At 43.1% G+C, this 72089-nt stretch overlaps 1 protein-coding gene and 1 pseudogene across 1 annotated transcript; both read right to left on the bottom strand.

The window, feature by feature from the left end:
- Positions 1-1513: 1513 nt before the first annotated feature.
- LOC123482898 lies at positions 1514-13187 on the bottom strand (annotated as a pseudogene).
- A 17564-nt stretch (positions 13188-30751) lies between these two features.
- Positions 30752-64357, bottom strand: LOC121555008 (guanylate-binding protein 1-like). The gene is made up of 9 exons (XM_041868765.2): positions 64186-64357; positions 55484-55611; positions 55106-55215; positions 54287-54480; positions 45638-45880; positions 45235-45515; positions 36819-37031; positions 36540-36642; positions 30752-31419 (listed from the first exon to the last, which is right to left on the bottom strand). Exons 1-9 carry the CDS (start codon positions 64355-64357, stop codon positions 30992-30994), a joined length of 1872 nt encoding a protein of 623 aa, XP_041724699.2. The 3' UTR covers positions 30752-30991.
- Positions 64358-72089: the final 7732 nt, after the last annotated feature.

Raw genomic sequence — 72089 nt, 5'->3', positions numbered from 1 at the left:
AAGAGGTCAATCAATCAAATGTATTTTATAAAGCCCTTTTTACATCAAAAGTTGTCGCAAAGTGCTTTACAGATACCCAACCTAAAACCCCAAAGAGCAATGCAGAGGCAGAAGCACAGTGGCTAGGAAAAACTCCCTAGAAGGCAGGATCCTGGGAAGAAACCTAGAGAGGAACGAGACTCATATGGCCATTAACGTCAGATCGTTTTTCAAGACGTTCAAACATTCATAGATGACCAGCAGGGTCAGATAAAAACAATGATGGCTATAGAGGACAAACACTTCAACGCTTCAAGATTCAATATCAGTTTTTTATTTTTTATTTTTTTATTTCACCTTTATTTAACCAGGTAAACCAGTTGAGAACAAGTTCTCATTTACAACTGCGACCTGGCCAAGATAAAGCAAAGCAGTGCGATAAAAACAACAACACAGAGTTACATATGGGGTAAAACAAAACAAAGTCAAAATACAACAGAAATACATATATATATATACAGTGTGTGCAAATGTAGCAAGATATGGAGGTAAGGCAATAAATAGGCTATAGTGCAAAATAATTACAATTAGTATTAACACTGGAATGATAGATGTGCAAGAGATGATGTGCAAATAGAGATACTGGGTTACAAACGAGCAAAATAAATAACAATATAGGGATGAGGTAGTTGGGCGGGCTAATTTCAGATGGGCTGTGTACAGGTGCAGTGATCGGTAAGGTGCTCTGACAACTGATGCTTTAAGCTAGTGAGGGAGATAAGAGTCTCCAGCTTCAGAGATTTTTGCAGTTCGTTCCAGTCATTGGCAGCAGAGAACTGGAAGGAAAGGCAGCCAAAGGAGGTGTTGGCTTTGGGGATGACCAGTGAGATATACCTGCTGGAGCGCAGACTACGGGTGGTGTTGCTATGGTGACCAATGAGCTAAGATAAGGCGGGGATTTGCCTAGCAGTGATTTATAGATGGCCTGGAGCCAGTGGGTTTGGCTGACGAATATGTAGTGAGGACCAGCCAACAAGAGCGTACAGGTCACAGTGGTGGGGTATTATATGGGGCTTTGGAGACAAAACGGATGGCACTGTGATAGACTACATCCAATTTGCTGAGTAGAGTGTTGGAGGCTATTTTGTAAATGACATCGACGAAGTCAAGGATCGGTAGGATAGTCAGTTTTACGAGGGCATGTTTGGCAGCATGAGTGAAGGAGGCTTTGTTGCGAAATAGGAAACCGATTCTAGATTTAACTTTGGATTGGAGATTCTTAATGTGAGTCTGGAAGGAGAGTTTACAGTCTAACCAGACACCTAGATATTTGTAGTTGTCCACATACTCTAGGTCAGACCCGTCGAGAGTAGTGATTCTAGTCGGGTGGGCGGGTGCAAGCAGCGTTCGGTTGAAGAGCATGCATTTAGTTTTACTAGTGTTTAAGAGCAGTTGGAGGCTACTGAAGGAGTGTTGTATGGCATTGAAGCTCGTTTGGAGGTTTTACATACTCAGGCATTCAAAGTGGAGAGGTTCACAGTACGATACAGAGTCGTTCAACAACTTGTACAGGAGCCTGTGATCTTTCCTGCATTAACGCTTCTATCTGCTTTTTCTGTTCTTCAGCCTGCTGCTTGTAGCTTTCCAGCAGAGCCTTCTGATTCGTGGTATTTTGTTCCCTTTCCAATTGATTCATCTTCTTTATCTCCTCGATCTCTTGTCTCATTGGGTCAGCTTTCTCCTTATGGCCCTTCTCCATGAGATCTTTCTGCTCCTGTATCCTGCGTTCCAGGGTCCTGTTGAACTCCTGCTGCTGTTGCTTCATCTCCTCCTCCATCTTCTCTTTCATCTCCTTCAAATACTTCTCCTGGCCCTTGCCAATGTTCTCAATGGTGCGCTCCATCTCTGCCTTTTGCTGCTTGAATGCTGCCTTCTCCTGCTCCAGCTCAGCTGTTTTTTTCTTCTCAGCTGGACGATCCAAGGAGAGAGATAAATAAGTAGGAAAATTGGACAACTCATTTTCTCATACATATTCATACACATTAAATCCCCCTAGAGTATATTGACACACTGGTGCGTCAATCTAAGTTAGATAATAAAACATACCCATTAAAACCCGGCAGTTGAAGCTAGAGATAAATGGGCAGAGCTACAACGCTGTTTGTCAGACCAGGAGACGTCCTGAAATCTTTCTTCTCATGAAAATGTCTGTAGCATCCAAACGGTTTGGCCTACAAACTAATAGGACCACTCAGGATCCGGCCTACATGCCCAACAGCTGGCAGCACTCAAGGAATCATCAATTCAGAGTTCAGCTGCATGCGAACCGATCGTAATGACTGTGGTAAATTTGAGTTGACTTTGGATATCCCTATGGGTATAGTTAGTCGGCCACCAGATTTCTATACAGTGCCTTCAGAAAGTATTCATACCCCTTGACTTATTCCAAATTTAGTTGTAGATTACTTTTGTATTTTCTATTATCACACAATACTCTATAATGACGAAGTGACATTTCAGTTTTTAGTTTTTTTTATTAAATACAGAAATGTCTAATTTACATAAGTATTCACACCCATAGAATCACCTTTGGCAGTGATTACAGCTGTGAGTCTTTCTGGGTAAGTCTCTAAGAGCTTTCCACTCCTGGATTGTATAATATTTGCCATTTTTCTTTTCGAAATTCTTAAAGCTCTGTCAAATTGGTTGTTGATCATTGCTAGACAACCATTTTCAAGTCTTGTCATAGATTTTCAAGCAGCTTTAAGTCAAAACTGTAACTCAGCCACTCAGGAACTTTCACTGTCTTCTTGATAAGCAACTCCAGTGTAGATTTGGCCTTGTGGTTTAGGTTATTGTCCTGCTGAAAGGTGAATTCATCTCCCAGTGTTTGGTGGAAAGCAGACTGAACAAGGTTTTCCCCTAGGATTTTGCCTGTGCTTAGCTCCATTCCATTTATTTTTTATACTGAAAAACTCCCCAGTCCTTAACGATTACAAGCATACCCATAACATGATGCAGCCCCTACTATGATTGAAAATACAGCGATTGGTACTCAGTAATGTGTTGTTTTGGATTTGATACACAATCCAAAGTGTAATTAATAACTTTACCATGGTCAAATGGATATTTAATATCTGCTTTTATTATTTTTACCCATCTAAAAATAGGTGCCGTTCTTTGCGAGGCATTGGTAAACCTCCCGGGTCTTTGTGGTTGAATCTGTATTTGAAATTCACTGCTCGACTGAGGGACCTTACAGATAATTGTATGTTTGGGGTACAGAGATGAGGTAATCATTCAAAAATCAAGTTAAACACTATTATTTAGGCCTGCCATAACAAAGGGGTTGAATACTTACTGACTCAAGACATTACAGCTTTCTATGTTTAATTAATTTGTAAAAAATGTGAAAACCATAATTCCACTTTGACATTATGGGGTATAGTGTGTAGGTCAGTGACAAAACATCTGAATTGAATCAATTTTAAATTCAGGCTGTAACGCAACAAAATGTGGAAAAAGTTAAGGAGTGTGAATACTTTGTGTAAGCTCTGTAAATAAAATCTGATTTGATTTGAATTCATCATTCAAAATAGCAGATACTAACAAATGCTTATTTGTCAAATCTGCCATTTATATGTTCTAGTCTGCCACCAATACTACAATCCAATTTGGATATATTTGGTTATTTTTACTCCATAATAATTAGAAGTTGTCTTTTTGGGTCGTTTTTGCATCTTCCGAATGTTAGTCTACCTCAGTTGATTTTTTATTTTATAATTGGAAATAAAAAAGATTGTGGTGTGGCATACCTTGGATTTTTTTCTCATTTTCTGTCAGTTTGTTGTCAGCTTGCAGGATGGAGTTGGACTCTGCACTCTTTTCCTTCAGGAACTGCTCCAGAACCTCCTCAGCCTGCAGAAAACAAGCCTTATAGGTTGTTGCACTGATTTCCATTCAAACCGTAACCAGCTGAGTGAAATTAGATGAAATGTTTAATTGGTCATTACTGACTAATTACTGACTAATGATGAATGTTTTTGATACTCTAATACACTATGTTGTTGCTTTTGTTTTCTTCTAGCTCTTACCCTGACTCCTTTGTTGGGCTCGGCCCGGTACTGTGCCACTATGTTGTCATGGTGATTGCAGTAAAGCTCATAGCCTCCCGGTGTGGCGTACATCCCATCCTTCATCCCCTGATCCATCGGAGCAGACAGCTTCTCCAGAAGGGCCTTGCACTTCTTCTTTGAGGCATCCTTGTTCTGTTTGAAAAAGTCGGCGGAGTGGTTGCTAATGGCCTCCTGAAAGATTTATTGGGAATTTTCATATTCAGGTGTGTAGAATAAGATCAGACAATTATATATAGACAGTTATAGAAAAGGTTTATTACAGGATGCTAACATTGAAGAATACAGTATACACCACATGCGAAACACAGCAGCTGTAAGTAAACCTCGATACAATAACACATTGTAGATCAGAATGTTCTCTAAGAAGCAACATTTTATAGAGTTGACCTTCAGCTGAAACTAGCTTCAGTCATGTGAACCCTGGTATGCCATGTTCCCATAGTGGTAAAATGTTACATATTGGCTCCATATCTATATTAGGCTTTTATTCAATATTGTGTTATTTTTAATCCAAGATTAAAATTAAAATCTGAGCAATGATTTTCACAGTACTGTTGTTTTGTCTCTAGAAGTTAACTGATTGAGAAATTGCACTGATTCGCCATATTCCACCTGTTGTCCCTGGATTCCTACTGGTGTTGCTGTTACTGGTGATTATCATTTTGTTGCATAAACTAATCAATATTTTTTCAATTGAATGGCCTTGACGATGTTAAAAATACATTGTTTGTACACAGACACAGATCTCAAATGATGAGCCTTACCGCCAGAGCTTTCAAGAATTCCCCATTTTCGTCTTTGAAGGATCTCTTCATGAACGCCTGCATTGCCTGGGTCTCTGAACTGAGGTGCTTCTCTGACAGCTGATTGATGTCCACAGGGAATAAGTCCTTCACATCCTCCATGCCCTTCTGGTACACCGCCAGGCCCTCATCCATAGCAGCCTGGTTCTCAATTTTAGCCATGGCCAGCACCGCATTCTCCAGACAGGGCACATTGCCTTTGGCTATGGTCTCCACATAGGTGTTTACCAAGTGGCCTAGCACTGTAATCAGATAGAGGTGGGAGGAAACATATGAATGTGTGCATTTAGTGGCACGATAAAATTCAGAATCAATATATGTATCCATTTTCACATACTGTGCTGTAGGTAGATATCTGACTCACTCTCTCCGGTCAATGTGTGTCCCCATATAACAGTCTTCACACGGCTCTCCTCGAAAATGAAGCGGCAGAAAGTATCTGCCACCTCTCGGAAGCTTTCAGAAAGCTCAGCCTCATCCATGGACTCCAGTCGCTTCATGTTGTCAGGAGTTGTAGGGGAGGGGAACACAAAACACTTGCGTGCGGGGAAGAAGTTCCGGATGCACACTCGTGGGAGGTTGTAGTCATTGATCTTTTTACTAGTACCTGAAAGATAATATTGGCATTACTAGATTTTATAGTACATGCAGATCTTGAGTGCGTCCCAATAATATCTCCTTTCTCCTCCAACCTATCACAGCTCTTACAGCATGAACTGACATGTTGTCCACCCAATCAATGGATCAGAGAATGAATCTAGTACTGAAAGCATAATCTAGAGCTAGCTAGAACTTCAGTGCATGAAATGTGGTGAATAGTTGACGCAAAGAGAGAGAAAGAGCTATATTTTGTTGCTTTGTTTTTACTTTCACATAGCTAGCAAATGCTGCTATTTAGATTAGCCTACTCAAACACCAGGCTAAAACAGAGAGGGATGCTATGTTAGCTAGCTGGCTATGGCTATCCAACACTGGAACTCTTCCAAGGTAAACTTTTGAGTGTGGTATATTTAAGCAAATAAGGAACGATGGGGTGTGGAATATTTAAGCAATAAGCAGAGTGCCTGGATACAACCCTTAGCCGTGGTATATTGGCCATATACCCAACCACCCCGAGGGGCCTTATTGTTATTATTAACTTGGATTTGTTCCTTCAATTATTCCGCTCTTCACCTTGGTGTGACTAGAAAAGATTCACGCTCTAAAACAAACAATTGGAAAACAAGACTGTCTTAAGTTGTGCCAACTAATATCCATGGATATTGTGTGCTGAAGTTCGTACTTGTTCTTATATGTTTTCTAGTCACAAACAATTAGTTATTCTTCAATTTGCTGGTGCAATGAGTAAGATTGCTAAGAAAAACGACTGAGACGACGATGACTAGCCGGATTCGGGGTCGAGATCATTATCCCAGTCATGTGCTTATAGCATTTCTCTGAAAAGATACTCACTGTCTGTGTGTAGAGTGTCTAGAGCTTGGAGCACGCTCAGGCGGCCCTCGTTCGAACCAGTCCGTGTGTGCATTGCAACATACTGCATACAAACTCCCAGGAAAGATGTGGCTCCTGTTGGCTTTGTCGCCAGTTAGGGGCAGGCTACTCGAAGAGAGAGGGCGGCCAGGTTCGGTAGGTACCCCCCACCGCCTGTGTCTGCCTCGGTCAAGCACCGTTTGCCTCTCTTCCCAGACTTGTTGATGAAGGGTCCGGTCCCACCCCGGTGATCCGCTCCTACTTGGACTTTCGAGACCAGGCTAGCTAAACAAGCATTGCATATTACTAGCTATACCTACCTGCCCATGGTGGCGTTGCTGGGGTATCTCTCTTGTTTAGTATACGTAGCGTAAAGCCACTTGGATATTCTAAATGGACTGTGCTGCAGTCAAAGATGCTAGCTAGCCTAGCTTAGGCTAAAAATCCTCCTGGCTAACGTCGGCTAGCATGCCTAACTTCCTTTGAATTAAACTTCCTATCTTTCCCCCAGCGTTATGGCAACCCCATTCCTATGTTCAATTCCTGGAGTTGGAGGGAATGGAAGAAGCGGGGTTTGATTGCACCTCCGATGATAAAGCAGCCCCCCGAACACTTGGCTGGGGTAACCCCCGGAGCGAGGGGCCTTGGTACGAATCTGAGTGACCAGTGCGCCCCTCCTCAAAAACATTACTGTGACAACAGTGCCCCAATGTTTGGCAAACGGGGTACTATGTCAGCCATTGTCAGAGCCCCCTTTCCCCCAAATGAGCTATCTGTCTCCAGCTCAATGCTTTTAATTCCTGGGAATTCGATTCAATTACGAATCGCCCCGGTCTGTTACAACAGAAGGGGTCCATTTTTCTGAGCTGTCTGTCCCATTCCCAGCTATGTTACAAGGCATTTTGTCCCCAGCACCTATGACTGGTCGGTAGGGTAACCTCCATGATAAGGCTTTTTTCCCTGGGTCTATTTTTAATGCATGCGGTCCAGTTCTGGGTGCCAGCCGGTTGCCAGAACGCATCTTACAGCCTAAATGGAGTGAGGCTGGTTGTGCCAATCGGGGTACGTCACTAAACGCCGGAGCCTGTGTACCCAGAGTGGGCCGGGCTTTAGTCAAACCTTGGCACACAAACACAGGTTTATCAACTGAATTCAACAGTGTTCACGGGTGTCAAAAGTGTTGTGTCTCCCACATGTGAGTTCGATGAAAAATGTTCCTTCTCCACGTTCAGACACACAGTTGTCAAGAGTGGTGGTATTGGAAGAAGACCCAATCTCTCCCAGTCCACAAGACTGCATCCCAACCTTTCAGGTCGCACTTTACGGAAGACTCGCTGTCTGCTCTGACAAATGGCGCGCATGCGCAGCGTCACCCTGGACATCAGGGTACAGGATACAATTTGTTGTGCGTCCCCAACGCTTCTGCAGCATCATCCCGCCGACTGTTCCCGAGGCCTCAGTGCCCATTTTGAAGGAAGAAATATCCTCCCGTCTCCTCAGCGTCCGTTTTGAGGGTGTCCGGGTTCCTGCTCTGCCTAGACAGATTTTGGCTGTGTCACAGTGTGTTTTCGTCAGTGCCTACGCCTACTGTGATGGAAGTCATTCCCGTGGCCCTTCCAGCACTGAGTGCTAGCCACTCACCTGGATGCATGGACCAGTGGTCCAGTGGTGGGACCCTGTGCTATTGTCAGGGGGCTCCCAGGGACTGAGTTGTATCCCGCAAGGTGATCACGACAGACGCATACCCTCGAGGGCGGGTTGCGCTGTACGAAGGCAACTCGATTCGGGAGGTATGGACACTGGTGCAGAGCTCCTAATGGTGTATCTGACCGAAAACTTGTCAGTGGTGGTGTGCATCAACAGATGGGGAGTGACTCTGTCTCTCTCCCTCCTAACCTGGGCTCGCTCCCTATTGCTGGGGATCAGGGCACACATGATTTCGCTTTGGGTGGTGCATGTCCCCGGTTGCCTCAACTCGGGTTCAGATCTTTTATCCAAGTGGGACCCTCTCTCTCAGGAGTGGAGTCTACACCCTGGGTGGTCTCCCAGCTATGGGACATTTTCGGCAGGGCTGAGGTAGAGCTTTACGCATCACGAGAAAATGTACAGTGTCATCTGTTTTTCTTGACAAGGGACCCGTGTGCCCTGTTGGGAATGGACGCTCTGGCGCACCAGTGGCCTCGAACCCACCTTTACGTGTTTCTGCCAGTGGTTCTGATTCAGCCCACACTGGGGAGGGTGAGCCGGGAGGGCTTACCATTGATTCTTGTGGCTCCCCGTTGGCCCAGTCAGCCTTGATTTGAAGAGATCATTCGCCTTTTAGGCGGGAACCCATGGCAACTCCTGTTGTGCAGGGATCTGTTGTCCCAGCACATGGGCAGGATTGGCAAGCAAGGTCAGAGAAAGGGTTACCTAGTGGTGTACGCACCCACTCCACCAGGGGTCTGGCAGTGTCTTGGGCGTTGTTTAAAGGGTTGACTATAGGAGATATTTGGGCTGCAGCATCACACTTTTGTGAGGTTTTATCACTTGGATGTCACTGGTCCCAGTGTAGCCCACAGCGTGCTTACAGCACTAGGCATCACGCCGTGTGTGCAATACCCAGACTGCAGCATCTGGCGGGTTCAGGTCTGGTGGTCTGCCATAGGCCGTTTCATTTAGTATCCATTGGGGTCGGCTTAGGGCGTGATTATATTTCCCCATAGTATGTTGTACCAAAGTTGACTGACTAAAAGGGAATGTAACGTTACGACTATAACTACTTTTCCCTGAAGGAGGGAAACAAGGTACACCTGTTTGGCACTGCACCGCCCGTTCCTGGGCTTGGTGAAGAGCCGTATCAATTGCAGGAATGAATCAGAGTCTCACACTTATCACCTGTGGAAGGCAGGGCTTACTGCGAGGAGCGGATTTCATTGGCCTTGTCAGGCGTGATTGTATATCCTTCAACCTAAGTCGCGAGAGTGTGACTCCCCATAGTATGTTGTACTCCTTCAGGGAACAGTAGTTATAGTCATAACGCTACGCTTTGGATTGCTGTTTAAGACAATCAGCATCTAGGTCTCAAACTACCTGGTTTATAATAATGAATTTTACCTTTTTTGAGTTGCAGGGAATTCTCCAGATACTGGTCTGGAGTGATTTCTCAAGCTGTAGAGTGAAATCTCTGACGGTCCACACAAAATCAGGAAAGAACTGCACAAACTGGGTGCCCTCTTCTTCTTCCTCATTGTCAGTGTGAGACCTCACCTTGATTCTCTCTGTCAGCTCGTTCACATATCTATAGGACCGGTTGAGGATTGATACAAGAGTTCCCAAAGCTCATGTCAATGTCATGCACAGTTTGTGTACAGGGACTTGCATTTCAGGGTTACAAACAAACAAGTTACAAACAAACAAACAAAATAAGTCATTTTCAGTTTCGATTTCAACTGACACAGTAACATAATTTCTTTGAAAGTCACAGACATTGCTTTTAGTCAACATCAGCTCTTCATGTTCACTAAAGATTAGAATCAATCCCGGGAACCGGCATCCTGAGATATCTCAAGCCCTTTACAGTTTCCAGAGAAAAACATTACTACGTAGTACTGATAATCACAAAATATGTAACATGCATATAGCATATTTAATTAAACGGAACACATTTAGGTGGCACATTATTTAAACGTATATTCTCTACCATATCAATGATTAGGTCTACACTACAATTAAATAATGTTAAAAATATACATAACAATTAATGAAAATGTCCATCCCAATTAGCTAGGCTACCACTAATATGTCTGAGATGACTGTCAAAAGCCTAACAAACAAACACACTATCATATCAAATACCACAACAGATTATGTCCACAAGATGCCACAGAATGGAGCCAAATGTTGACCCAAAAGGATACTGAAGCTTCTCCACAGCATCATTGTTGATGGTCCCTTGACTGTTGTAGACCAGAGTACTGCTTAACAGAATGGCCAGGGAGAAGATCCAGGCATCATTCTCAGAATCCCCCTGAAACAAGTATGACGATATGTATTGGATCTCTGACAAAGTAATCATCTCATTTAAATGATGTGTGTGCAGATATCTGTTGACTATGCTTGGTTAGTAATCTAAGAGGAATATGAATATTTCATGTGGATTGTAAAGATATTCTACATCTGCATTGCTTGCTGTTTGGGGTATTAGGCTGGGTTTCTGTATAGCACTTTGTGACTGCTGATGTAAAAAGAGCTTTATAAATAACATTTGATTGATTGAACTTTGACCTCCCACCTTCTCTACGTCCCCCAGCCCCTCTGTATCCAGCAGCACCAGGGTGTGGTCTGTTTTTTCAGGATGAGGGACACACCACATCCAGATGCCCTTAGTCTTGGACTGGATGGTGGCTCCAAGGGCAAAACCTAAATGAACAGAGAGTATTGAGGAAATTTACAGTATACATTTTAACCAGACTGGTAACACTGTTACACTGTAACAGAGCTGGACCAGAGCTAGTGCAGACGAGAACTAGCTAGCTACTAGCTACTTCCTGGACCAGAGTTAGTTAGAGAGGACCAGAATTAGTGCGGACTAGAGCTAACTAGCTAGCTACTAGCTACGCCCTGGACCAGAACTCTGGTCTGGCTCTGGTCCGCACTTACTAGCACTGGTCCAGGGTATAGCTAGTAGCTAGCTAGCTAGCTCTGGTCAGCACTAGCTCTGGTCCACAATAACTAGCTCTGGTCCCCCCATTTTTGGGGACAGAAAGTATTGGGACAAATTAACATAGAAATGAATGGTAAATAATGTATTGTGTCATATGTGAGTAACTTTTGTTGTAAATAAGAATAGTATATGTTTCTAAACACTTCTACTTTAATGTGGATGCTACCATGATTACGCATAGTCCTGAATGAATTGTTAATAATGATGAGTGAGAAAGTTCATACCTCCAAGACATGCTAACCTCTCACCATTACAATAACAGGGGAGGTTAGCATCTTTGGTGGGGTAGGATATTTGTGCATCTGTAACTTTCTTACTCATCATTCTTCACGATTCATTCAGGTCTATCAGTAGTCATGGTAGCATCCACATTAATGTAGAAGTGTTTAGAAACGATAATAAATAAAAGTGACACAATGCATTATTTACCATTCATTTCCAATGGGCACAAAATAATCTGAAACACAACCAAAACAAAAAGCAAATGGATCCAACAAGTTTGTAGATTGACAAGCTTGATATAATCATTGTGTGCTAGGAATATGGGACCAAATACTAAACTTTCATTGCTTTGTCTAACAACACTATCATGAATCTAGCAAATACGTTTTGTGGTTCAGAGTGCAGTATTTATTTAGTTTCATCAGGGAGATGGAGTTGACAGGTTATGGTTGTGACCATGGTGAATTCAATATTGTTTGTTTAAGTCTATCAAAAGTACAGAACTTTCCAGACCATGAGTGGTCTTGTTGTACTACATGTAATGAGGACACGAATAAGGGGTCCTTATGGTAAAGCTGACCCTGCTCATTCCTGATTAATTGAGTTGCCCAAAATTCCAGATACATTTTTAAGGAATCACATTTTTGGGAGAAGTATACATTGACATCACAGAGGGCTATTGTAAGAAACTAAATAAGATCATTATTTCAGGAAATATTCATTTTTGGCAGTTTATTTATTTTACCAACTTTTTTTCAGAGTTTGAAATTGTGATCCTTTGCTCAGGACATGGTCATGTTTGTGCATAGAGCCAACATGGAAATATTTTTTTTTTTTCGAAAATTCTAAAAACAACAAATATTTCCCTTTTTTAAGCACAAATAATGCAACAAAACCCTTTTTTTTTTTTATTATAAAAAGGTTTTCCTGCCATTCAAGGATTGTACCAGTGTGATGGAAATTGTTATGTTTGTACTTTTCTAATAACCAAATTCTGTGTTCATGCAAGTGACTTATTGAACAAATCCTCACTATCAGTATCTGCAATACCCTCATTTTGAGACCGAAAGATATCTCAGTTTCAAGGTCTCAGCTTAGAGAGAAGAAGCCTCGTCAGGTGTTGGTCTGTCACATGAATTACCCAGTATTGGTCGGTCATATGAAGGAAGCAAGCGTTAATGATGAATTAATTATGAATGATGAATAAGCTAAATCATGCAAAAATAACTGGTCTGTATATAAGGATCTAACGGACTGCCCCGGGGGGAGCTCCTGATTGACATGTGTACTTGGTGCATTGAGTTGGTTGGAACCTCTCCAGCGCGCTGATAATAAATAATTATTCATTTTAGATTGACTTCGAGTGTCCCTGTCAACTAATTTCCACAACACCAGTTTCAAGAATCCCTGTCCTACTATGTGTTCCTACAGTTATTACTGTGTAGTTACAGAGTAATAGGGGAAGCTTAACATACAGTGTTACCAAGAAAGACTTTGAGGCACAGATGATGTCCAAACCTGTTTGTAAAGTAAGATATATTTGTCTCTAACCTGTTTTCTTCTGAGCCAGCTTGTTCATGAGGTAAGACTTGCCGGTGCGATACAGCCCGACCACCGCCACCACTACGACTTGCTGTTTCAGTCCCATCAGGTAGTTGATGGCCTCTGGTTCTACACAAAGCTCTCCATCGGCGTTTTTAATGAGGCACATTGGGGAGTCCATGGTCAAGTTGCTTCACAAGGTCGCTTAAAAGTAGCAGCTAATGGTTGATACAAGTTAATCATCATTAACATTTCTTTAAACTCTATGATACTACTCCTTCTCGTGTCAATAGCAAAATATAACACATTTTGTCATCATAAACCATTTTACTTCCAATAATGATCTGTATCAATAATAAATAGTAAATTGTTTATTGACAGCATCTTAAGACAACATTCTAATGCAGGGATTTCCTACTCCAGTCCAGGACAGTGACTGGTTTTACAGGGTTTTATTGCAATCCAGCACTAACATGCCTGATTCAAAATATTAAAGTCCTGACCGAAGATCATTATTACTTAATCATTTACCACAGGTTTGTTAGTGCTATTGGTGTTTGTCTGCCAGAGGGATAATAAGATATGAGAGCAATTCTACAGCCAAATCAGGGTGGGGCATGCATCTGATATAGAAAAACTGTGAAAAAACAGATCATGAAGGAACACCTGGGGCGAGACATTTTAAAAATGTCTCTTCATAATTATACAACGATCTGAGTTTTTCAGTTTGGTATCTTTAGTACAAGCAATAGGAAAGTGGTTGCTGAGATCATTTGCAAAGACACCACTGGCCAAGTACATATTTGTCAGGATTAGGTCAAACAGCGAGGAGTTTGAAGATTTGTTTTCTTACATTAATACCTGTGGGTTTGGAAATCAGAAGAGTCAGGTTAAAGTCAGGCTTGATACTCACATATACTCGTAGTTTCACTGACAGTCAAGGCTCCTCTGCAAACCAATTTGGCAATGGCAAAAGCACTAAGCAGCAGGCTATTTAAAGGATGCAGACACTGAAAGTGAAAGAAACCTACTGCAAGAATGCATCATTACATAAACTGCTGTGTGAAACTACCCCAGATTCCCAATGGCTTGTATTCATGGGTGCCAAGGACATTTTGTGGTGATCATTTTTTGTGGAGGGAGGGGGAGGGGGCAGAATGTATTTTTTCTGCCCGCGCTACCGACGGCTATATCGGTCCGCTAATACAGGACTAGCAAAGTCACAGTGACAAAACTATCATCCCAAAAATATATATAAGTTTTTATTAATAGATTTTTTTATTCTGATTTTTCAGGGGTGCAGCAGTTGATGGGGATTTTCCATTTAAGCATAGTAAGCATAGTTAATCACAACATGACAAGAAGAGGCCTGAAACAAAGCCAGGAAATGGTTCTGTTAGATTTTAACCATATGATGAGGATTTTTCAGTGGACTATGGGATAGACATGGTTAATCCACAAACACAGAGCTAGGGTTAAACATTGATACATCTCTGTTGACTCTGCACCGGTACTTCCCCTGCTCTTTTTTTCTCAACACTTTTTTGTTTTGTTATTGTTTTATTGTACTTTTTTATTAAGAAATAAATGCATTGTTGGTTATGGGCTGTAAGTAAGCATTTCACGGTAATGCTACACCTGTTGTATTAGGCACATGTGGCAAATAAAATTTGATTTGATTTGATAGGCAAGAACGTCATTGGTTTCTCTCACTGGGGTTATGTGTTTGTTCTCTGGTCATCTGACCTGTCTTCGGTTGTCTTATCTTATCAGTGACTGAAACCAGGCTGAACCCTTTGTCTCTCCTTGAGCGTCTTCCTGATTAAATTACAGCGTGATGGGCTGGGACAGAGGGGTTAGGCTTGGGTATGTTTGAGAGATTGATTATGGGCCTGCCATGTTGTCCACAATCCATGTCCACGTCAAGCCAGGGTGAGCCAGGGTTTAACAAAGTTCAAACTGAACATGATTATTTTTACATGACAGGGCTGTTATTTGTGCATGACAAAGCTTGATTGGTCACACCACCATTGTTTCCAAACTGAATAGGAGTCAGATTGCGCCACTATCATAAACTAAGGAAGTGGGCGGAGCGGTCAAGAGGGGAAACTGAAGACAGTGGTGGTGGAAACAAAGAGGGAGGGGTTAAGATAAAAATGTATGTAAAATTACTATATAAACTGAGAGGTGGACAATCAGATGCTCTGCAGACATTTTAGTCATTTAGCAGACGCTCTTATCCAGAGCGACTTACAGTTAGTGAGTGCATACATTTTTCATACTGGCCCCCCGTGGGAATCGAACCCACAACCTTGGCGTTGCAAGTGCCATGCTCTACCAAACTGAGCTACAGACCACCTCAGAGTTTAAAATGAAGAGAAGAGGGACAGAAAAGTTCTGTTTGGGAAATATTTGGTGAAGTGGTGAAAGAGGATGAAAGCAGTGAATGTTCTGTGTGATGACTATGAGACGCTATACAAATTCAACAGTCACAAGACAGGGACTTCAAATAGGCCTATAGCACATCAAGGGAACTGTAGCTAGCCTATATTGCTATATATTACATGATTCCAAGCCGAAATGAAATCTGATCAGAAACATGTTGGGTTGTTTTCACACCTTTCTATTTCCTTACAACCGGTCAAACTGATGTCATTTGGACATTTTGCACAGATAATCTTTACCATTATTATTATTATTATTTGTTATTGCATTTAGATTGCCAACTAGATTGAAGCATTCATTCTATCATTTGTGACATTATTCTGATGAGCAAGGATTTATTTAGTCTTCTAGGGCAACATACATTGAGTATACAAAACATTAAGAACACATGCTCTTTCCATGACATAGACTGACTAGGTTAATCCAGATGAAAGCTATGATCTCTTATTGATGTCACTTGTTAAATCCACTTCAATCAGTGTAGATGAAGGGGAGGAAACAGGTTAAAGAAGGATATTTAAGCATTGAGACAATTGAGACATGGATTGTGTATGTGTGCCATTCAGAGGGTGAATGGGCAAGAAAAAAGATTGAATATGAACAGAGTACACTCTGACATCTCTACCTACTCTCGAGGACATGCAGTATTGGATTTTCAAGTCGTGTGTTCCTCCACTGGAGCAGCAGAGGGGGGCAGTGTCTGGAGCCTGACCCCTGGTGACCTCACTACCATCTCTACTGAGAAACATCAACCCCAGATCAACCCTGAGGGTGAGAGAACAGCATCAGACCTTGATCAGCTCTTTAACCATGAATTTAAAACCTTGTTGTAATCCTCTTACAAGAATGCATCATAACATACACTACTGTGGGAAACTACCCCAGATTCCCAATGGCTTGTATTCATGGGTCCGTGATGGGCTGGGACAGAGGGGTTAGGCTTGGGTATGTTTGAGAGATTGATTATGGGCCTGCCATGTTGTCCACAATCCATGTCCAGGTCAAGCCAGGGTGAGCCAGGGTTTAACAAAGTTCAAACTGAACATGATTACTTTTACATGACAGGGCTGTTATTTGTGCATGACAAAGCTTGATTGGTCACGCCACCATTGTTTCCAAACTGAATAGAAGTCAGATTGCGTGACTATCATAAACGAAGGAAGTGGGTGGTGCGGTCAAGAGGGGAAACAGAAGACTAAAAGTGAAAGTAGCCTCCTACAAGAATGCATCAGAACATAAACAAACTCCTGTGGGAAACTACCCCAGATTCCCAATGGCTTGTATTCATGGGTGCCAAGGACATTTTGTGGTGATAATTTTTTGTGGAGGGAGAGGGAGGGGGAGGGGGCAGAATGTATTTTTTCTGCCCGCGCTACAGACGGCTATATCGGTCCGCTAATACAGGACTAGCAAAGTCACAGTGACAAAACTATCATCCCAAAAATATATTAGTTTTTATTAATAGATTTTTTTATTCTGATTTTTCAGGGGGTGCAGCAGTTGATGGGGATTTTCCATTTAAGCATAGTAAGCATAGTTAATCACAACATGACAAGAAGAGGCCTGAAACAAAGCCAGGAAATGGCTCTGTTAGATTTTAACCATATGATGAGGATTTTTCAGTGGACTATGGGATAGACATGGTTAATCCACAAACACAGATCTAGGGTTAAACATTGATACATCTCTGTTGACTCTGCACCGGTACCCCCCCACTCTTTTTTTCTCAACACTTTTTTGTTGTTGTTGTTGTTGTTTTATTTTACTTTTTTATTAAGAAATAAATGCATTGTTGGTTATGGGCATAAGTAAGCATTTCACGGTAATGCTACACCTGTTGTATTAGGCACATGTGACAAATACAATTTGATTTGATTTGATTTGATAGGCAAGAACGTAATTGGTTTCTCTCACTGGGGTTATGTGTTTGTTCTCTGGTCATCTGACCTGTCTTCGGTTGTCTTATCTTATCAGTGACTGAAACCAGGCTGAACCCTTTGTCTCTCCTTGAGCGTCTTCCTGATTAAATTACAGCGTGATGGGCTGGGACAGAGGGGTTAGGCTTGGGTATGTTTGAGAGATTGATTGTGGGCCTGCCATGTTGTCCACAATCCATGTCCACGTCAAGCCAGGGTGAGCCAGGGTTTAACAAAGTTCAAACTGAACATGACTACTTTTACATGACAAAGCTTGATTGGTCACACCACCATCGTTTCCAAACTGAATAGGAGTCAGATTGCGCCACTATCAAAAACTAAGGAAGTGGGCGGAGCGGTCAAGAGGGGAAACTGAAGACAGTGGTGGTGGAACCAAAGAGGGAGGGGTTAAGATAAAAATGTATGTAAAATTACTATATAAACTGAGAGGTGGACAATCAGATGCTCTGCAGACATTTTAGTCATTTAGCAGACGCTCTTATCCAGAGCGACTTACAGTTAGTGAGTGCATACATTTTTCATACTGGCCCCCCGTGGGAATCGAACCCACAACCCTGGTGTTGCAAGTGCCATGCTCTACCAACTGAGCTACAGACCACCTCAGAGTTTAAAATGAAGAGAAGAGGGACAGAAAAGTTCTGTTTGGGAAATATTTGGTGAAGTGGTGAAAGAGGATGAAAGCAGTGAATGTTCTGTGTGATGACTATGAGGCGCTATACAAATTCAACAGTCACAAGACAGGGACTTCAAATAGGCCTATAGCACATCAAGGGAACTGTAGCTAGCCTATATTGCTATATATTACATGATTCCAAGCCGAAATGAAATCTGATCAGAAACATGTTGGGTTGTTTTCACACCTTTCTATTTCCTTACAACCGGTCAAACTGATGTCATTTGGACATTTTGCACAGACAATCTTTCCCATTGTTATTATTATTATTTGTTATTGCATTTAGATTGTCAACTAATTTGAAGCATTCATTCTATCATTTGTGACATTATTCTGATGAGTAAGGATTTATTTAGTCTTCTAGGGCAACATACATTGAGTATACAAAACATTAAGAACACCTGCTCTTTCCATGACATAGACTGACTAGGTTAATCCAGATGAAAGCTATGATCTCTTATTGATGTCACTTGTTAAATCCACTTCAATCAGTGTAGATGAAGGGGAGGAGACAGGTTAAAGAAGGATATTTAAGCCTTGAGACAATTGAGACATGGATTGTGTATGTGTGCCATTCAGAGGGTGAATGGGCATGACAAAAGATTTAATATGAATTTTGACTCAAATACACATTTGTATGTCCACTCCCAAGGACACACAGACACATTGACGTCACTCTACGCAGGCAAACATTACTCTGAAAGCCGACACATACACAGAGTACACTCTGAAAGCAGACATATACACAGAGTAAACTCTGAAAGCAGACACATACACAGAGTACACTCTGAAAGCAGACACATACACAGAGTACACTCTGAAAGCAGACATACACAGAGTACACTCTGAAAGCAGACATACACAGAGTGGAGGTGCTGACGTGTACATCACGTGACAAGGGGTGACGCGACAGAGGATCGAGTCAAAAGGTTTTGGTGCTGTTCTGTTTACAAAATCTTCCCCTAGAGGATATTTGATGTTATGACAATTTCACAGAGACTTGGCAACAGACTGATCAATTGAATAAAATTTGCATTTTGGAGTTTCTGTGCATCACTTTCTGTGCATCAGTTCTGTTGGAAATCGAGTACTGACATTATTCTGTAAAATTAAGATAATTGGATGCTTATTAAGCAATGGGATTTATGAGTACTGTAGTGTTGCTGGATTATAGATAGTATACATACCACCTTCAATCAGGAAGGGTATGATAGCCACTAATTGATAAATTAGTAAAATAGGAAATAAAAATAAAAAATTAAATTTTTGAATATTCATATTTTTTATTTTTGGTTTATATAAAAAATTAAAGGGAGGAAGCCATAGGCTATGTAGTCTAAAATAAGATAATGCACATTAAAGGAATATAAAAGAGTTCTTACAATGGGGAAAAAGGATATCAGGACTATGAAGGTAATTACACCTGTTGATATTGTTGAAAATAGCAAACATTGCAATACCATTAACTAAAGGTTGTCCGGCAAATGGAACAAACGTTGGCCTGACATTGAACAACCATAGCTAGTAGAGGGAATCTTAACCCTGATGTCATCAACATGATGAAAGTGGTTGAATAATAGAGAGAGGAGAAGCAGTAACGACCATAAAGATAAAAGAAAACTCCAGAAGGAAGAAAATGAGATGTCTGGAAGAGAAGAGTGAGGTTAAGGAAGATGGAACTTGAAGAAGATGATGATGATGAAGATGAGAGTGATTGAGAAGAGATCATGGGTGGATATGACTCTGTGATCAGAAGGAAGTTGGCAAGAGAGGAAAGAAGAAGGATACTAGAGATTTGATCTCTGATGGAAGTTGAAGGAAGAAGGATACAAGAGATTTGATCTCTGATGGAAGGTGAAGATGGAGAAAGCGATGAAGATTTGGAGATTAAAGGTGCTTCATATTTAAGAGGATTTTATCCAACAATGATTAGCAAAGAAGAAATAGAAAGAGATATAGACCGATGCGTATCATGCCTGGATAAAGCGAATAGTTTAGAAGAAGTAACACAACTGGAACAACAACTCAAGAAGCTGAAGAGAAGAAGAAAAACTGCTGAGAAAAGAATCCCAAGAATGGGAGGAGAAGAATACATTGAGGCCAAGGAAAGAGAGAAAAGTAAGAAGATGATATTTCGAGGACAGAACTTAGAATATAACCTTTTGAAGAATACTGATATGTCAACAACAAGAAAGAACAGGACCAAGAAACTCTCAGAAAACTCAATCAAATACAACTGGTGGAAAATAAGAAGGAGAAGAAACAAGCTTTGGTTATGCAGAATCAGTGTGAACCAAATCAATAATCACTGCTACAGCTTCAACTGAACAAGATCAAATGCAATTGTACCAGCCACCAAGGGCGGTACCAGTTGTTCCATATCCACAGCCAGTTTCTGGACAGACACAGAATTGGAGAGGAAGAGGACGAGAAGGCTTAGAAAGAGGAGGAAGATTTCAGCCACACTTCCAGCAACTTTCAGAAGAGTGTTATAATTGTGGACAGGTTGGTAACTTTACCTGTGATTGCAATGCGCCAGGAGGAAACAACAGAGGGAATTTCTGAGGAAGATAAAGGAACAAGTGAAGATCACCTGTTCTCCAGGTGAACCCTTAAAGGAGCAAGGATTCTAGAGTGCCTAGAAGATCCGAAGGGGGGTGTCAGCTGGTAGCACCGATTAGGGATAAGGAAAATATCTAACAATTGAAGTGAAAATAAAAAGGACTATGAGAAGTGATGGTGAATAGAGGAAAAGCTTTTATCTGTGTTGAGCCTAAAGAGGTTAAACATCTCACTATGTAAAATTAACTAATTAGGATAGGGATTTGAGGGGGTAAAACAGTTGATTACTCTTAAGGAACCAATTGAGCTCTGCTAAAAAAATCTAAGAGAAATTAAAATACACGTACTGGTATTAGAACATATACCTATTGCATTGTTGGGAAGAGATGCATGGTGTAAATTGAACTTTACAATAAGATGTACACTAGACGGCTGTCTGGTAGAAGATTTTAAAAAGTAGGGTTTTTGGAATCATATTTGCTTGAAAAGATAATATCATAGGAAGGATGACAATCTATTAGACTGCCTATTAGACAATCTGTCTGAAAAATAAAATGACAAGGGGTGACTGTTATTCTGGGTTACATTCCTACACCAAGAGATTTCAAACTAGGCTAAAAGATGTTTAGTCGTTTGCCAAGTCTGTGTGTAAAGAAGTCAGAAGCAGGTGGGGACTTCCCGATCACATATTCAAAAAATTGGTGGTAAAGGGATTTTGTGAATAAATCAGTGGAAAATGTTTTTGGAGAGATAATTATGGAGAAGAAGTATTGTTATCAGGACCAGAAGTAGAAGCTGTTGCACCTAGTCAAAGGAAGTATAGTTTGTACAATGATATGAAGTGGAAGAGGGTTATGAGTGATTGTTCACTTATTTTGTGTAATGTTACAGAGAAAGATCAGGGAGAATATATGTGTACTTATCTAGTGCAAGCATTAAAATCTGTTCCGGTTAAGAATTATTGGTTAAAAGGCTATGTAATTCGTAAAGTGACGCTTATAATGGAAGATTTGAAGTCTGTTGAAGCTTCTACAGTCACCAAAGGAGTTCAGGAGAAGTATATTACAGTAGCCACTCCAACAGTAAATAATACACAGAGGATATCGGTAGCTTTCCCACTAGAAGTAGTTAAGGGTGTTAATTCATCAACTAAATCAGCTACTTTAATGGTAACTTTGGAAGGGATTAATGGTACGATGGCAATAACAAATGTAGAAAGTATGACACCGACACCAACAACAACTTTTCTGAAATTAAAGGATGTAGCAAGAGTGACTCAGGAGTTTATGAGTACGGATGGAGAGTGCTGTCAATGGTAGTAAGGATAGGGGTAAAATAGGAGAGCAGATGGTGGTAGAGAAGAATATAGATTCATCTGAAATAGTGCAAGATACTATCATGGAGGTACAGGATGAGTTCTTTGATTTCAACATAACATCAGAAGATACATCTGATCAATACCGCTCGTTGGGGAAAAGAGAAACTAAATGGAAGGCATATGGATTTGATTCTTCTGTTTTGAAGATTAAAGATGAATGAGCAGGTAGGAATCTTTGGTTCCAGCAGCTAGCTCATTCTGTAAGATCAGTGAGGAATCTTGAGGGTCCATGTCTGTTGAGAATTCCAGCACCAGGCACGTGGGGTTCCATTTTAGAGACGGTCGCTAAACCTCTATCGAGTACGTGTCAATCTTATGCTTTGTCATGGCTGTTGTATCAGCAACAATCATTAACAGATAAAATAATGTCGTTGTCAAAACATTTGTTTAAGCCTAGGTTTAGGTGTTCTTGGTTAAATGAATTACCCTATGTGAATTTGTTAGATGGGAAGGAAAATCAGTTAACAGCGAACCCTGAAGCATTGGAGGTGAAACCAGTGAGGGCTAAAAGTTGTTTTTGTTCTAATAAAACATATGATGGAAGGGGTATGTTTATGGGAATATCAGATTGTGATGATTATATGATGACTTTGGGTAGGCATGACCTTAAGGGTAGTAATGAGAAATATAATGTTACTTTTTATGTTCCCATTAGTAAGAACAGCAGGACTTTGAGGGTGGAAGATCAGATTTTGCCTGGCAATGTGACTATTGGGAATTGTTGAGATATTTGGTGGGTTTGTGGTGATAAAGCATATATATTCTTACCCTATGGATGGACAGGATGTTGTTACATGTCAACGTTGAAGCTTCCATATGAGGTTTTTACCATTAAAAGAGGGGTAGCACCGGACACAGATAAATCTGAATCTAGGTTTGGAAATAGGGTGAAAAGAGACATGGCGACATTTCATAGTCTGGGAAGCCTATCATTGGAGGATAAGTCTAAGAGAGAAGTGGGGATTTTTCCATGGTATGGTGTAAAATTTGGGAAGATCATATTGATAATATTACCTATACTTTGATTCCAGATAGTTATAGATGCATTGAAGAATATAAGGGATGCATTTGGTAGATCTGAAGGAGCTGGATGGTCAGCGAAGTCTTGGTTGCAAGATCAGTTAGGCCCAGTGGGAGCAGTGATGGTTTACGATTTAATAGCAGTTTTGATAGCACTGTGTGTGATGTTTGTAATTTGTTACTGACCTTTGAGAAAGCTATGATATTGAGATAGGTTGGAGTTGTGATGCCTGGAGACAACGCTCAGATGCCGTTGTTGACTGTTCCTGATCTGGATGAAGATGGACAAGTGGGACTGGATGGAGTATTGATGGATAAATATACTTTTTGATTATTTGATCATTTTTCAATTTTTTTTTTCAATATTAGTGTGATTTTAGTATGATGTTATGAATCAAAGGGGGGAAATAGGTTGATGTGATTCATATATCATTTTATATCATTTTTTATATTCTTAGTTGATATTGATGTTTTAATTTGAAAATGTTGTTTTGCAAAATATACTGTTTGGTCTTTTCTTTTCTTCCAGAAGCATTTGGGGAATATGTAGAGATTGAAATACTCAAACAAGGACAATATGAAGGGACAATATGAAAGGAGAATGACTGGAGGAGATGGAACAAGGAAGGTGTGGAAAGGTTCCGATTCCATCATCAACGATGCATTGGAAGTCGAGACTACGGGGAGATGAAGTGTAGTGGACTACATTCCAGTGTCTGCAATGAAATATAGACATATTTGCATGTGTAATACATAATGTGTGTCATATTCTTAGGTATTAATTTTTGTAGAATGATATTTGATGTTATTGGATACATGTGGGGATCTTAGATGTTTTTGTTTATTTCGGGAATGCTTAGGGACATGGAGTCTAGGCAGGGATAGAGATCCACTGTAGGGTCAGATGGGTCGACCAGCCTGAGAGTGGACATTTTTTGGATAGTATTTTGTTTGCAGGGGCTTACATGTGTATTTAATTGCATCATAGTTTCAAATGCATTGATAAAGATTTATGAATTCATCTGGAGTACCTAGGTGGTTGCCTGGGGCAGAGGTGCCGTGAGAGAATTTTACTGTCTTGATTGATGGATGGATATTGAAAGAAGGCTGCCAGACAGTTTTTCGCTCTCACACTCCATAAAGATTTGTTCATATTTCATAGTAATGTATTCACACTCCATAAAGATTTGTTCATATTTCATAGAAAGGTATTTACACTCCAGAGGGAAATGTTTTTGGTTTAATGTTAAAGATACTCAATAAGATAAATTGTTACTTGTCATAATCCTATTCTGTTTGTTTTCGAGACATTTTAGTCTCGAAAGGGGGGAATGTCGTATATGAAGATTATGACTTTGTTAATGTTTTAAGTGGAACCTGAGAGGAGGTTTATTTGGTGTCAGAGAGAATGTTTTAGTGTGACGCCACATACAAAAGACAGGAAGTGTGTGTTGTAGACAGGGGATTGGACAGTAGAGGGAGCCACCCATATCTCGGGGAGATTATATATACTGGGTAAAAACGAAGAAGAGGTTAGAGCGGCCATTGCAATCTGGGACGCCGCTCTCCGGGTGGTCATGACATCCGTAAACTCATGCTGAAAGCTTGTGATATGAATAAACTTATGATCAAGGTTCAGTATGAGCGGACTCCTTTGTTTATCAGCAATGACTAGCAACTTTGACTCGACACTACACACACAAATACACAGAGTACACTCTGAAAGCAGACACATACACAGAGTACACTCTGAAAGCAGACATACACAGAGTACACTCTGAAAGCAGACATACACAGAGTAAACTCTGAAAGCAGAAACATACACAGAGTACATTCTGAAAGCAGACACATACACAGAGTACACTCTGAAAGCAGACATACACAGAGTACATTCTGAAAGCAGACAAATACACAGAGTACACTCAGAAAGCAGACACATACACAGAGTACACTCTGAAAGCAGACATACACAGAGTACACTCTGAAAGCAGACAAATACACAGAGTACACTCTGAAAGCAGACATACACAGAGTAAACTCTAAAAGCAGACACATACACAGAGTACACTCTGACATCTCTACCTAATCTCGAGGACGTGCATTATTGGATTTTCAAGCCGTGTGTTCCTGCACTGGAGCAGCAGAGGGGGCCAGTGTCTGGAGCCTGACCCCTGGTGACCTCACTACCATCTCTACTGAGAAACATCAACCCCAGATCAACCCTGAGGGTGAGAGAACAGCATCAGACCTTGATCAACTCTTTAACCATGAATTTAAAACCTTGTTGTTTTTCCATGAGGATTATCAATTAATTAATTTCATTGCAATCTAATTTCTCAAATGCCTGATTTGACCCCAACACTGTCATTAGGTATGACCATGAGATGCCTTATCAATATTTACCTCAGACTGCCATCTGGTGGTTAAATGTATACCTTACAAAACAAAACAGGTGTCACTAATTGCATAGTTCCCATGAGGACAGGATCATCCAATGATCAGTCAGGATGTAACTGTCTGTCTCCTTTTCTCCTGTAGTGAGTTCCGGTACACATGCTGAAAGAAGGCCTATCAGCAATGGGAACGGTGAGCATTGACCAATAAGATCACAGCCTGTTTGTAACTGCATTACATTATACATTTACATTTTTAGTCATTTAGATAAGATGCTCTTATCCAGAGTGACTTACAGCTAGTGAGTGCATACATTATTTATTTTTTCATACTGGCCCACCGGGGGAATCGAACCCACAACCCTGGTGTTGCAAACGCCATGCTCTACCAACTGAGCTACACAGGGCCCCATTAGCCATCTCCTTTGCTGTGGTCTGCTGCACTATTATGTATAGTGTATATGGTATAGTCTGACCATGATACCCTGGGTCTCTCTCTATGTCCTGTAGAACTGCAGTGTTGGGCCCGAGGGTGAGTGGAGGTTCCTGGGGTATCCCTCCAACTCTTCTCCCAGGTCAACTGACCTCTAGGGTCTGGCTGCCATGTGATTTATGTTTGTGTGTCATGGGAAAGGCCTTTTGAGGGTGAATGGTGAAAGGCCTTTTGAGGGTGAATGGGAAAGGCCTTTTGAGGGTGAATGGGAAAGGCCTTTTGAGGGTGAATGGGAAAGGTCTTTTGAGGGTGAATGGGAAAGGCCTTTTGAGGGTGAATGGGAAAGGTCTTTTGAGGGTGAATGGGAAAGGCCTTTTGAGGGTGAATGGGAAAGGACTTTGAACAGGGTATGGTTGTAGGTGCCAGGCGCACCGGTGTAAGTGTTTCAAGAACTGCAACGCTGCTGGGTTTTTCACTCACAAGTTTCCTGTGTATATCAAGAATGGTCCGCCACCCAAAGGACATCCAGCCAACTTGACACAGCTGTGGGAAGCATTGGTGTCAACATGGGCCAGCATCCCTGTGGAATACTTTCAACACCTTGTAGAGTCCATACCCTGATGAATTGAGGCTATTCTGAGGGCAAAAGAGGGTGCAACTCAATATTAGGTGTTCCTAATGTGTTGTACACTCAGTGTATGTGGGTCCACTTAAAGGAACATCTATGAAAAGCATCGCTGATGTAGATAACGTGCTCTACTGTTTCTAAAGGGACATTTAAAAAATGCAAATAATAATAATAATGGTAATGCTTTGCGAGGGATTATAATGAAAGGGGATCAATATAAAGGAAAGACAGAACTGATTCAGAAATCTACACCGAATAAAAATATAAACGCAACATGTAAAGTGTTTGTCCCATGTTTCATGAGCTGAAATAAAAGATCCAACATTTTCCATATGCACAAACAGCTTATTTATCTCAAATTTTGAGCACAAATTTGTTTACGTCCCTGTTATTGAGCATTTCTCCTTTGCCAAGATAATCTATCCACCTGACAGGTGTGGCATATCAAGAAGCTGATTAAACAGCATGATCATTACAAAGGTGCACCTTTAATTTATTTATTTTATTTTTATTTCACCTTTATTTAACCAGGTAAGCCAGTTGAGAACAAGTTCTCATTTACAACTGCGACCTGGCCAAGATAAAGCAAAGCAGTGTGATAAATACAACAACAACACAGAGTTACATATGGGGTAAAACAAAACATACAGTCAATAACGCAATAGAAAAATCGATATACAGTGTGTGCAAATGTAGTAAGTTATGGAGGTAAGGCAATAAATAGGCCATAGTGTGAAATAATTACAATTTAGTATTAAGACTGGAATGATAGATATGCAGAAGATGATGTGCAAATAGAGATACTGGGGTGCAAAAAAGCAACAAAAAAAACAATATGGGGATGAGGTAGTTGGGTGGGCTAATTTCAGATGGGCTGTGTACAGGTGCAGTGATCGGTAAGCTGCTCTGACAACTGACGCTTAAAGTTAGTGAGGGAGATAAGAGTCTCCAGCTTCAGAGATTTTTGCAGTTCGTTCCAGTCATTGGCAGCAGAGAACTGGAAGGAATGGCGGCCAAAGGAGGTGTTGGCTTTGGGGATGACCAGTGAGATATATACCTGCTGGAACGTAAACTACGGGTGGATGTTGCTATGGTGACCAATGAGCTAAGATAAGGCTGGGATTTGTGGTCCTCTGTAGCTCAATTGGTAGAGCATGGCGCTTGTCACGCCAGGGTAGTGGGTTCGTTCCCCGGGACTACCCATACGTAAATATGTATGCGCATATGACTGTAAGTCGCTTTGGATAAAAGCGTCGGCTAAATGGCATATTATTATTATTTGCCTAGCAGTGATTTATAAATGACTTGGAGCCAGTGGGTTTGGCGACGAATATGTAGTGAGGGCCAGCCAACAAGAGCGTACAGGTCGCAGTGGTGGGTAGTATATGGGGCTTTGGTGACAAAACGGATGGCACTGTGATAGACCTTGTGCTGGGGACAATGAAAGGCCACTCTAAAATGTTCAGTTTTGTCACGCAACACAATGCCACAGATGTCTCAAGTTTTGAGGGAGTGTGCAATTGTCATGCTGACTGCAGGAATTTCCACCAGAGCTGTTGCCAGAGAATTTAATGTTAATTTGGCGGTACGCCCAACCGGCCTCACAACCGCAGAGCCTGTGTATGGCGTCGTGTGGGCGAGCAGTTTGCGGTGGGGTTATGGTATTGGCAGGCATAAGTTACGGACAACAAACACAATTGCATTTTATCGATGGCAATTTGAATGCACAGAGATACCGTGACGAGATCCTGAGGCCCATTGTCGTGCCATTCATCCGCAGCCATCACCTCATGTTTCATCATTATAATGCACGGCCCCATGTCGCAAGGATCTGTACACAATTCCTGGAAGCTGAAAATGTCCCAGTTCTTCCATGGCCTGCATACTCACCAGACATGTCACCCATTGAGCATGTTTGGGATGCTCTGGATCGACGTGTACGACAGCGTGTTCCAGTTCAAGCCAATATCCAGCAACTTCGCACAACCATTGAAGAGGAAACGGACAACATCCCACAGGCCACAATCAACAGGCTGATCAACTCTATGTGAAGGATATGTGTCGCGCTGCATGAGGCAAATGATGGTCACACCAGAGACTGACTGGTTTTCTGATCCACGCCCCTACCTTTTTTAAAGGTATCTGTGAACAACATATGCATATCTGTATTCCCAGTCATGTGAAATCCATAGATTAGGGCGTAATTAATTTATTTCAATTGACTGATTTCCTTATGTGAACCACACCAGATACCGACTGGTTTTCTGATCCACGCCCCTACCTTTTTTAAAGGTATCTGTGAACAACAGATGCATATCTGTATTCCCAGTCATGTGAAATTCATAGATGAGGGCCTAATGAATTCATTTCAACTGACTGATTTCCTTATATCAACTGTAACTGAAATTCTTGCATGTTGCGTTTATATTTTTGTTCAGTATAAATGATAACTGTACAAGCTGGTCAGTTGGTTATTAATTACTGAGAACTGTCAACCTACAAAATGGTTTTAGACCATAGGTTTATTGATTTCTAGGCTGTTGTGAGAGGAAATTAATCTGTACAATGTGCTTCATATCCCAAATGGCTGCTTTTCAGACACTGATACAGAGAAGCATGATACTGACCTTGGTATGTATAATTCTGATATACATTTTCTTAAAACAATGTACTGGATGTAAATCTAATGTGAAATCTAAATATTCCCATTACTCTGGGAAGAAATGACCAGTATTGTTATTATTTTGTTGTACAGTAAATTGTTTAAAACTATACAGAGATTATTTTTATAGTATTTTATTTGTCTGTCAGATGATTTGATGGAATCTTTTATTAGTTTTTTCCTTGTTTTGTATTTTCTTCAGAAATGGCACATTGCAATAAAGGTTTACTTAAAAAATGGTGTGTCTGGATTTTCCTACACTACTAGGTACTATAATGGATTGATGGATAATATACTGTAATAAACCAACTCTGAAGTAAATGAACTCTTCTGACTTCTGGCTCCAAATTGCCTTAAGCTATCCTGTCTCGCATACTAATGTTTCACACAATGAAAGTAGCCTTGCACGCTGGTGAGATGACACGGCCTCTATAGGTAATGTTGGAAAAGTCTTGATTAGTCTGGGGAACCAGAACCAAACCATGCATGAGTACTGGCCTCCGAGAGACTTCTTTTGACAAACTTCCTCCCAGAGATGGCACCACAGTTTCAAAAGTGGTGTTGGGAGAAATGTGTACATGTCTTTTCTGGGGCCTGGAGTTTTTCCTGATCTCATGATCTGGTCAGGTAAAACTCTGGGTCCTATTCGTAGGCTATAACAGGGTCCAATGTCAACTTTTTTTCTCACTGGCCCGACGGGGCCTGTTGGCCAAAAATCTACTGTCCCAAACAGAATTTCTACCGACATGGTGTAGTTTTTTTAATGCATTGGGGTAATGCAGGGCCTAAAGGTTGGCATGCTTTCTCTCTATATTCCACTATTAATAGGCTATATTTGGTTATTATGATGTATATTCAAAAGCTGTGTAATATAATTTAGCAAAGTAAGTCATTACTCTATTCTTTAGAAGTGCCTTGTATTAATTGCATTCATTTTCGTTTCTAAAGCATGTCATTTTGTGAAGATGTTTTTTACATCTCAACATAGGACGCTGACCAGGTCATAGCACCATCTCTGCTGCTTCTCTGGTTTGAAATGATGTTATTACTTGTATTGATAAGAAGAAACACTGTGCAGCCCTTTTCATTGAAGTGTTAAAGGCTTTCAACACTGTGGATTACTTATTACTCATTTAGAAGCTTTGTAGCTGTTTAGAAAATTATTTAATGGACAGAACGCAATGTGTATTTACTGATGGTGTTAAATCAGGTTTTCTGGACACAACGAAGGGTGTCCCACAAGGATCGATTCTTGGTCCAGTTCTTTTCACCATTTACATTAACAATATTGGTTTATCTTATAACAAATGTACCTGCACTTGTATGCCGATGACACTGACTCTGTTGTGTATGCTATTGCCCCCACGGTAGACCAGGCTCTTTCAGAGCTACAGTCTGCATTTGTTGCTTTACAGAAAATCTTTGTTGAACTGGAATTGGTACCAAACATGGATATTGCTGTAACACACATTTCAATAGTCATTCATCTGGGTAACAGAGAGAGAGAGACATTTTGTCCTTTTGACAGGGCTGACTGGCCCCTACAAGAGTCTTTGTGTTTTGGGCCATTTGCCATGTGGCCCCAGGTGACATAAAGTACACATTTGATTGCAGGGCCTAAGACATCTTAAAGTAAGAAATAGGGTTCACAAGAGGTCAATCAATCAAATGTATTTTATAAAGCCCTTTTTACATCAAAAGTTGTCGCAAAGTGCTTTACAGATACCCAACCTAAAACCCAAAACCCCAAAGAGCAATGCAGAGGCAGAAGCACAGTGGCTAGGAATAAACTCCCTAGAAGGCAGGAACCTGGGAAGAAACCTAGAGAGGAACCAGACTCATGTGGCCATTAACGTCAGATCGTTTTTCAAGACGTTCAAACATTCATAGATGACCAGCAGGGTCAGATAAAAACAATGATGGCTATAGAGGACAAACACTTCAACGCTTCAAGATTCAATATCAGTTGGCTTTACATACTCAGGCATTCAAAGTGGAGAGGTTCACAGTACGATACAGAGTCGTTCAACAACTTTTACAGGAGATCTTTCCTGCATTAACGCTTCCATCTGCTTTTTCTGTTCTTCAGCCTGCTGCTTTAAGCTTTCCAGCAGAGCCATCTGATTCTGGTTACTGTGGTCCTTTTCCAATTGATTCTTCTTCTTTATCTCCTCGATCTCTTGTCTCATTAGGTCAGCCTTCTCCTTATGGCCCTTCTCCATGAGATCTTTCTGCTCCTGCATCCTGCGTTCCAGGGTCCTGTTGAACTCCTGCTTCTGTTGCTTCCTCTCCTCCTCCATCTTCTCTTTCATCTCCTTCAAATACTTCTCCTGGCCCTTGCCAATGTTCTCAATGGTGCACTCCATCTCTGCCTTTTGCTGCTTGAATGCTGCCTTCTCCTGCTCCAGCTCAGCTGTTTTCTTCTTCTCAGCTGGACGATCCAAGGAGAGAGATGAATAAGTAGGAAAACTGGACAACTCATTTTCTCATACATATTCATACACATTAACCCCCCCTAGAGTATACTGACACACTGGTGCATCAATCTAAGTTAGGTAATAAAACATACCCATTAAAACCCGGCAGTTGAAGCTAGAGATATCTGGGCAGAGCTACAGCGCTGTTTGTCAGACCAGGAGACGTCCTGAAATCTTTCTTCTTATGGAAACGTCTGTAGCATCCAAACGGTTTGGCCTACAAACTAATAGGACCACTCAGGATCCTGCCCACATGCCCACAGCTGGCAGCACTCAAGTAATCATAAATTCAGAGTGCAGCTGCATGCGACCCGATCTTAATGACTGTGGTAAATTTGAGTTGACTTTGGATATCCCTATGGGTATAGTTAGTCGGCCACCAGATTTCTATACAGTGCCTTCAGAAAGTATTCATACCCCTTGACTTATTCCAAATTTAGTTGTAGTTTACTTTTGTATTTTCTATTATCACACAATACCCTATAATGAAGAAGTGACATTTCAGTTTTTTGTTTTTTTATTCACACCCATAGAATCACCTTTGGCAGTGATTACAGCTGTGAGTCTTTCTGGGTAAGTCTCTAAGAGCTTTCCACTCCTGGATTGTACAATATTTGCCATTTTTCTTTTCGAAATTCTTAAAGCTCTGTCAAATTGTTTGTTGATCATTACTAGACAACCATTTTCAAGTCTTGTCATAGATTTTGATGCAGCTTTAAGTCAAAACTGTAACTCAGCCACTCAGGAACTTTCACTGCCTTCTTGATAAGCAACTCCAGTGTAGATTTGGCCTTGTGGTTTAGGTTATTGTCCTGCTGAAAGGTGAATTCATCTCCCAGTGTTTGGTGGAAAGCAGACTGAACAAGGTTTTCCCCTAGGATTTTGCCTGTGCTTAGCTCCATTCCATTTATTTTTTATCCTGAAAAACTCCCCATTCCTTAATGATTACAAGCATAACCATAACATGATGCAGCCACCACTATGATTGAAAATACAGCGATTGGTACTCAGTAATGTGTTGTTTTGGATTTGATACACCATCCAAAGTGTAATTAATAACTTTACCATGGTCAAAGGGATATTTAATATCTGCTTTTATTATTTTTACCCATCTAAAAATAGGTGCCGTTCTTTGCGAGGCATTGGTAAACCTCCCGGGTCTTTGTGGTTGAATCTGTGTTTGAAATTCACTGCTCGACTGAGGGACCTTACAGATAATTGTATGTGTGGGGTACAGAGATGAGGTAATCATTCAAAAATCAAGTTAAACACTATTATTTAGGCCTGCCATAACAAAGGGGTTGAATACTTACTGACTCAAGACATTTCAGCTCTCTATGTTTAACTAATTTGTAAAAAATGTGAAAACCATAATTCCACTTTGACATTATGGGGTATTGTGTGTAGGTCAGAGACAAAACATCTGAATTGAATCAATTTTAAATTCAGGCTGTAACACAACAAAATGTGGAAAAAGTTAAGGAGTGTGAATACTTTGTGTAAGCTCTATAAATAAAATCTGATTTGATTTGTATTCATCATTCAAAATAGCAGATACTAACAAATCCTTATTTGTCAAATCTACCATTTATAGGTTCTAGTCGGCCACCAATACTACAATCCAATGTGGATATTGTGATGTCACGAGAGGCTGTGTCCTGGAGGGACGTTACATCCCCCTGAGGTGGCTGCAAACCCAGACAGCTATGGCTCCATCTGCTGGTAGGGTCGGGAACTCCACCCCTCTATGGCCAATCTTCCCACGCAGCTGAAACAAATGAGGAGCTGATGAGCTGAAGGTTTGGAAAAGGGAAGAGACACACTGGGAGTGAGTGTGTGGGGGTGAAGAGACACAGTCTCCAACCTGGGCTCTCTGGAGGACAAGAGTGCTGCCCGTCCACTTCCATGAGGAATATAAGGATTTGGAGATACTTACCTTTGGGAAATACTCACCTTTGGATATATGCACCTGTGGAAATACGTGTGGGACATTTGGAAGGACGTTTTGCTGGGTTGGCCACTAGCTGCAACGTGGAATACAGTAAGACTGGGGAAAAGTTATTTGAGCGAGGGAGAGTTATGATTTTGGATGTGGAAGAGACATCCCTGAACTGTTAACCCTTAAAGAGCCACCAGAGAACAGAATTGTGTTATACTTTCGTTAGTTTCCCAAGACCTTTAATAAAATCCTTGTTTTGGTTGAACCTGGTCTCCTTGCACTACTTGAGCAATCCCGCTGAAAGCTGTGTAGCCTCTCGTGACATCACAGATGGTGGAGAATACGGGCACGCTCAAGCGTTAATAGTGCATGTCAGAGGAGGATACCGAAGGTTTGATCACCCAGTTTTCCAAGTTGGCCGTAGGCTCCCCGCCCGACTGAAATGGAGGACATATTGAAAGCCCTTGTTGCTGGCCAGCAAGCCCAGATGCAAGCAAACGTGGCTCTCTTGGAGGAGCAAAAGAAAGCCAACCTTCTGAAGGCAGAGGAATTGCAGTTGCAGAGACAGAGGGTTGTCCAAAATACCCGCCCAATAAAGGCAAGTGACTTTATATCTAAGATGGGAGCTACCGATGACATTGAGGCATACCTGCATGCATTTGAGGCCACGGCCACTAGGGAAGCCTGGCCCAAGCAACAGTGGGTTGGTCTGTTAGCCCCCTTTCTAACCGGGGAATCGCTGAATGCTGTCCGGGACCTGGGCCCTGACCAGGTTACTGACTATGATGCCCTGAAGTCTGAGATCCTCAGCAGATATGGACTCACAAAGTTTGGTATGGCCCAGCGCTTTCACAGCTGGACCTTCCAACCAGACCAACCTCCTCGGGCGCAGATGCATGAACTTGTCCGAATCGCAAGGAAATGGCTGGATCCGCAGAGGAATACAGCAGCGGCGGTGATGGAGGCCGTTGTGGTGGATCGTTACCTACGCGCCCTGCCTTATGAGGCAAAACGGTTCATCAGTCAACAGGCCTTGACCACGGCTGATCTGACCGTGGAAGCTGTGGAAAAGTACCAGGCCACAGCGGAGATGCTGAATGCTTCCCGAAAAGACCCCAGGAGTGCGGCCCCACCACAAATGGGAAGAACCCGTCCAAAGGACCCCAAGGTCTCGAACCCAGCCACGTCAGGACTTATCCCGGCTCCAGGGGGAGCCAGAAACCAGGCGGGTCCAAGAAGAGTACACCAGGAGGGGGAAACTCGACAGTGTTACCGGTGTGGGGAGATGGGACATATCTCCTGGCAGTGTGGGAAACCAGCCGATGAACCTATGCCCACTGCGGAGTCCTCCAGCTCAGCACCCACACACCGTTTTGCCTCGCTCTTGGGAGTCGTAGATGGCGGCCCAGATCGACCCCCCACCTGCCCGGTAACTGTGAATCACCATGATGTGGAGGCCTTACTGGATTCTGGTAGCCGGGCCACCCTGGTGCGTAAGGATTTGGTGGGCCCAACGTGTCTGACCCCGGGGAAAGTCCTCCCAGTTTCCTGTGTCCATGGGGACACCAGAGAATACCCCATTACTGATCTTACAATGACCAGCACACGGGGAACCATACACACGACGGCGGGGGTGGTTGATTCCCTCCCCGTCCCTGTCCTAATTGGACGAGACTGCCCAGCCTTTTACCCACTCTGGAGAGAGTCTCAGGAGAGGATAACCCGAGTACCTCGGAAACGGAGAGGCAAGACTCATCCTGGGAAGGCTCCGGTGCAATCCTCCGAATTACTCACTCCCGCCCCGGGCTCTGATAGGGATGGCAGGTGCCCAGACCGACACAGAGACGGAGCTACAGAATCTGGACAAAGAACTGTCTGGTCTGAAGGGGACCGCTGAGAGGTATCGTTTGTTAAAGCAACAGTTAGACATGAAGACAGAAGAGTTAGATATCCTCCAGGCTAAACTCCAACAGAGCTCCTTCCATAAGCAACAGGAGGAGCTGGAGAGGCTGCGCAGGACCATCGAGGAGTGTGAGGAGACCCTGCGCAGTAGTAAGGAGGTCCAGAAGAAGGCAGAGGAGAAGTACAAGGTGTTGGAGAACAAGATGAAGAATGCGGAGGCAGAGAGAGAGAAGGAACTGAAAGCTGCTCAACAGAAGCTAAACTCTGCTAAAACCAAGGCTGATGCGTTCAGTAAGAAACTCAAGGAGAGACAACAGGAGGCTGAGTCCCTGGTCCTAGAGGTGGAGGAGTTGAAGAGAGAGCAGGCTGGCAAGCACCACGGCAATGCGGACGCCCTCTCCCGGCGTGATGCCTTCTTCGCTGCCTTTACCCCGACGAGGACGTCGGTCCCGAGGAGGGGATGTGTGATGTCACGAGAGGCTGTGTCCTGGAGGGACGTTACATCCCCCTGAGGTGGCTGCAAACCCAGACAGCTATGGCTCCATCTGCTGGTAGGGTCGGGAACTCCACCCCTCTATGGCCAATCTTCCCACGCAGCTGAAACAAATGAGGAGCTGATGAGCTGAAGGTTTGGAAAAGGGAAGAGACACACTGGGAGTGAGTGTGTGGGGGTGAAGAGACACAGTCTCCAACCTGGGCTCTCTGGAGGACAAGAGTGCTGCCCGTCCACTTCCATGAGGAATATAAGGATTTGGAGATACTTACCTTTGGGAAATACTCACCTTTGGATATATGCACCTGTGGAAATACGTGTGGGACATTTGGAAGGACGTTTTGCTGGGTTGGCCACTAGCTGCAACGTGGAATACAGTAAGACTGGGGAAAAGTTATTTGAGCGAGGGAGAGTTATGATTTTGGATGTGGAAGAGACATCCCTGAACTGTTAACCCTTAAAGAGCCACCAGAGAACAGAATTGTGTTATACTTTCGTTAGTTTCCCAAGACCTTTAATAAAATCCTTGTTTTGGTTGAACCTGGTCTCCTTGCACTACTTGAGCAATCCCGCTGAAAGCTGTGTAGCCTCTCGTGACATCACAATATATTTGGTTATTTTTACTCCATAATAATTAGAAGTTGTCTTTTGGGTCGTTTTTGCATCTTCCGAATGTTAGTCTACCTCAGTTGATTTTTTATTTTATAATTGGAAATAAAAAAGATTGTGGTGTGGCCTACCTTGGATTGTTTTCTCATTTTCACTCAGTTTGTTGTCAGCTTGCAGGATGGAGTTGGACTCTGAACTCTTTTCCTTCAGGAACTGCTCCAGAACCTCCTCAGCCTGTAGAAAACAAGCCTTATAGGTTGTTGCACTGATTTCCATTCAAACCGTAACCAGCTGAGTGAAATTAGATGAAATGTTTAATTGGTCATTACTGACTAATTACTGACTAATGATGAATGTTTTTGATTCTCTAATACACTATGTTGTTGCTTTAGTTATTTTCTAGCTCTTACCCTGACTCCTTTGTTGGGCTCGGCCCGGTACTGTGCCACTATGTTGTCATGGTGATTGCAGTAAAGCTCATAGCCTCCCGGTGTGGCGTACATCCCATCCTTCATCCCCTGATCCATCGGAGCAGACAGCTTCTCCAGAAGGGCCTTGCACTTCTTCTCTGAGGCATCCTTGTTCTGTTTGAAAAGGTCGGCGGAGTGGTTGCTAATGGCCTCCTGAAAGATTTATTGGGAATTTTCAGATTCAGGTGTGTAGAATAAGATCAGACAATTATATAAAGACAGTTATAGAAAAGGTTTATTACAGGATGCTAACATTGAAGAATACAGTATACACCACATGCGAAACACAGCAGCTGTAAGTAAACCTCGATACAATAACACGTTGTAGATCAGAATGTTCTCTAAGAAGCAACATTTTATAGAGTTATAGAAAAGGTTGAAGGTTGACCTTCAGCTGACACTAGCTTCAGTCATGTGAATCCTGGTATGCCATGTTCCTATAGTGGTAAAAGGTTACATATTGGCTCCATATCTATATTAGGATTTTATTCAATATTGTGTTATTTTTAATCCAAGATTAAAATCAAATCTGAGCAATGATTTTCACAGTACTGTTGTTTTGTCTCTAGAAGTTAATTGATTGAGGAATTGCACTGATTGGCCATATTCCACCTGTTGTCCCTGGATTCCTACTGGTGTTGCTGTTACTGGTGATTATCATTTTGTTACATAAATGAATCATTAATTGTTTTATTGAATGGCCTTGACGATGTTAAAAATACTGTAGTGTATTGACAATACGATGGTGTTAAATGTTTTTAAATGGAACTGAAGGAATGTTGTTTATGGTAGTATCAAGAGGGAATGTTTTAGGTGTAATACCACATATCACCGACAGGAGGTGGGTTGTAGACAGGGGAGACTGGTGATTGGCCAGAAGAGAGGGCATCAGGGTTTATAAATAGGGGTTAAACGATGAGACGTTAGAACGAGCATAACAATCTGGCGAGTCGTTCTCCGGACAACGCGTGTCTGTAATTTATGCTGTAACCTCGTGGTATGAATAAAACTTCTAACATGATGCAGCATAACGGACTCTTTGTTGACAGCAGTAATTGCCACCATTAATCATATACGACATAATGGCGCCCAACGTGGGGCTTTGGTTTGCGTCTCTTCTGTGTTTCAGTCAAGCGCCGAGCTAACTCTCTCTGAGGCATGGAAAGGGTGAGTGTTCTTGCCGCTTCGGAGTTTGTTAGATTGGATATGACTTGTGTGCACTGAGGAGCTGCTCCATTATAACCTAGCCTCAGGTGGCGTTACTGCTGGTCGACTAGAGTCTGCTAACATTTATATCATTGGTAACTATGGACAATGATGAACGGTAGAACTTTATATTTCATTGGTAACGGGTGACAATGGATTGGTGATTAATGTTGGAATACGTATGCATTTTTAGGGCACCGTGAATACGGATAAGACCTCTTAATCGAGGCGATTCATTAGGGATGGGCTACAAATCCTGGGCTTAGTTAGACTGAATCAGGTTGATTTCTTAAGCGGGAATTATGAAGTGAATTGGTGTATTTATGTTATTCTCCTCCTCTGGCCGACGGGAAATTGGTTTGGGGGTAACCTCTTGATATGAGATTCATCTTTCAAGGCAACAAAAAGTTAGATGGAGATATTATTGATAATCATGGAAAATGATTGGGCCACGGTGCAGGATATTGATTTGTGTAGTATATCGCAGTTGGCTAGAGGCTACAGCTCATTCTTCATTGTTTCAGGTCACGTGGTACATCGTGGCTAATGCTAACGGCTAATGCTAACGGCTAAATGTGTGTTGTGTCACCAGGTACTTTAGGCTAAGCTAAATGCTAATGCTACAGGCTAATTGTGTTGTGTGCTACATGCTAACGTATCCTTGGAGATTCCGTTGCGACGGGTGAAAGTCTCTTAAACTTGTTTATGTGTTCGTAAGTCAGGTTATATGTTTTGTGAGCGCTGGTAAATGTTGTTTGACTATAAGGGGGAAATGGGGAATTACAGCTGGACTGGTATTCTGTTTGGAGAGAGAGAGTAGAGAATCTTCCTTTCACGGTGAAATTGTATTGAGGAATGATATTTGCGCATGCGTTTAATTTTGCGACACTACAGTACCAAACGGGGAAGTTGGAGTTTATGACACGAGATTAGGACACGTTTTGGTTTACGGCACTAAATCTACGACATGCGGTCGTGCTGAGGCGAAGAAACAAAATGGGGGCGTAAGGTCCTATCTTTGGGGTTTCTTGGCAGGGGTTTAATAGGGGTTTCTTGCAGGGGTTTAATAGCTATCGGGAAGGAACGTTGGACATGAATCTTTTAAAATCGTTACAGTAACTGTTATTGGAACGTTAAACTATTTGGCAAGATGTAGTAAAGTTATAAATCAAATATATGTTGACGGAGTATAATTAATTAAATTAAAAGACGATTAAAATTAAATGAAATGTTTTGGAGCGATCTATGAGGGTAAAATGATATTTGCGCATGTGTGGGATTCTGCAAAACAACACATTGGTTAAACTGCAGGGAGAGGAACACAGACGACGGAACAAATACGCATAAAGAGATTTTAACACGATGATACTAGTTTAAACTGCGATTGGTTAAAGATGAAACTTGTTTTGTAGCCTATTGAATTTATACATTAAATATAGGATAACGGATTATAATAGATTGAATTAAAATAATTAAATAACGGATTAAAATAAAAAAAAGGTTTTTGAGCGATTTATTTAATTCTGAGTTTAGTCTTAGAGTGAATAATGTAGAACGAATGAATATTGAACGGTTGGAAATACTCAGTGATGGCATGAACTACTAAAAGCTGTTCTTGTGTCTTTATCCCTTGTCATGAGAGACAGGAGAGAGAGGGGGAGCGAGGAGATACAGGAAGTGATCACGTCACGTGGCAGAGGATCAAGTCAAAAAGGTTTTGGTACTGATTATGGTTACAAAATCTTTCCCTAACAGGATATGTGATGTTATGACGATTTTACAAGGGGCTTGGCAAATTCTATTTCAATAAAAGTTACATGTTGGAGGCTATGTGCATCACTGGGCTGGATTACAGTTCGATTGGAAATCAGGTACTGACATTATTCTTTAAATTTAGGATAATTAGGGGTTAGAGCAAGGGGTTAAAGGCTTTGTTTAGGGGTATTTTAGTCTGAAGATAACTAACTTGCATTTACTTGCATTTGATGGGTTGTGGTAATATACTCAACACTAATGGATAAATTGGTGACATAGGAATAAAATTGGGTTTAATTATTCAGGATGGTTAATGGATTTGTTTAGGTTATATTAAGAATTACAGGGGGGGGAAGCCTATATAACTTATATAGTCTAAAATAGGATAGTTCACAATAAAGGAATTTAAAAGGGCTTGATATAGGGGAAAATTGATTAAAATAGTCATTTTTTAATCAAAGTAATCAAAGTAGGGTTAGAGTAGTGTTAGGAGAGACTAATGGCAGAAGTTAGTACACCTTTCTCACATACGGATTCAGCAGAAAGACATCATCCAGCAGGGTGATTATGGCATCAGAGATGAAGACGAATACGAGCAGAAACAACGATGAAGATGAATCCAGAAGACGGAAGGAAAACCGGGATGTCTGGGAACTTAAGGAGAAGAGGATGATGGAGAATGAGAGTGATTGATGAGAGGTCATGGGTGGAGGTGACTCTGTGATCAGAGGGAAGTGGCAAGAGAGGAAAGAAGAAATGGATACTAGAGATTTGATCTCTGATGGAAGTTGAAGATGAAGAAAGCGATGAAGATTTGGAGATTAAAGGTGCTTTATTTTCAAGAGGAGTTTGTCCTACAAGGACTGGCACAGAAGATGATGGAAGATGATATTTCAAGAACAGAACTTAGAAGATAACCTATTGAAGAATACTGATAGGTCCACAACGAGAATAACTGGACGAAGAAAACTCAATCAAATACAACTTATAACTGGTGGTGGAGAAGAAGGAAAGTATGAAGAATCAGAGTGAATCAAATCAACAATCACTGTCACAGCTTCAACTGAACAATATCAAATGCAATTGTATCAGTCAAAGGGGGGTACCAGATGTTCCCTATCCACAGCAACAAGTCAGGAGGAAACAAGAGAACATTTTTAAGGAAGATACAGGGGCAATTCAAGATCACCTGTTCTCCAGGTGAACACTAAATATTCTAGAGTGTCTAGAATATCCAGAAGGGGGTATCAGCTGATAGCATCGATTAGGGAAGAAGAGAAAATAGCTAAAAGTAAAAACAACCGACTATTAGAAGTGATAGTGAATAGGGGGAAAACTTATCTGGGTTCAGCCTAAAGAGGTTATCCATATCCACTCTGTAAAATAAACTAATTAGGTTAGGATAGGGATTGGAAGTAGTAAAACAGTTTACTCTTCGGGAATCAATTGAGCTCTGCTATAGAAGTCAAATAGGAATTACAATAGACATACTAATATTAGGACAATATATCAAGGATATTGTGGGAAGAGATGCATGGTTTAAATTGAAGGGTTCAATCAGAGACACACTGGACGACTGACTGGTGGAATATTTTAAGAAGTGGGGTTTTTGGGAATCATTTGCTTAAAAGATAATATCATAGGAAGGATGATAATGTATTAGATTGCCTGTTAGACAATCTGTCTGGGAAAATAAACTTAATAGGGGTGACTGTTATTTTGGGTTACATTCTTACACTAAGAGATTTGAGGTTAGGCTAAAAGGTGTTTAGTCATTTGCCAAGTCTGTGTGTAATGAGTCAGGAGCAGGTGGGGAATTCCCAATCACGTATTCTAAAAATTGGTGGGGAGGGAATTTTGTCAATAAATCAGTGGGAAAAGGTTTTAAATGTTATGAGAGAAAAGATTAGATTCAAATAAGTTAGGAGAACTAGGGGTGAAGGAACTCTGAGACAGTGAGCTAAGTTTCAAAGTTAGTAGTAAGAGAGAGAGAGAACAGTAAGGAATGACACTTTAGAATAGGAAGATCAAGGTAGTTGTGGGTACTTTTGTTATAATCAAAAGGTTTAAAGTTTAGAGGTAGAACTGAAAGGGGGAAAAAGTGACATTAGTGGTGATGGATGGAAGTACAAGTAAAGAGTTCAGAGCTTTGGGATGAAGTAGTAACAATAATGACATCAACACGTGAGTCTATTAAAACAACAGTGAGAAGTAATTTAACTCTTTCAACATTGATAGTTATTAAAGCCATAAATATAGCGCATTTGATTATAAGGGTTCAGCATCAATTATAGGGGGAAAATACTGTTATGAGGGTTAGGAGAATAATAATTATAATATACCATTTAGGATGATGACGTTTCTTTCACAGAGAGAGAGAGATAATTAGGGAGAATAAGTATTGTTAGCAGGATCAGAAGTAGAAGCTGTTGCACTTAGTCAAATAAGGGATTATTTTGCGTAAGGTTACAGATAAAGATCAGGGAGAATATGTGTACTTATCTAGTGAAAGCATTAAAATGTGTTTTGGTTAAGAATTATTGGTTAAAGGGCTATTTAATTTGTAAGGTGATGCTTATAATGGAAGATTTGAAGTCTGTAAAACTTTCCACAGTCACAGAGGGAGTTAAGGATAAGTTTATTACAGTAGTCACTCCAACAGGGAATAATCGAATAGGATGTTGGTAGTTTCCCACTAGAGGGAATTAAGGGTTTTAATTCATCAACTAAATCAACAACGTTAATGGTAACTTTGGGAGGGGATTAATGATACGATGGTAATAGCAAATGTAGGAAGGATGACAACAACTTTTCTGAAGTTAAAAGAGGTAGCAAGAGGGACTCAGGAGGTTATGGAAAATAGGAGGGCAGAGATAGAAACAATATAGATTAATCTGAAATAGAGAAGATGGATTTATCATGGAGCTATAGGATGAGGTCTTTGATTTTGATGACAGACGGGAAGGGGTATCTGCAGTGCCGCTTGTTCTTCTGTTGTGAAAATTAGAGATAGATAGGCAGGTAGGAATATTTGGTTCCGGTAAATCATTCTGTAAGAATCAGTGAGGAATCTTGAGGGTTGATGTCTGTTGGGGATGCCAGCCCAAGACGTGTTGGACGGTTGCGCAGCCTCTAGCGGGTCTGGGTCAGGGTTATGCTTTGTCATGACTGTGGTATCGGCAACAGTCATTGACCGATAAAATAATGTAGTTGTCAGAACAGTAGGGTTTAAGTGTTCTTGGGTAAATGGATTACCCTATGGGAATTGTTAGATGGAAAGTAAAGTCAGGTAACAGTGGAAACCTGAAGTATTCAGGTGAACCAGTGAGGATAAAAGTTGTTTTTGGTCTAATAAAACATATGAGGTAAGGGGTATGTTTATGGGAATATCATATTGGGATGTTATATGATAACTTTGGATAAGCATGAACATAAGGTTAGAGATGACAAATATAATGTAATTTTTTATATACCAGGTAGTAAGAAGAGCAGGACTTTGATGGTTAAAAGATTAGCTTTTGACTGACAGGGTGACTATGGGGAATCTTAGAGATATTTGGTGGGTTTGTGATGATAAAGTATATATATTTTTACCCTATGAAGGGATAGGATTTGGGTATGTGTCAACGTTGAAGCTTCCATATGAGGCTTTTACTATTAAAAGAGAGCTAGCATCGGACACAGCTAAATCTAGGGTTAAAAGGGTGACATGGCTACATGTTATAGTCTTCAAGCCTACCATTGGAGAATGAGTCTAAGGGAGAAGGGGGGACTTCTTCCATGGTATGGTGTAACATTTGGAAAATATCAGCGTTGCATTTGGATGCAAAATCAGTTAGGTCAGTAGGGGGCAGTGATGGGGTACATTTTAAGGCACTGTGTAATATGTTACTGACCGTTGAGAAAGTTATGATATTGAGATAGGTTGGAGGAGTGGTGCCTGGAGGCAACACTCAGATGCCATTGTTGACTGTTCCGGATCTGGACGAAGAGGGACAAGTGGCCTACTGATGGATAAATATCATTTTGGATTATTTGATGATTTTTCAAGTTGTTTTTTTCAATATTAGTATGATTTTTGGTATGATTTATGAATCAAAGGGGGGGGGATAGGTTAATGTGATTCATACATCATTTATAGGTCTTAAATTGATGTTGAGGTTTAATTTGAAAATGTGGTTTTGCAAAAGATACTGTTTGGTCGTTTATTTTCTTGTCATTCCAGAAGCATTTGGGAGAACATGTGGAGATTGGAATACTCAAACAAAGACAAGATGAAGGGACAATATGACTGGAGGAGATGAAACAAGGAGGGTGTGGCTGATTCCATCATCAACAAGTCCATTGGAAGAGGACACTACAGGGAGATGAAGTGTAGTGGACTATATTCCAGTGTCTGCAATGAAATATAGACATATTTGATGTGTAATACATAATTGTGTCATAGTCTTAGGTATTGATTTTAGTAGAATGATGTTTGATGTTATTGAATGCAGATGAGGATCTTAGATGCTTTTGTTTATTTCGATGGGGTTTAGGGACAGAAGGTCTAGGAAGGAGAGATTCATTGTACGATTCGATGGGTTGACCAGCCGTACAATGGATATTTATGGATAGGATTTTGTTTACATGTGTATTTAATTACATCATAGTTTCAAATGTCTTTACATGATTTATGAGTTTATCTGGAGTACCGCGGTGGTTGCCTGGGGCAGAGGGACCGTGAGAGAATTTTACTGTCTTGATTGATGGATGGATTATGGCTGCCGGACAGTTTTTCGCTCTTACACTCCATAGAGATTTATTCATGATTCATAGTAATGTGTTAACATTTCATCAACAGTTATTCATATTTTATAAGAAAGGTATTTACACTCTAGAGGAGAATGGTTTGGTTTAAGGTTAAAGATACTCAATAAGATAAGTTGTTACTAGTCATAATCTTATTCTGTTTGGTTTCGAGACGTTTAGTTCGTCTCGAAAGGGGGGAATGTAGTGTATTGACAATACGATGGTGTTAAATGTTTTTAAATGGAACTGAAGGAATGTTGTTTATGGTAGTATCAAGAGGGAATGTTTTAGGTGTAATACCACATATCACCGACAGGAGGTGGGTTGTAGACAGGGGAGACTGGTGATTGGCCAGAAGAGAGGGCATCAGGGTTTATAAATAGGGGTTAAACGATGAGACGTTAGAACGAGCATAACAATCTGGCGAAGTCGTTCTCCGGACAACGCGTGTCTGTAATTTATGCTGTAACCTCGTGGTATGAATAAAACTTCTAACATGATGCAGCATAACGGACTCTTTGTTGACAGCAGTAATTGCCACCATTAATCATATACGACAATACATTGTTTGTACCAGACACAGATCTCAAATGATGAGCCTTACCGCCAGAGCTTTCAAGAATTCCCCATTTTCGTCTTTGAAGGATCTCTTCATGAACGCCTGCATTGCCTGGGTCTCTGAACTGAGGTGCTTCTCTGTCAGCTGATTGATGTCCACAGGGAATAAGTCCTTCACATCCTCCATGCCTTTCTGGTACACCGCCAGGCCCTCATCCATAGCAGCCTGGTTCTCAATTTTAGCCATGGCCAGCACCGCATTCTCCAGACAGGGCACGTTGCCTTTGGCTATGGTCTCCACATAGGTGTTTACCAAGTGGCCTAGCACTGCAATCAGATAGAGGTGGGAAGAAAAACATGAATGTGTGTATTTAGTGTCACAATAAAATTCAGAATCAATATATGTATCCATTTTCACATACTGTACTGTAGATAGATATCTGACTCACTCTCTCCGGTCAATGTGTGTCCCCCTATAACAGTCTTCACACGGCTCTCCTTGAAAATGAAGCGGCAGAAAGTATCTGCGACCTCTCGGAAGCTTTCAGAAAGCTCAGCCTCGTCCATGGACTCCAGTCGCTGCATGTTGTCAGGAGTTGTAGGGGAGGGGAACACAAAACACTTGCGTTTGGGGAAGAACTTCCGGATGCACTCTCGTGGGAGGTTGTAGTCATTTATCTTTTTACTAGTTCCTGAAAGATAACATTGGCATTACTAGATTTTATAGTACCTGCAGATCATCATTTTTTTTTCAATAAAAAAAATAATGTATATATATATTTTTTTTAGTCATTTACCAGATGCTCTTATTCAGAGCGACTTACAGGAGCAATTAGGGTTAAGTGCCTTGCTCAAGGGCACATCGACAGATTTTTCACCTAGTCGGCTCAGGGATTAGAACCAGTGACCTTTCTCTTAACCACTAAGCTACCTGCCCCCCCAATAGCGTGTCCCGATAATATCTAATTTCTCCTCCAACCCATCACAGCTCTTGCAGCATGAACTGACATGTTGTCCACCCAATCAAAGGATCAGAGAATGAATGTAGTTCTGAAAGCATAATCTACAGCTAGCTAGCACTTCAGTGCATAAAATGTGGTGAGTAGTTGACGCAAAGAGGGAGAAAGAGCTATATTGTGTTGCTTTGTTTTTCCTTTCACATAGCTAGCGAATGCAGCTAGTTAGATTAGCCTACTCAATCACCTGGCTAAAACAGAGAGGGATGCTATGTTAGCTAGCTGGCTATGGCTATCCAACACTGGAACTCTTCCAAGGTAAACTTTAGAGTGTGGTATATCTAAGCAAATAAGGAACGAGGGTGTGTGGTATATTTAAGCAATAAGGAACGAGGGAGTGTGGTACATGGCCAATATACAACGGCTAAGGGCTGTTCTAAAGCACGACGCAACGCAGAGTGCCTGGATACAACCCTTAGCCGTGGTATATTGGCCATATATATACCTACTCGTAACATATTGTTGCCAGGGTAGATTTTCCCCTGTGCCTATGTTTTATTGGATATCCGTTACTGTGTATTTGCCAGGGATGGTTTCCCCTGTGCCTGTTTCGTTGATCGCCATTTGAGCGCATTTTGTCTGTCTATGAAGGAATAAACTCTGTATTCGGTGATTACCCTCCTGCGCCTGACTCCTTTCCATCACACTCATCACAGAATCACCCACCCGCTATGGAGTCAGCGGGAGAAGAGCGCATGCCTGGAGTCGTGACACGGGTTCAAGAGCATTCCACGATGCTGGCCAGCTTGGGGGAAGCGATGGATCGGGTTCTTCAGGTCGTCCAACGCCTGGAGAGGAGAGGACCCGATCTGTCGAGACCAGCTGGTCAACCGGATCCAGCCACCTACACCCCACCACCCGGAAGGATCCAGATATCCCGACCACGGGCATTTGATGGAACGGCGGCGCTGTGCCAGGGATTCCTCCTCCAAATGGAGCTGTACTTCTCCAGCATCAGGCCAGCACCATCGGAGCAGGAGAAGGTGTCTGTCCTCGTTTCCTGCCTCTGTGGGAAAGCCTTGGAGTGGGCCAACGCGGTGTGGAACGAAGGAGGAGCCGTGCTGGAGGTCGACGGCGAGCAGCTGGTCCACCTGAGGCAGGGGACGAGGACCGCGCAGGTCTTCGCGTTGGAGTTTCGGACGCTGGCAGCGGGGTCCGGGTGGAACGAGCGGCCCTGATCGACCATTTCCGGTGCTATCTGCGGGAGGACATCCGACGGGAGCTAGCCTGCCGGGACACCATGTTGTCCTTCAATAAACTGGTGGACATGGCCATTCGTTTGGACAACCTGCTGGCAACCAGAGGACGTCCTGGTAGGGGTCTGCCCTTTTACACCCCGGACGACTCGGATCCCAAGCCGATGGAGCTGGGTGGAGCCGCCGACCGAGAGAGCGGAGGAGGACAGCGACAGTGCCACTCTGGTGGCACGAAGGGGGAAGTACACCACACATCGTAGTTAACTTTCTTTTGGGCCTGGAGGCGGCAGGCAGGGCACTCATGCATCACCCCAGGTATCGAACACCCACACTTGTTCAGAGCCCTCTGCTGTGCACTGTACCCTACCTATCCACTTTCCCGATCACATGGTAGTTCCCCAGTGTAAGGCGCTAGTCGATTCAGGCGCAGCTGGGAACTTTATGGACAAGGCATTCGCACACCGTCAAGGCATTTCATTGGTTCCCCTATCCATTCCACTCCCCATCAGAGCACTCTGATAGTTGACAATTAGGGTCCGGGTTTGTTACGGAAGTCACTATACCAGTCACCATGATCACCCAGGAGACACATAATGAGCAGGTTATTTCTTCGATTATTGAGTCTCCTGCTTTCCCTGTGGTATTAGGTATCCCTTGGCTAGCACTCCACAACCCCACCTTCTCATGGCCGCAGAGGGCTCTCACGGTGTGGTCGCAAGAGTGTCAGGGTAGGTGTCTAGATGTTTCCGTTGGTGCAACCATGGTGGAAAGTCCAGACGGTACCTCCACCGTGCGCATTCCCCCCGAAAACCTCGATTTGGCGCACGCATTTTCAAAGAAGCGAGCGACTAAATTACCACCTCATCGGGCGGGGGATTGCGCGATAAACCTTCGGGTAGACGCTGTACCTGCCAGGAGTCACGTGTACCCCCTGTCACAGGCTGAAACGGAGGCTATGGAAACATACGTCTCCGAGTCCCTGGGCCAGGGGTATATACGTCCCTCCACTTCACCCCCCTCCTCGAGTTTCTTCTTTGTGAAGAAGAAAGACGGCGGTCTGCGCCCGTGCATTGATTATCGACCACTGAACAAGGAGACGATTAGGTTTAATTATCCTCTCCCCCTCATTCCTTCAGCGATTGAGTCAATTAATGGGGCGCGCTTCTTCACTAAGCTAGATCTCAGGAGTGCATACAACCTGGTGCGTATCCGAGAGGGAGATGAGTGGAAGACAGCATTCAGCACAACCACGGGGCATTATGAATACCTGGTGATGCCCTACGGTTTGAGGAATGCTCCATCCGTCTTCCAGTCATTTGTGAACGAGGTGTTTCGGGACATGCTTGGTCGCGGTGTGGTGGTCTACATCGATGACATCCTCTGCTGAGGCTGACTTGGCCTTCAGGAGACTGCGGGGTCTGTTCACCTCAGCTTCGGTACTGGCCCACCCCGATCCATCACTACCGTTCGTAGTGGAGGTGGATGCATCTGAGGTAGGGATAGGCGCTGTCCTGTCCCAACGCTCGGGCACACCACCCAAGCTCCGCCCCTTTGCCTTCTTCTCTAAGAAGCTCAGCCCGGCGTAGCAGAACTACGACGTTAGTGATCGGGAGCTATTGGCTGTTGTCCGAGCTTTGACCATGTAGAGGCATTGGCTCGAAGGGGCGAAACACCCTTTCCTCGTCTGGACGGACCACCGTAACCTGGAGTACATCCGGGCAGCGAGGAGGCTGAATCCTCGCCAGGCTAGGTGGGCCCTATTCTTCACCCGGTTTGATTTTACACTGTCATACATTCCGGGTATGAAGAACGTGAAGGCAGATGCACTTTCCTGGCTGTATGACACAGTGGAGAGGCCCAGAGACAACACCCCCATACTCCCAGCCTCCTGCATTGTGGCGCCGGTAGTATGGGCGATGGACGCGGATATAGAACAGGCATTACGCACAGATCCATCTCCACCGCAGTGTCCAGCTGGGCTGCGGTATGTGCCTGCTCTTATCCGTGATCGTCTGATCTTTTGGGCACACACGTCACCCTCCTCTGGTCACCCAGGTATCGGTCGTACAGTGCGCTGCTTGATTGGAAAGTACTGGTGGCCTACCTTGGCTAAGGATGTGAGGGTGTACGTCTCCTCCTGCTCGGTGTGCGCCCAGGGTAAGGCACCTAGGCACCTCCCAGCGGGTAAGCTACAACCTTTACCAGTTCCACAACGACCATGGTCTCACCTAAGTATTGATTTATTTACTGATCTTCCCCTCTCCCAAGGTAACACCACCATCCTGGTCGTTGTGGACCGCTTCTCCAAGTCCTGCCGCCTCCTTCCTCTGCCTGGTCTCCCCACGGCCCTGCAGACTGTGGATGCCCTGTTTACTCACGTCTTCCGGCACTACGGGGTGCCAGAGGATATAGTGTCCGACCGAGGTCCCCAGTTCACGTTCAAGGTTTGGAAGGCGTTCATAGAACGTCTGGGGGTTTCGGTCAGCCTGACCTCTGGGTTCCACCCCGAGTCAAATGGGCAGGTGGAACGGGTAAATCAGGATGTGGGTAGGTTCCCGCGCTCCTACTGCCAGGAGCAGCCGGGGGAGTGGTCGGTGTTCTTGCCATGGGCAGAATATGCCCAGAACTCTCTCTGCCACTCCTCTACTAACCTAACACCATTCCAATGTGTTTTAGTTTACCAACCGGTTCTGGCACCGTGGCACCAGAGCCAGACTGAGGCTCCTGCGGTGGATGACTGGTTTCGGCTCGCAGAGGAGATGTGGGACGCTGCCCACGTTCACCTCCAGCGCGCCGTGCATCGTCAGAAGGCCAACGCTGACCGTCACCGCAGTGAGTCCCCGGTTTTCGTACCGGGGGATCGGGTCTGGCTCTCGACCCGGAACCTGCTCCTCCGCCTGCCCTGCCGAAAGCTGAGCCCGCGGTTTGTGGGGCCGTTCAAAGTCCTGAGGAGAATCACGAGGTCACGTATAGGTTATTACTTCCCCCTGATTACTGTATTAACACCTCGTTTCATGTGTCTCTCCTCAGGCCAGTGGTGGTTGGTCCGCTCCAGGAGTCTGAGGTGCGGGAGTTTCCTCCACCTCCTCTGGACATCGAGGGGGCCCCGGCGTACTCTGTTCGTTCCATCCTGGATTCGAGGCGTCGGGTGGGGGGCCTTCAGTACCTCCTGGAGTGGGAAGGGTACGGTCCGGAGGAACGGTGCTGGGTCCCGGTGAGGGATATCCACGATCCCTCCCTGTTGCGGGATTTCCACCGTCCCCATCCGGCTTGCCCTGCTCCACGTCTTCCTGGCCGTCCCCGAGGCCGGGGAACTGTTAAGACTTCGGCCGAGGCTGCCTCCCGTCCTTGTTCGGGCAGGCTTCGGCGTTCGTCTTCACCAGCTTACTAACCACTGCCGCCCCAATCATCATCACAATTGTCTTGTCTTGTCAATCTCACACACCTGGTTCCTATCCACTAAATAGTCTGTGTATAAGTGTTCCCTCTACCCCCTTGTCCTTGTATGTGATTTTTATTTGTGGGAGTAGAGTAGCTCGGTGGAGCTACTCGTAACATATTGTTGCCAGGGTAGATTTTCCCCTGTGCCTATGTATTATTGGATATCCATTACTGTGTATTTGCCAGGGATGATAGTTTCCCCTGTGCCTGTTTCGTTGATCGCTATTTGAGCGCATTTGTGTCTAAGAAGGAATAAACTCTGTATTCGGTAATTACCCTCCTGTGCCTGACTCCTTTCCATCACACTCATCACAGTACTTGTTCTTATATGTTTTCTAGTCACGAACAATTAGTTATTCTTCAATTTGCTGGTGCAATGAGTAAGATCGCTAAGAAAAACGACTGAGACGACGATGACTAAGCCGGATTCAGGGTCGATATCATGATCCCAGTCATGCGCTTATAGCATTTCTCTGAAAAGATACTCACGATCTGTGTGTAGAGTGTCTAGGGCTTGGATCAGGTGGCCCTCTCTCGAACAAGTCCGTGTGTGCATTGCAACATACTGCGTACAAACTCCCAGGAAAGACGTGGTATTCTTGAGGAAGCTTGAAATTACCAATGGCGACTTTCCTTTTGCAGATGCCGGTACCTGGGCTGGGACGAGAAGCCTCTCTTCCCAGACTTGTTGATAAAGGGTCCGGTCCCACCCCTGTGATCCGTTCCTACTTGGACTTTCGAGACTGGGCTAGCTAAACAAGCATTGCATATTACTAGCTATGCCTACCTGCCCACGGTGGAGTTTCTGGGGTATCTCTCTTGTTTAGTATATTTAGCGTAAAGCCGATTGGATATTCTAAATGGACTGTGCTGTGGTCAAATATGCTAGCTAGCCTAGTTTAGGCAAAAAATCATCCTGGCTAATGTCGGCTAGCATGCCTAACTTCCGGCAAATTAAACTTCCTATCTTTCCCTCAGCATTATGGCAACCCCATTCCTATGTACAATTCCTGGAGTTGGAGGGAATGGAAGAAGTGGGGTTTGATTGCACCTCTGATGAGAAAGCAGCCCCCCGAACACTTGGCTGGGGTAACCTTGGCCTTGGTACGAATCTGAGTGACCAGTGCGCCCCTCCTCAAAAACATTACTGTGACAACAGTGCCCCAATGTTTGGCAAACGGGGTACTATGTCAGCCATTGCCAGAGCCCCCTGTTCCCGTAAAGGGGCTATACAGTCTCATGGAAGCACTATGAATGTTGGAAGCTTGGCCATGTTTAATGTTCCCCCCTTAGTTCCCACACGTTCCACTGTTTCCACGGGGTTCAAGGGGTATATCAATCTCTCCAGGGTGAGACTGAGAAGTTGGTCTCTGTCCACAAGGGGGCGCCCCTCCCCCATAGGTTGCTCATTACTGAGATTCATTGCTGATCCCTGCCTGTAGCTCACTAGCCCCTATAAGGTGTCTAGTGATACAGGTTATGGGCTCTATCGTGGATAAGTTGTTGGTAGCGGAGTTGAGGGAACGAGAAGGATTGAACACGATCACGCTATTATCCCACACCCAGTCTCTGTGGTTCATATGAGCCCCCAAATGAGCTATCTGCCTCCAGCTCAGTGCTTTTAATTCCTGGGAATTCGATTCAATTACGAATCGCCCCGGTCTGTTACAACAGAAAGGGTCCATTTTTCATCAGGGTACAGGATACAATTTGTTGCGGCGTCATCCCATCGACTGTTCCCGAGGCCTCAGTGCCCGTTTTGAGGGCAGAAATATCCTTCCGTCTCCTCAGTGGCCATTTTTAGGGTGTCCGGGTTCCGGCTCTGCTTAGACAGATTTTGGCTGTGTCACAGTGTCTTTTCGTCAGTGCCTACACCTACTGTGATGGAAGTCATTCCCGTGGCCCTTCCAGCACTGAGTGCTAGCCACTCACCTGGATGCATGGACCAGTGGTCCAGTGTTGGGACCCTGTGCTATTGTCAGGGGGCTCCCATGGACTGAGTTGAATCCCGCAAGGTGATCACGACAGACGCATACCCTCGAGGGCGGGTTGCGCTGTACGAAGGCAACTCGATTCGGGAGGTATGGACACTGGTGCAGAGCTCCTAATGGCGTATCTGTTTTTGATCGACAATGTGTCAGTGGTGGTGTGCATCAACAGATGGGGAGGAACTCCGTCTCTCTCCCTCCTAACCTTGTCTCGCTCCCTATTGCTTGGGATCAGGGCACACATGATTTTGCTTTGGGCGACGCATGTCCCCGGTTGCCTCAACTCGGGTGCAGATCTTTTATCCAGGTGGGACCCTCTCTCTCAGGAGAGGAGTCTACACCCTGGGTGGTCTCCCAGCTATGGGACATTTTCGGCAGGGCTGACGTAGAGCTTTACGCATCACGAGAAAACGTACAGTGTCATCTGTTTTTCTCGACGAGGGATCCGTGTGCCCTGTTGGGAACGGACGCTCTGGCGCACCAATGGCCTCGAATCCACCTTTACGTGTTTCTGCCAGTGGTTCTGATTCAGCCCACATTGGGGAGGGTGCGCCGGGAGGGCTTACCATTGATTCTTGTGGCTCCCCATTGGTCCAGTCAGCCTTGATTTGCGGAGATCATTCGCCTTTTAAGCCGGAACCCATGGCAACTCCCGTTGTGCAGGGATCTGTTCTCCCAATACATGGGCAGGATTGGCAAGTGAGGTCAGAGAAAGGGTTACCTAGTGATCTATGCACCCACTCCATCAGGGGTCTGTCAGTGTCTTGGGCGTTGTTTAAAGTGTTGACTATAGGAGATATTTGGGCTGCAGCATCACCACACACTTTTGTGAGGTTTTATCACTTGGATGTCACTGGTCCCAGTGTAGCCCACAGCATGCTTACAGCACTAGGCAGCACGCCGTGTGTGCAGTACCCAAACTGCAGCATCTGGCGGGTTCAGGTCTGGTGGTCTGCCATAGGCCGTTTCATTTAGTATCCATTGGGGTCGGCTTAGGGCGTGATTATATATATTTCCCCATAGTTTGTTGTACCGAACTTGACTGACTAAAAGGGAATGTAACATTATGACTATAACTACTGTTCCCTGAAGGAGGGAAACAAGGTACACCTGTTTGGCCCTGCACCGCCCGTTCCTGGGCTTGTTGAAGAGACGTATAAATTGCAGGAATTAATCAGAGCCTCACACTTATCACCTGTGGAAGGCAGGGCTTACAGCGAGATGCGGATTTCATTGGCCTTGTCAGGCGTGATTGTATATCCTTCAACCTAAGTCGTGATAGTGCGACTCCCCATAGTATGTTGTACTCCTTCAGGGAACAGTAGTTATAGTCATAACGCTACGCTTTACATCATACCGTGGTATATTGTCTGATATACACACAGCTGGAATATTGTTTAAGACAATCATCATCTAGGTCTCAAACTACCTGGTTTATAATAATGAATATATATCACCTTTCCTGAGTTGCAGGGAATTCTCCAGATATTGGTCTGGAGTGATTTCTCTGCCGTCGATCTCAAGCTGTAGAGTGAAATCTCTGACGGTCCACACAAAATCAGGAAAGAACTGCACAAACTGGGTGCCCTCTTCCTCCTCATTGCCAGTGGGAGACTTCACCTTGATCATCTCTGTCAGCTCGTTCACATATCTTTAGGACCGTTTGAGGATTGATACAGGAGTTCCCAAAGCTCATGTCAAGGTCATGCACAGTTTGTGTACAGGGACTTGAATTTCAGGGTTACAAACAAACAAGTTACAAACAAACAAACAAAATAAGTCATTTTCATTTTAGATTTCAACTTACACAGTAACGTAATTTCTTTGAAAGTCACAGACATTGCTTTTAGTCAACATCAGCTCTTCATGTTCACTAAAGATTAGAATCAATCCCGGGAACCGGCATCCTGAGATTTCTCAAGCCCTTTACAGTTTCCAGAGAAAAACATAACTACTTAGTACTGATAAACACAAAATATGCAACATGCATATAGCATATTTAATTAAACAAAACACATTTAGGTGGCACATTATTAAAATGTAGATTATCTACCATATCAATGATTAGGTCTACACTACAATTAAATACAATTAAATCATGTTAAAAATATATATAACAATTCATGAAAATGTCCATCCCAATTAGCTAGGCTACCACTAATATGTGTGAGATGACTGTCAAAAGCCTAACAAACAAACTATCATATCAAATACCACAACAGATTATGTCCACAAGATGCCACAGAATGGAGCCAAATGTTGACCCAAAAGGATACTGAAGCTTCTCCACAGCATCATTGTTGATGGTCCCTTGACTGTTGTAGACCAGAGTACTGCTTAACAGAATGTTCAGGGAGAAGATCCAGGCATCATTCTTAGAATCCCCCTGAAACGTGACGATATGTATTGGATCTCTGACAAAGTAATCATCTCATTTAAATGATGTGTGTGCAGATATCTGTTCACTGTGCTTGGTTTGTAATCTAAGAGGAATATAAATATTTCATGTGGATTGTAAAGAGATTCTACATCAGCATTGCTTGCTGTTTTGGGTTTTAGGATGGGTTTCTGTATAGCACTTTGTGACTGCTGATGTAAAAAGGGCTATATAAATAACATTTGATTGATTGACTGATTGAACTTTGACCTCCCACCTTCTCCACGTCCCCCAGCCCCTCTGTATCCAGCAGCACCAGGGTGTGGTCTGTTTTTTCAGGATGAGGGACACACCACATCCAGATGCCCTTAGTCTTGGACTGGATGGTGGCTCCAAGGGCAAAACCTAAATGAACAGAGAGTATTGAGGACATTTACAGTATAAATATTAACCAGACTGGTAACACTGTTACACTGTGACAGAGCTGGACCAGAGCTTGTGCAGACCAGAACTAGCTAGCTACTAGCTACTTCCTGGACCAGAGATAGTTAGAGCGGACCAGAACTAGCTAGCTACTAGCTACTTCCTGGACCAGAGTTAGTTAGAGCGGACCAGAACTAGCTAGCTACTAGCTACTTCCTGGACCAGAGATAGTTAGAGCGGACCAGAACTAGCTAGCTACTAGCTACTTCCTGGACCAGAGTTAGTTAGAGCGGACCAGAACTAGCTAGCTACTAGCTACTTCCTGGACCAGAGTTAGTTAGAGCGGACCAGAACTAGCTAGCTACTAGCTACTTCCTGGACCAGAGATAGTTAGAGCGGACCAGAACTAGCTAGCTACTAGCTACTTCCTGGACCAGAGTTAGTTAGAGCGGACCAGAACTAGCTAGCTACTAGCTACTTCCTGGACCAGAGTTAGTTAGAGCGGACCAGAACTAGCTAGCTACTAGCTACTTCGTGGACCAGAGATAGTTAGTGCGGACCAGAATTAGCGCGTCCCAGCGCTGTCAGCTTTAATTTGAAGGTATTTTTGTCCATATTAGCTGAGCCGTTTAGAAATTACAGCACCTTTTGTACATAGTCCCCCCTATTTTAGGGAACCAAAAGTATTGGGACAAATTCATGGCAAATTACTATTGTGTTATTTTTTTGTCACTTTTGTTGTAAATAAGAATAGTATATGTTTCTAAACACTTCTACTTTAATGTGGATGCTACCATGATTACGCATAGTCCTGAATGAATTGTTAATAATGATGAGTGAGAAAGTTCATACCTCCAAGACATGCTAACCTCTCACCATTACAATAACAGGGGAGGTTAGCATCTTTGGTGGGGTAGGATATTTGTGCATCTGTAACTTTCTCACTCATCATTATTCATGATTCATTCAGGACTATCTGTAATCATGGTAGCATCCACATTAATATAAACGTGTTTAGAAACATATTATTTTCTCATTTACAATAAAAGTGACTCCAAAATGACACAATGCATTATTTACCATTCATTTCTATTGGGCACAAAATAATCTGAAACAACCAAAACCAACAAGTTTGTAGAGTCACAAGTTTAATGTAATTATTGTGTGCTAGGAATATGGGACCAAATACTAAACCTTTGATATGTGTGGGCCCGTGTAGCTCAGTTGGTAGAGCACGGCGTTTGCAACGCCAGCGTTGTGGGTTCGATTCCCACGGGGGGCCAGTATGATATAACTAAAATAATGTATCCACTCACTAACTGTAAGTCTCTCTGGATAAGAGCGTCTGCTAAATGACTAAAATGTAAATGTAAGTACATTTGTCCCAATACGTTTGGTCCCTTAAAATGGGGGGACTATGTACAAGAAGTGTTGTAAATGGTTCACCTGGTATGGATGGAAATACCCTCAAAATAAAGCAGCAGTTTAACCTCACATTCGTTGTATCATTCAAAGTGCTGGAGTACACAGTCAAAATGTGTCACTCTACCAATACTTTGTCGCTCACTGTATATATATATATTTGTGTAACTCAGTCGGGGTCTTAACTTACTATTGAGAGTTAGAATAGTAGAATACACAAGGTGCACTTTTTAAATGTGGTTGTGCATCAGCAGTTTCCCACTTGTTACTGTTTGTCATTCACTCAATTAGCCCATGTCAGCTTTTACTGTAGATTGCTAGGTAAGGTAGTCTAGCCAGCTATCTAACGCTTGTAGTAGGCTTAATCATCACCAAATGATCGACCCGACAACCAGGGCATGTGCTCAGGGGCCCTGACCTCCAGGGGGCCCCCATTGATTTTGTTATTCACTCTCACACAGATATCATGAACATGGCATAAGTCATGACAAAATGTGTAGAAATGCAGGAAACTTGCTTTAAAACGGCAAACCTTTCTCACCATCCCATGGGAAAATTTGTAGAATTGCAGGAAATTAGCTTTAAAAACTGCTAAATGTTCTCCGCCCCATGACAAAATGTGAAGAATTGCAGAAAATGTGCTTTAAAACTGCAACACTTTCCAAAGATTTCAAAACTCGGTCCTCCAGAAAGTGGAGAGCAACACTTACGCAGTTTTAATACACAATAAAAAAATGTTAAAGCCGCGTTAGACAGGATTACCTAGACATACTTACCAGCTCAAATAGACAGAAGCATGATATATGGCAGACCAATCCAAACTCATCTCTCGGCATGTCCAGCCCACTCATTATCTCAGCCAATCATGGCTAGCGGGAAGGTTGCTGTCTTTTTCTTTGGCTGAACCAACTAGGCTCGCAATTTAACAATTGTATTGGTATTTACAGATGGCATACAAGTTTGTTATAAAGTCTCATGAAAGTTCACATGTTCGAGAAGGCATTTCTGCCCCAAAACGCATTATGGTTTTTAAAAAAAGGTTTACGTTTAAAATGCTCTCCTGTGAATAATAATAATAAATAATATGCCATTTAGCAGACGCTTTTATCCAAAGCGACTTACAGTCATGCGTGCATACATTTTTTTTGTGTATGGGTGGTCCCGGGGATCAAACCCACTACCTTGGCGTTACAAGCGCCGTGCTCTACCAGCTGAGCTACAGAGGACCACACTTCATAGGACACAACCACTGCTCACACTATTAGGACATCTATTCTGACTTACTTCAGCTTCATCAGTTTATATGTGGGATCCACCAGAGCAGCTGAAAGCAGTCCCCCTGCAGAGTCTTCTGGGTGATTGTAGCTCAGGTCCAGCTCTTTCAGGTGGGAGGGGTTTGACCTCAGAGCTGAAGACAGCAGCACAGCACAGCCCTCCTCTGTGACCAGACAGCCAGACAGCCTACAGAGAGACACAACAGCTGTCTAGGTTGGTGGACTGGTGTCAATCATCTTGTAGGACACCCATATATTTGTCCATGACACATCAGATGTTCAGAGTATTTGTTTTACTAAGCTCAGTACCGACCTGACTGAAACAGCTGTACTTACCCCAGTGTGTGTAGTTTACAGTCTGGATCCTCCAGTCCAGCAGAGGGCAGTGTAACTCAGCTCAGTACCGACCAGAATGAAACAGCTGTACTTACCCCAGTGTGTGTAGTTTACAGTCTGGATCCTCCAGGCCAGCAGAGGGCAGTGTAACTCAGCTCAGTACCGACCAGAATGAAACAGCTGTACTTACCCCAGTGTGTGTAGTTTACAGTCTGGATCCTCCAGGCCAGCAGAGGGCAGTGTAACTCAGCTCAGTACAGACCTGAATGAAACAGCTGTACTTACCCCAGTGTGTGTAGTTTACAGTCTGGATCCTCCAGTCCAGCAGAGGGCAGTGTAACTCAGCTCAGTACCGACCTGAATGAAACAGCTGTACTTACCCCAGTGTGTGTAGTTTACAGTCTGGATCCTCCAGGCCAGCAGAGGGCAGTGTAACTCAGCTCAGTACAGACCTGAATGAAACAGCTGTACTTACCCCAGTGTGTGTAGTTTACAGTCTGGATCCTCCAGTCCAGCAGAGGGCAGTGTAACTCAGCTCAGTACCGACCTGAATGAAACAGCTGTACTTACCCCAGTGTGTGTAGTTTACAGTCTGGATCCTCCAGTCCAGCAGAGGGCAGTGTAACTCAGCTCAGTACAGAACTGAATGAAACAGCTGTAATTACCCCAGTGTGTGTAGTTTACAGTCTGGATCCTCCAGTCCATTAGAGGGCAGTGTAACTCAGCTCAGTACCGACCTGACTGAAACAGCTGTACTTACCCCAGTGTGTGTAGGCCAAATCCATTTATTTTAGCCATTTCGCATGAAAACCGGGTCCAAAATCATTAGTCTTCGCTCAGCACTGGAAGGACAGGCGCGTTCTACAATAGGCAAGGGTTTTCAAGTATGCAAGTACGTTTTCAGCTGAGCTCCACGAACATTGTCCAAAATCATGTCCCAGGCATATGACAGGAGACTGGTGAACTGGTCGCATTGTGGATTTGGCCTAAAACATGATTTTGGACAATGTTCATGGAACTCAGCTGAAAACGCACTTGCAGACTTGAAAACCCTTGCCCCATTGTAGAGCGCTTGTCCTTCCAGTGCTGAACGAAAACCAATGATCTTGGACCCGGTTTTCATGCGAAATGGCCAAAAGAAATGTTTCACGTTTGTTACACTCAAAAAGTGTCTCCTGTCACTCCTGCTGAACTGGTCGCATTGTGGATTTTGCCTAAAACATGATTCTGGTAGCCTGGATATAGCCTGCTGTTAGCCTGGTTCTAGACTGCTGGTAGCCTGGTTCTAGCCTTCTGGTAGCCTGGATATAGCCTGCTGTTAGCCTGGTTCCAGCCTGCTGTTAGCTTGGATCTAGCCTGCTGGTAGCCTGGATCTAGCCTACTGGTAGCCTGGTTCTAGCCTGCTGGTAGCCTGGTTCTAGACTGCTGGTACCCTGGTTCTAGACTGCTGGTAGCCTGGTTCTAGCCTGCTGGTAGCATGCTTCTAGCCTGCTGGTAGCCTGGGTCTAGCCTGCTGGTAGCCTGGTTGTAGCCTGGTTCTAGACTGCTGTTAGCCTGGTTCTAGACTGCTGGTAGCCTAGTTCTAGTCTGGTTCTAGACTGCTGGTAGCCTGGTTCTACCCCTGCTGGTAGCCTGTATCTAGCCACGGAGGAAACATGATCAGAGACTGTTTAACAGGAACCATCAGGAAACATGATCAGAGCCTGTTTACCACGGACCATGAGGAAACATGATCAGAGCCTGTTTACCACGGACCATGAGGAAACATGATCAGAGCCTGTTTAACAGGAACCATCAGGAAACATGATCAGAGCCTGTTTACCACGGACCATGAGGAAACATGATCAGAGACTGTTTAACAGGAACCATCAGGAAACATGATCAGAGCCTGTTTACCACGGACCATGAGGAAACATGATCAGAGACTGTTTAACAGGAACCATGAGGAAACATGATCAGAGCCTGTTTACCACGAACCATGAGGAAACATGATCAGAGCCTGTCACTCCACAATTATATAAAATCCATATTTTTTTAAACCACATTGTGGACCACTCACATTGAGTTATGAGACACTAAAAACTAGTGATGTGGGGAGAAAAAATTAATGGCTACAGTTCCATATCAGGATATTATTTTTGCAGATGTACAGTAAGCCTAACTCTTAGGCCCATGACCCACTAAGCCCACTTACATCTTTGGATAAAAAAAGTATCAGAAAATAATAATTCTGTTGTTGAATATTTCAACTAATTCATCTGGTTGTTATATCATAACAGTTTTTATTCTAAGCCAATCAAATGTTTTATTATTAAGTTATTGACAGTTGTTAGTTCCCACTAGTGGCCAATTTCAAAGCTGCAAATACACTTTGGTGTTGAATAATAAACATATTTTTAAAAAATATTTTTAGTACTTTGTCAGATAAGTGATCATACTTTCTGTAAAATTGAGATATTAATGTGCTTAAATATGCAGATAATAGCATTTGTCATGAGCATGAATGACTATTTCTTGTCAATAGTAAATATGGGTTTCTCATGCTAACAGTCATGCCCGCATGTCACAGTCACAACATAACTTGGTGACCTACAACAAGATAACAGATTTCAGGCATTCACAGCTTACATTTTTAATTGCATTTTTGGCTCATTTTACTGTTAAATGAACTTTGCATAGGGACATCAGGGACAGAACACCTACAGTGGTGGACAAGATGCTAACATATGAGGGACATCAGGGACAGAACACCTACAGTGGTGGACAAGATGCTAACATATGAGGGACATCAGGGACAGAACACCTACAGTGGTGGACAAGATGCTAACATATGAGGGACATCAGGGACAGAACACCTACAGTGGTGGACAAGATGCTAACATATGAGGGACATCAGGGACAGAACACCTACAGTGGTGGACAAGATGCTAACATATATGAGGGACATCAGGGACAGAACACCTACAGTGGTGGACAAGATGCTAACATATGAGGGACATCAGGGACAGAACACCTACAGTGGTGGACAAGATGCTAACATATATGAGGGACATCAGGGACAGAACACCTACAGTGGTGGACAAGATGCTAACATATGTGGGACATCAGGGACAGAACACCTACAGTGGTGGACAAGATGCTAACATATGAGGGACATCAGGGACAGAACACCTACAGTGGTGGACAAGATGCTAACATATGAGGGACATCAGGGACAGAACACCTACAGTGGTGGACAAGATGCTAACATATGAGGGACATCAGGGACAGAACACCTACAGTGGTGGACAATATGCTAACATATGAGGGACATCAGGGACAGAACACCTACAGTGGTGGACAAGATGCTAACATATGAGGGACATCAGGGACAGAACACCTACAGTGGTGGACAAGATGCTAACATATGAGGGACATCAGGGACAGAACACCTACAGTGGTGGACAAGATGCTAACATATGAGGGACATCAGGGACAGAACACCTACAGTGGTGGACAAGATGCTAACATATGAGGGACATCAGGGACAGAACACCTACAGTGGTGGACAAGATGCTAACATAGAGGGACATCAGGGACAGAACACCTACAGTGGTGGACAAGATGCTAACATATGAGGGACATCAGGGACAGAACACCTACAGTGGTGGACAAGATGCTAACATATGAGGGACATCAGGGACAGAACACCTACAGTGGTGGACAAGATGCTAACATATGAGGGACATCAGGGACAGAACACCTACAGTGGTGGACAAGATGCTAACATATGAGGGACATCAGGGACAGAACACCTACAGTGGTGGACAAGATGCTAACATATGAGGGACATCAGGGACAGAACACCTACAGTGGTGGACAAGATGCTAACATATGTGGGACATCAGGGACAGAACACCTACAGTGGTGGACAAGATGCTAACATATGAGGGACATCAGGGACAGAACACCTACAGTGGTGGACAAGATGCTAACATATGAGGGACATCAGGGACAGAACACCTACAGTGGTGGACAAGATGCTAACATATGAGGGACATCAGGGACAGAACACCTACACTGCACCTCTGGATAGATGGAGGAGGAATGGGGATTCTTGAGTGCAAGATGCTAACATATGAGGGACATCAGGGACAGAAAACCTACAGTGGTGGACAAGATGCTAACATATGAGGGACATCAGGGACAGAACACCTACAGTGGTGGACAAGATGCTAACATATGAGGGACATCAGGGACAGGTGTCTGCAGGTAACAGCTGAATCTTCTGTTAAAGGTCATATGGTGCAACGATTGAGACAACAGACAGAGAGAGAGAGAGAGAAAGAAATAGAATGATATTCCAGTTAATAATATATTATATGACAGATTCATGTCCTTAGCCTGCTAAAACTGCACCTCTGGATAGATGGAGGAGGAATGGGGATTCTTGAGTGCAAACCAACTGTTCAGCTTTAAGGACCTGTTTGGACTTGACAGGACCAATTCTGAATATCCTTGGGACACCTGATGTTTCTCCTGGTCCCAAACAGCCTACAAAATGAGCAGTGTAGTAGTCAGTCTGAACAATGTAGTCTCTTAATTCACACAATTTGCAGCTAACTGAGAAACCAATTTTGGTCATAGTTTCTGTTGTATCACTGTATTAATGAATGCCACGACATAAATATATTTCTCACAGAGCTGCATGTTGTCTTTGTAATCTATAGATTTTCAACAAACTATCAGCTTTCCTATAGTAAGTTTCAAAAGTTTCAACATACTGTTGTCACTTCAATGATGGTGCCTCACCTCTTTCTGACTGGAGTTTCTGAGGAGCATGTACAGCCGTGAAATTACTGTTGCCTTTTTTACTGCCATATAGAGGACCACGTCACAGTGGACAGCTACGTTCCAAAAAAATATATAGCTCAGTATAACAGCGATAGGTGAGAACTTGGGATGGAGAATCTTAGCATGGAATCTGGTGACCTCATGCACTTCCTCAACAGACACTCCATGTTCCTCTACATGAAGAATCTTCATCTCGTTCCTCAGGGAAGGGTTGGTCCCTGAACAACACAATAAAAAGGAGACAGAAAGACAAATATTATGAAGTAGTGACCCACGACATACGCCTAGTTTCCTGAAACATGTCACATTTTTGCGAGGTTCTTTCTATTTTAACAACTTTTTGGGAGAGTTTGAAATTGTGATCCTTTGCTCAGGACATGGGAATTTTTGTGCATAGAGCCAACATGGAAATTAATAGTGTTTAGAAAATAAATAAAAAATATATTTAATCCCTTTTTTAAGCACAAATAATGCAACAAAATATATATATTTTTTTACTATAAAATGTTTTCCTGCCCTACAAGGATTGTACGAGTTTCAATAATCCCTGTCCTACTATGTGTTCCTACAGTTATTACTGTGTAATTACAGAGTAATAGGGGAAACTTAACATACAGTGTTACCAAGAAAGACTTTGAGGCACAGATGATGTCCAAACCTGTTTGTAAAGGAAGATATATTTGTCTCTAACCTGTTTTCTTCTGAGCCAGCTTGTTCATGAGGTAAGACTTGCCGGTGCGATACAGCCCGACCACCGCCACCACTACGACTTGCTGTTTCACTCCCATCAGGTAGTCGATGGCCATTGGGACTACACGAAGCACGCTGTCGACGTTTTCGACCAGGCACATTGGGGAGTCCATGGTCAAGTAGCTTCACAAGGTCGCTTAAAAGTAGCAGCTAATGGTTGATACAAGTTAATCATCATTAATACTTCTGTAAACTCTATGATGCTACTCCTTCTCGTGTCAATAGCAAAATACAATGCATCCATCTGTAATTAGCCCACCCAACTACCTCATCCCCATATTGTTATTTACATTGTTATTTATTTTGCTCATTTGCACCCCAGTATCTCTATTTGCACATCATCGTCTGCACATATATCACTCATGTTAATACTAAATTATAATTGTAATTATTTTGCACTATGGCCTATTTATTGCCTTACCTCCATAACTTACTACATTTGCACACACTGTATATAGATGTTCTATTGTGTTATTGACTGTACGTTTTGTTTATTCCATATGTAACTCTGTGTTGTTGTTTTTTCCGCACTGCTTTGCTTTATCTTGGCCAGGTTGCAGTTGTAAATGAGAACTTGTTCTCAACTGGCTTACCTGGTTAAATAAAGGTGAAATTAAATTAAATTTGCCACTTCTTTTGCCACTTCTTTTGTTATCTGCAGATTACAACTCAATAGGAGGGGGAGTGGCTACACTTGTGCTAGGCAATTAGCACAACGTCTTTGTTCAGCGGCAGCTGTCTGCTGCAGCTGTCCCCAAAACGAAGACTGTCCCTGAAACAAAGACAGTTCTGCCAAGTTGTTCTGCGGAAGATAGTCGAGGGAGGCCCCACTCTCTCGCTTCCCCAGATGTTTAGTTAAGTTCATTCCGATCTCTTTTGCATTATTGTAGCCTTTTCTGTAGCTTATCAACTATGTGTCTGTCTATCCCTGTTCACTCCTCTCTGCACAGGCAATACAAACGCTTCACACCGCGTGGCTGCTACCACTCTAATCTGGTGGTCCCTGCGCGCAAGACCCACGTGGAGTTCCAGGTCTCCGGTAGCCTCTGGACCTGCCGTTCTGCGGCCAACAAGGCAGAGTTAATCTCAGCCTATGCTACCCTCCAGTCTCTCGACTTCTTGGCGCTGATGGAAACATGGATTACCACAGAAAACACTGCTACTCCTACTGCTCTTTCCTCATCTGATCATGTGTTCTCGCATACCCCGAGAGCATCTGGTTAGCGCGGCGGTGGCACAGGAATCCTCATCTCTCCCAAATGGACATTCTCTCTTTTCCCCCTGACCCATCTGTCTATCTCCTCATTTGAATTCCATGCTGTCACAGTCACTAGCCCATTCAAGCTTAACATCCTTGTCATTTATCGCCCTCCAGTTTCCCTTGGAGAGTTCATCAATGAGCTTGACGCCTTGATAAGTTCCTTTCCTGAGGATGGCTCACCCCTCACAGTTCTGGGTGACTTTAACCTGCCGACGTCTGCCTTCGACTCATTTCTCTCTGCCTCCTTCTTTCCACTCCTTTCCTCTTTTAACCTCACCCTCTCACCGTCCTCACTACTCACAAGGCATGCAATACGCTTGACCTCATCTTTACTAGATGCTGTTCTTCTACTAATGTCACTGCAACACCCCTCCAAGTCTCCGACCACTACTTTGTATCCTTTTCTCTCTCACTCTCCTCCAACACTACTCACTCTGCCCCTATGCAGATGGTAATGCGCTGTCGCAACCTTCGCTCTCTCCCTCCCGCTACTCTCTCCTCTTCCATCCTATCATGTCTTCCCTCTGCTAAATCCTTCTCCCTCCGGTCTCCTGATTCTGCCTCCTCGACCCTCCTCTCCTCCCCTTTCTGCATCTTTTGACTCTCTATGTCCCCTATCCTTCCGGCCGGCTCGGTCCTCCCCCCTCCCTGCTCCGTGGCTTGACGACTCATTGCGAGCTCACAGAACAGGGCTCCGGGCAGCTGAGTGGAAATGGAGGAAAACTAGACTCCCTGCGGACCTGTCATCTTTTCACTCCATCCTCTCTACTTTTTCTTCCTCTGTTTCTGCAGCTAAAGCCACTTTCTACCACTCTAAATTCCAAGCATCTGCCTCTAACCCTAGGAAGCTCTTTGCCACCTTCTCCTCCCTGCTGAATCCTCCTCCTCCTCCTCCCCCTCCCTCCTCCCTCTCTGTGGATGACTTCGTCAACCATTTTGAAAAGAAGGTTGACGACATCCGATCCTCATTTATTAAGTCAAATGACACCGCTGGTCATGCTCTTGGGGGGGGTAGAAGGATTACTTTATCCTATCCCAGGTATTCCTTAAAGAGGTGGGGTTTCAAATGTCTCCGGAAGGTGGTGAGTGACTCCGCTGTCCTGGCGTCGTGAGGGAGCTTGTTCCACCATTGGGGTGCCAGAGCAGCGAACAGTTTTGACTGGGCTGAGCGGGAACTATGCTTCCGCAGAGGTAGGGGGGCTAGCAGGCCAGAGGTGGATGAACGCAGTGCCCTCGTTTGGGTGTAGGGACTGATCAGAGCCTGAAGGTACGGAGGTGCCGTTCCCCTCACAGCTCCGTAGGCAAGCACCATGGTCTTGTAGCAGATGCGAGCTTCAACTGGGAAGCCAGTGGAGTGTGCGGAGGAGCGGGGTGACGTGAGAGAACTTGGGAAGGTTGAACACCAGACGGGCTGCGGCATTCTGGATGAGTTGTAGGGGTTTAATGGCACAGGCAGGGAGCCCAGCCAACAGCGAGTTGCAGTAATCCAGATGGGAGATGACAAGTGCCTGGATTAGGACCTGTGCCGCTTCCTGTGCAAGGCAGGGTCGTACTCTCCGAATGTTGTTGAGCATGAACCTACAGGATCGGGTCACCGCCTTGATGTTAGCGGAGAACGACAGGGTGTTGTCCAGGGTCACGCCAAGGCTCTTCGCACTCTGGGAGGAGGACACAACGGAGTTGTCAACCGTGATGGCGAGATCATGGAACGGGCAGTCCTTCCCCGGGAGGAAGAGCAGCTCCGTCTTGCCGAGGTTCAGCTCTACGGAAGCACAGTTCCCGCTCAGCCCAGTCAAAGCTATTCGCTGCTCTGGTACCCCAATGGTGGAACAAGTTCCCCCACGACGCCAGGACAGCGGAGTCACTGACCACCTTCCGGAGACAATTGAAACCCTACCTCTTTAAGGAATGCCTGGAATAGTATAATAGTAATCCTTCTACCCCCCCTTTACTACCACTGTCTTTTGTCTAAACTAACACCTGACTTATTTCACCTGCTAGCACTGACTTGTTTAAAGAAATGTACTTATTGTGATCGAGATGTAGTTGTCCCTGATTGCAATGACTTTGCTCACTGTGGTTGTCCCACTGGCTATCCTAAGTTGAATGCACCAATTTGTAAGTCGCTCTGGATAAGAGCGTCTGCTAAATGACTTAAATGTAAAATGTAAAACTACTCACCACATTTTATGCACTGAAGTGCTAGCTAGCTGTAGATTATGCATTCAGTACTAGATTCATTCATTTAGAACATGGCATACCGGAGTTCATATGTCTGAAGCTAGTGTCAGCTGAAGGTCAACTCTATAAAATGTTGCTTCTTAGAGAACATTCTGATCTACAATGTGTTATTGTATCGAGGTTTACTTACAGCTGCTGTGTTTCGCATGTGGTGTATACTGTATTCTTCAATGTTAGCATCCTGTAATAAACCTTTTCTATAACTGTCTTTATATAATTGTCTGATCTTATTCTACACACCTGAATCTGAAAATCCCCAATAAATCTTTCAGGAGGCCATTAGCAACCACTCCATCGACCTTTTCAAACAGAACAAGGATGCCTCAGAGAAGAAGTGCAAGGCCCTTCTGGAGAAGCTGTCTGCTCCGATGGATCAAGGGATGAAGGAGGGATGTACGCCACACCGGGGAGGCTATGAGCTTTACCGCAATCACCATGACAACATAGTGGCACAGTACCGGGCCGAGCCCAACAAAGGAGTCAGGGTAAGAGCTAGAAGAAAACAAAAGCAGCAACATAGTGTATTAGAGAATCAAAAACATCCATCATTAGTCAGTAATGACTAATTAAACATTTCATCTAATTTCAGTCAGCTGGTTACGGTTTGAATGGAAATCAATGTAAAACCTATAAGGCTTGTTTTCTACAGGCTGAGGAGGTTCTGGAGCAGTTCCTGAAGGGAAGGAGTGCAGAGTCCAACTCCATCCTGCAAGCTGACAACAAACTGAGTGAAAATGAGAATAAAAACCAAGGTAGGCCACACCACAATCTTTTTTCTTTCCAATTATAAAATAAAAATCAACTGAGGTAGACTAACATTCGGAAGATGCAAAAACGACCCAAAAAGACAACTTCTAATTATTATGGAGTAAAAATAACCAAATATATCCAAATTGGATTGTAGTATTGGTGGCCGACTAGAACATATAAATGGTAGATTTGACAAATAAGGATTTGTTAGTATCTGCTACTTTGAATGATGAATTCAAATCAAATCAGATTTTATTTACAGAGCTTACACAAAGTATTCACACTCCTTAACTTTTTCCACATTTTGTTGCGTTACAGCCTGAATTTAAAATTGATTCAATTCAGATGTTTTGTCACTGACCTACACACAATACCCCATAATGTCAAAGTGGAATTATGGTTTTCACATTTTTTACAAATTAACTAAACATAGAAAGCTGAAATGTCTTGAGTCAGTAGGTATTCAACCCCTTTGTTATGGCAGGCCTAAATAATAGTGTTTAACTTGATTTTTGAATGATTACCTCATCTCTGTACCCCAAACATACAATTATCTGTAAGGTCCCTCAGTCGAGCAGTGAATTTCAAACACAGATTCAACCACAAAGACCCGGGAGGTTTACCAATGCCTCGCAAAGAAGGGCACCTATTGGTAGATGGGTAAAAATAATAAAAGCAGATATCAAATATCCCTTTGACCATGGTAAAGTTATTAATTACACTTTGGATTGTGTATCAAATCCAAAACAACACATTACTGAGTACCAATCGCTGTATTTTCAATCATAGTAGTGGCTGCATCATGTTATGGGTATGCTTGTAATCGTTAAGGACTGGGGAGTTTTTCAGTATAAAAAATAAATGGAATGGAGCTAAGCACAGGCAAAATCCTAGGGGAAAACCTTGTTCAGTCTGCTTTCCACCAAACACTGGGAGATGAATTCACCTTTCAGCAGGACAATAACCCAAACCACAAGGCCAAATCTACACTGGAGTTGCTTATCAAGAAGACAGTGCAAGTTCCTGAGTGGCAGAGTTACAGTTTTGACTTAAAGCTGCTTGAAAATCTATGACAAGACTTGAAAATGGTTGTCTAGCAATGATCAACAACCAATTTGACAGAGCTTTAAGAATTTCAAAAAGAAAAATGGCAAATATTATACAATCCAGGAGTGGAAAGCTCTTAGAGACTTACCCAGAAAGACTCACAGCTGTAATCACTGCCAAAGGTGATTCTATGGGTGTGAATACTTATGTAAATTAGACATTTCTGTATTTAATAAAAAAAACTAAAAACTGAAATGTCACTTCGTCATTATAGAGTATTGTGTGATAATAGAAAATACAAAAGTAATCTACAACTAAATTTGGAATAAGTCAAGGGGTATGAATACTTTCTGAAGGCACTGTATATAAATCTGGTGGCCGACTAACTATACCCATAGGGATATCCAAAGTCAACTCAAATTTACCACAGTCATTAAGATCGGGTCGCATGCAGCTGAACTCTGAATTGATGATTACTTGAGTGCTGCCAGCTGTGGGCATGTAGGCAGGATCCTGAGTGGTCCTATTAGTTTGTAGGACAAACCGTTTGGATGCTACAGACATTTTCATGAGAAGAAAGATTTTCAGGACTTCTCCTGGTCTGACAAACAGCGTTGTAACTCTGCCCAGATATCTCTAGCTTCAACTGCCGGGTTTTAATGGGTATGTTTTATTATCTAACTTAGATTGATGCACCAGTGTGTCAGTATACTCTAGGGGGGTTTAATGTGTATGAATATGTATCAGAAAATGAGTTGTCCAGTTTTCCTACTTATTCATCTCTCTCCTTGGATCATCCAGCTGAGAAGAAGAAAACAGCTGAGCTGGAGCAGGAGAAGGCAGCATTCAAGGAGCAAAAGGCAGAGTTGGAGCGCACCATTGAGAACATTGGCAAGGGCCAGGAGAAGTATTTGAAGGAGATGAAAGAGAAGATGGAGGAGGAGATGAAGCAACAGCAGCAGGAGTTCAACAAGACCCTGGAACGCAGGATGCAGGAGCAGAAAGATCTCATGGAGAAGGGCCATAAGGAGAAGGCTGACCTAATGAGACAAGAGATCGAGGAGATAAAGAAGATGAATCAATTGGAAAGGGAACAAAATACCCAGAATCAGATGGCTCTGCTGGAAAGCTTAAAGCAGCAGGGTGAAGGACAGATAAAGATGATGGAAGCGTTCATACAGGCGCTCAAGGAAAGATCACAGGCCCCCCCTCCATCACCCTGTACACTCTTGTGATACATTCCACTTTGAATGCATGACTATGAAAAGCCAACTGATATTAAATCTTGAAGCATTGAAGTGTTTGTCCTCTATAGCCATCATTGTTTTTATCTGACCCTGCTGGTCATCTATGAATGTTTGAACGTCTTGAAAAACAATCTGACGTTAATGGCCACATGAGCCTGGTTCCTCTCTAGGTTTCTTCCCAGGATCCTGCCTTCTAGGCCACATGAGTCTGGTTCCTCTCTAGGTTTCTTCCCAGGTTCCTGCCTTCTAGGGAGTTTTTCCTAGCCACTGTGCTTCTGCCTCTGCATTGCTCTTTGGGGTTTAAGATGGGTATCTGTAAAGCACTTTGCAACAACTGCGGATGTAAAAAGGGCTTTATAAAATACATTTGATTGATTGACCTCTTGTGAACCCTATTTCTTAGTTTATGATGTCGTAGGCCTGCAAACAAATGTGTGCTTTATGTCACCTGGGGCCACATGGCAAATGGCCCAAAACACAAAGACTCTTGTAGGGGCCAGTCAGCCCTGTCAAGAGGACAAAATGTCTCTCTCTCTGTTACCCAGATGAATTACTATTGAAATGTGTGTTACAGTAATATCCATGTTTGGTATCTACAGTATCTGAAACGGAGGAGAACTTTGATGCCATCCATATGGATGTATGATCTCTGTATGCTTTCTAAAAGATAGCTTTTTGTTTATCCAGATGCCCAGATATTAATAAGCTGGGCCACGATCAATGTGGGCACCATCCAAGGTACATATGTCTAAATCATCATACATTCTTAAGTGTTTCTGAAAACAACATACTGTACACTTGGTTTTATCTGCATTAAGTACCAATTTCAGTTCAATAAAGATTTTCTGTAAAGCAACAAATGCAGATTGTAGCTCTGAAAGAGCCTGGTCTACCGTGGGGGCAATAGCATACACAACAGAGTTTGTGTCAGTGTCATCAGCATACAAGTGCAGGTACATTTTTTATAAGATAAACCAATATTGCTAATGTAATGGTGAAAAGAACTGGACCAAGAATCGATCCTTCGTCTTGTCCAGAAAACCTGATTTAACACCATCAGTAAATACACATTGCGTTCTGTCCGTAAAATAATTTTCTAACCAGCTACAAAGACTCTAAATGAGTAATAAGCGATCCACAGTGTCGGAAGCCTTTAACACTTCAATGAAAAGGGCTGCACAGTGTTTCTTCTTATCAATACAAGTAATAACATCATTTCAAACCAGAGAAGCAGCAGAGATGGTGCTATGACCTGGTCAGCGTCCTATATTGAGATGTAAAAAACATCTTCACAAAATG

The sequence above is a fragment of the Coregonus clupeaformis genome, chromosome 40 (genome assembly GCF_020615455.1).
Source record: "Coregonus clupeaformis isolate EN_2021a chromosome 40, ASM2061545v1, whole genome shotgun sequence".
NCBI lineage: Eukaryota > Metazoa > Chordata > Actinopteri > Salmoniformes > Salmonidae > Coregonus > Coregonus clupeaformis.
The sequence above is the reverse complement of the archived record's forward strand: the minus strand, read 5'-3'. Positions and strand labels throughout refer to the sequence as shown.

Bases quoted from the DNA above. Each gene is read 5' to 3' on its own strand.
- LOC121555008 (XM_041868765.2), bottom strand. From the start codon at position 64,357: ATGGACTCCCCAATGTGCCTGGTCGAAAACGTCGACAGCGTGCTTCGT. The intron at 55,612-64,185 runs GTTAGAGACAAA...CTGTTCATTTAG, and splicing joins GCTGGCTCAGAAGAAAACAG to GTTTTGCCCTTGGAGCCACC. The intron at 31,420-36,539 runs GTAGGCCACACC...TGGATCGTCCAG, and splicing joins AAATGAGAAAACAATCCAAG to CTGAGAAGAAGAAAACAGCT.